Genomic DNA, 72,089 nt, shown 5'->3' with positions numbered 1-72,089 from the left:
ACATGTTTACTAAGGTGGTGACCTTAGAGAAATTGAAGCTATGCATAGCTTCAATTGGTCTTGGAACTTGAAGAGAAGATTCGGCGATGCTGAGCGGATGCAGGGATGAGATCACGAGGATATGGTTGTTTAGGAGTTGTTAGTCTCCAAGTGACAGATTGTTAATTATGGAGCCTAAAATATCTCCTACCATATTTAGGATTTGTTTCCTTGAAGTATATTTCCATGTGATAGATTTATTCCTTAAAAGATATTTCCTTATGGAATATGTTTCCTAGTTTGACTAGAATTAGGGCTCTCTATTGTGCTTATAAATAGAGGTGCTCCCTCATTGTAAAATCATCCTGAAATTATATAGTGAAATCACTGGCTTGGCATCGCCCCCAGGCGTAGATACACATTGTATCGAATTGAGTAAACAATTCCTTGTGTTCATTCTCCTTTATATTCGTGATTGCCTTTGTTTATTTCCCAATACATTTAACGTTGACAGTTTCAATTTATATATTTAGCTTGACTCTAATACATTAATAAATATTATTGCAATTTTTAATCAATATTCACAAAAATCAAAACTTGATTTGCTCGTTTTCTCTATAATTTCAAATAAATGAATAAAATAATAAATCAAGCTTTGATTTTTATTAATTTTGTGAAATTAAAAATTTCAATAATCTTTTTAATGTATTTGAATCAAACTAAATATATAAATTAAAATGAACAACACTAAACATGTGTTAAATGAGAGTAGTGTTCACATAATAAGTCCAAATAAGATACGTAGCATATCATATTAATCCGTAAGTAAATAAGATACACGTAAAATTACCTGAAAACAATGATATACCCACAAATCACTTTGATCATTCGAACAAGCCAATCTATATCATACTAGTTCACAGGACATGATTTTAGTTTTGTCTATATAAATAATGAGACGTTTCATTGCAAAATAATAGTAGTAATCTATATATTGGAAATTATTGACGGCCCAAAGAGAGAATAAAAAAGTTAAATGGCCCGTTTGCAAAATATTTTATTAACGTGTGTATAAAACGAGAAATTTCGGAAAGGGGGATTAAATTAGCAAGCCTTTCGAAATTAGGGATTAAATTCGCTGACCTTTCAGAATATGGATCGAGGCATGCGAATTTTTTAGAACAAGGGATTTTGGCTTTTTTCTATTTTATCTTTTCTTTTTTTTTTCTTTTTTTTTCTTTCCAACTATTACAGATGACCAAATTATCCACCTTCCACCCTCCTCCTTTACCGACTGCCCCACCTTCCTCTCATCACCACTTGCCTCTACCCTCCTCTCTTAACTGCCTCCAACCTCCTCAGTCACTAATTGCCGAGTGGCTTCTGGCCATTTTATTGAGCTCCCAAACTCCAATTGCTATGGTTTCCAAGACTAAAGTAAAATTGTTGTCTTACTTTTATAAAATTAGGGGCTAAATTCGAACTGGCAAATATAAGGAAAATTCATCCATAACAATATTCTACTCATCAATACAGCCTTGCAAAGTAAAGCAGTGAATTTCCACAATTTTTAGTTTATGCTTGTCTTCTTCTTAGCATTGCTTCAATTTAATTATCCATGTTATTATGGGTTTTAGCAAATTAGGTCTTGGATTTTTGTTCTCGTAAAAGGTGTGCAGTAAAAGAGAGGAGGAAGAGGGTGGATAATTTGGTCAATTCACAAATGATATGAAGGAAATAATTTTTAAAAAGAAGAGAAAATTTAGAAAAGAATCAAAATCCCTTATTCTGAAAAGTTCGCATGCCTTGATCCCATTTTCTGAAAGGACAACGAATTTAATCCCTAATTTCGAAAGGCTTGCGAATTTAATCCCTTTTTTCAAAATTTCTCTGTATAAAACACACAATAGAAACACCTTCCTTTTTTACATTGAAAAATAGTGTTAATATAACATTATTGGTTTGAACATAGTAACTTTGGCCTCAAACATTAACCATTTTACTATTGTGACAACTCACACACAAATTATCCATTTGCTCCCACCAAGATCCGTCGCTACGCACTTAAATCTGGTTGATCACTTGCGACACCCGAACTATAATCGGCTTGCTCATGCTTCCAGTAAGTCACATTGTCTCCTCCGTCATCAATTACCGACCCGTATCGTGCTTATAATACATGCATACATGATCTCTGAGATGCAAGATTGATACCACGGACGTGTTAGACCTTTAATTATCATCCAATCTACCTAAAGCACTCCAAAGACAAGTTCTATGTCTTTTCTTGCCAACAACGGTACCCTCTTCGGATTTGTCAGACACGTGATCGTCTTTACAAGCACCAGCTATTGTGGATAGCTCTCATCTGCCAAGTAGTAAGCCATAGTATTATATTGGCGGCCATTGGTGGTGAACTCTATCGTTGGGGCTCTGCTAGCACATGCCTCATCGAAGGCCATTGCATTTAGGACGTTGAAGTTGTTATTTGGTCCAACGACACAAAGTATGCATGTCAGATCCACATCAGTCAGCAACTGCTTCTAGCATTGTTGTCAGATGGGCGCCCTTGTATCCGTTAGTGAAGACACCCCTCCATGCGATGTTCCAATTCTTCCACTCCCAATGCATTGCAATTGATGCTATCATGGATCCTCTCGTTCATATCTAGCAAGATCTTGGTGTCATGTATGGTTGAGTTTTACAAACATTGTCCCAAAAAGCCTTGACGATCCATGCCAAAAAATCCTTCAAGCTTACCTGGCTTGTTGTTTCATCAATATAGAGATATTCGTGAAACATATTAGCATTAGTGTCGTATTTAAGCTACCGAAAGGCCACTGTGTACTTCTGCATCATTGAGAGCCCATCTTATCCAATTATGTCAGAGCACTATTGGAAAAAATCATCACAACTCGCCAATATGTTAGCTATGCGCTCAAACAATGGTCGACGCATGCCAAAAAGACAATGAAACACTTGCTTACCCCATCTGGGTTCTGCAGCAAAACAATCTTCCACTAGTCGTGCAACAATTGCTATCACGTTCCCATTAATATACGACTTCAGTTGTGGAATACGTACAACAACTATCTCCTCTATTTGTCGTCACACTATTAGTTCGCCTACCATTACCTTATGAGTGAAATACATAAATAATCCTAAATATTAAAAATATCATAGATAGTCTTTGAACGACAATCTCATCACTGGTTCTTTTTCACTATTTGACCTATTTTTCCATCGAAAATGCCCCCCAAGACATGCAGGTCGTTATGGACTTTCATAAAATTGGGGTACCTAGTATTCCATCCGTCCTAAGGAAGATGACCCCTTCCTTGAGAACAAATGAGAAACTTTGAATAATAATTCGAACCCTACCAACCCCAACTCCCTAGTCCTCCTATGTCGCCTTCACAACGAGCACCGCTCACCAGGGCCGGGTATGGGTATCCCACCACAAAGAGGTACCCCACCTCACAGGGAACCTTCCCACTTCAACCGTTACCGATGCTCTCTCTAATTGTCCCAGATTATTCGGTTCAATTTAAATATATGATTAGTAAATTAAACTCCAACTAAGTCCGACAACAACAAATAAACTTAAAAATATTGTAATACGTGGTTTGCGTTACACAAAAGCTCACATTATTTCCCCCCAAAACATCAAGATTCCAGTAACAACAAAATTCATCACAGATTATTGATATATTACAATCTGCTAACAGTAGACAGAGAAACAATAAAATGGTGATGCAAATTTACTTGAGATGTTTAATGAACCACGCTAGCATGTCTTTGTGAGCCTCCTCAGCACTCTTCACTGCTCCTTCGTCTTCGCCTTTGTACCTCACGGACCAACCGTGTGAACATCCTGGGAATATCTTCACAAAGCTATCCACCTGCACAATCGAGATCGTCATTAATGTTTGCCAAAACTCTATTTATGTCTTACGGAGTTTGCAAGAAATTGAGCAAGAGTAAAGGAACTGCAAAAAAGACTCCGGCTTTTTACCTCAGGCTTTGAGTTCAAGGCAGCTTCAAATTGTTTGACAACCTCCGGTGGAGATATATGGTCAATCTCAGCTCCAAGTATTGATAATGGGACCTTAACTCCTGAGAATTGAGATAGTGTAGAATTTTTTATCAGGATTACTCGTCTTGTTTCTTCATGCATTCTTATATAAAAACGGAGGAAGGTTAAGAGCCAGCATACACCTCACTCCCATGTTTTATTAAATAGCATATGATACAAATAAGTGATAATACAAAACATACCAATATAGGTGAGTCACTGAAATGTCTACATTTAAAACTAAATAGTTTTACCCTGAATATCTTCTACCGAGACAAGAGAAGGATGGATCAACACCCCGGCTTGGATATAAGGATACTTAGACAGCTCCACAACCACCTTGGCTGAAACAAGATTACAGTCATGGTCATAAATTCATGAAAGTGAATAAAATTTGTGTAACCGAATAAGTAAAACATAACTAACCTCCCCAGCAGAAGCCGACAGCTCCAATCTTGGTTATCCCTTTGCTTTTCAGAGCTTCAATAACTGGCTTTGCATCTTCAAATCCTTGATCCTACAAAAGCAGAAGTAATGTCATTTATATAAACTTCAATTCTACAAAAAGGAGAGCTGATTGATCGATTCAAAAGCGAAAAGGCTTACTCACAGGTCCATGAGTTTTAAGCCATTCAGTAATCGGCTTCTGTTCAGGTACATAGGGATCTCCGTGGAGGAAGTCTGGCACCACGGCATAAAATCCAGTAGCCCCAACTTTGTCCGCAAGCTTCCTATATCATTGAAATGCCATATTAATTAATATCATATGAATTCATATTGTGTATCAACATATCAGGCAAAACAAAATCCTAATTATGAACAGAAGCCCGAGAGAACACTGGTCCTTCCTATTAACACTACCAACTATAAGCCGGTAGCCATGCTATCATATAAAATTCACAAGCGCATTACAAGTTGAAAATTTTTCACAGAGCAAAATCAAGAAAAGTAATTAGTGAGAAGTTCATGGGAAGTACCTTAAATTTGGAGCTTCATATCCTGCACATAACAAACCAAATGAGTAAGTTAGAACACAAAAATATCCATGCTAAATTCCTATACAAAATTATTAGTATGTTAATAGACACAGCAGAAAACATCAATTTCACTACACTAAACAACCTTTTTCAATAGAGAGAGAGGGATGAATAAAAGTTCTCTCTCTCTTTCAGTGGTGTGTTTGTGTTGGAAATTGGAATAACACCTAAGAAATTCCACTCACCAATTGATAAAATACCACCAACTATTCATGAAGCTAATCAATATCTAAATCCAAAGGTAAAACTCTCCATTGAACAAGGACTAGTTATAATACTCACAAATCATCACTAAAACTTCAATAGAATATCGAAAAATGAGCCCTAGAACAAGAAAACATAACAATACACCTCCAATCCTAAATAACAGTAGCAGTAAATCAACACATACCCCAAAAATAATATTGCATAACATCTTGTTTGTTTGCAAGGCAAAATAAAACTGCACAGTGGATTAGCAAAGATCTAAACAAGCATGATTGGAAAAGGAAAAAGATAGAAACTTTACAAATCCCAAATCAAATATTCGAAGAAAGGCAAGGGTATATTACCAAAAACATCAGAAATCAAAATTACAGCAGCGTTGGAATCAGCAGGGCCAGAAACATAGGAGCTAAGGCCTCCAATTTCTTCAACTTTCCCACTTCCACTTCCTGAGCTTGGAGCGGGTGGATTCTCACAACACTGAGCTCCTGACATTTGATTCTTCGAATTTTCTGTTTCAGTCTCAAAATAAAAATTTCTTTGGAGAGTATCAATCAAATACCTAATCAAAGTAAGAATTTTGAGATGAAGATTTATGCAGAATTAATTGATACTTTAATGTCTTTGACCAATAGTGCGAGTAATTAAAAATCAGAGTGATTGAATTAGCAGTATACGTGGCCAATTAATATGTAATCAAATTCCATTGGGAGTAAATATTTGTATAATAACGTAATTCTTGGACCGCAATTTTCTGTGGCCTCATTATTTTAGTTAAAATATATGTAAAAGGAAAGAGGTTTCTAGAGTATAGAGTCGTCATCGATTGTGACTTGTGAATAGACTGATGGATATGTTTTCTAATCAAATACTCTATCCTTGACTTAGAGCATGGAGGCGACATCCCACTATGGCATCCACTAGCACATCCCAAAAACACCTCCTGCCACATCACTAGGACTTCCCATCCCATTGCCACGTCACTAGGACATCCCCTGCACAATCCGCCCTTCCCATCGCCCTTCCCACTAGGACATCCCGCAATTAAAAAAAATCATACATTTACAAATAAAACAATTAACATTTACGGAAATAAAATTTGACCGAGAATACGAACGGGAAAAATTAACAACTTCATCGGAAAAAACATACATGATTCGAAAAAAAAATTACATACTAATAAAAAAAAAACTTCATACATTATCACGTCAACCCCTCCGAGTCCAAACCTCTTCGATGATATCCTGCTGAAGTCGAACATGGGCATCTGTTTGCCGCATGTCGGCAAATGCACGCAGCCGCGAGACCTCTCCATGAGGTACCCCCATATTCACATTCGCGGTGGCCACGCCGTGACTTGGACTTGCACCCGTATCATCTTCGTTGGTCCACTGAGTCAGTTCCGCAGCTTCATTTTCGACAATCATGTTGTGCATTATGATACATGCGTACATGATATCGCCGATGTTGGGAATATACCACTGCCGTGCAGGACCCTTCACAACCGCCCACCGACTCTGGAGCACACCAAATGCCCGCTCCACATCCTTGCGCGCTGCTTCCTGACGGCTCGCAAAGTATGTCTTCTTTTGTCTGAGCGGATGCTTGATTGACTTCACAAAGACGGGCCAGTTTTGGTATATCTCATCCGCCAAATAGTACCCCATATTATGCTGGTTGCCGTTGGCGACGAAACTGATAGCGAGACCAACGCCATTGCACTGAGCGTTGAACAGGGGCAACGACTGGAGAACGTTGATGTCGTTGTTGGACCCGGCGACTCCAAAATAAGCATGCCATATCCACAGCCGGTAGTCAGCTACAGCTTCAAGGATCATCGTGGGATGCTTGGCTTTGAAGCCGGTAGTGTACATCCCCTTCCAGGCGGCGGGGCAGTTCTTCCACTCCCAATGCATACAATCTATGCTGCCCAACATCCCAGGGAACCCGTGCACCGACCCATGCATATCTATCAGCATCTGGCAGTCTTCGGGGCTCGGACTCAGAAGATACCGCTCCCCGAATATCACTCTCACGCCCGCGCAAAAATTCTGCAGACACTCGACGGCTGTCGACTCGCCAATGTGGAGGTACTCGTCAAACATGTCGGCCGCGCCTCCATACGCCAGTTGTCTGATTGCGACAGTGCACTTCTGCAAGGGCGTGAGTCCGGGTTTGCCAGCTGCATCCTCTCTGATCCTAAAATACAGGTATCTTCTCTCTAAAGCACCCACGATGTGCAGAAACAGCGGACTATGCATCCTAAAGCGTCGCCGGAATAAGGCTTCCCCAAAACGCGGTTGCGGAGCGAAGTAGTCCGCATACAACCGAATATGTGCAGCAATGTGGTCACAGGGTACTTGAGTTCGACGATGGATCGGCCGAGGTACCGCCGCCTGCTGCCGCCGCTGCGACCTCTGTTGTAGCAGCCTCTCTATCGCACCTTCAACAGCGACCTCCAACTCATTCTCGCTATCACTTTCACTAGACATTCTAGATATACTTGAAATTAGAGATGTAGAGAGAGAAAATTGTTAACACAAGTGGTGCGAATGAAATAAAATTCAACGAGCCGTATATATAGAGTTTAAAAAAAAAAATTTTAAAAACGGGACGTCCGACTGGACGCCACAATGGCGGACGTCCACCCGCCCGTCGCGCCGATGTCCGAGGACACCCGACGTCCTCACGGGACGTCCGTATCCGACCCTAAACGCCACAATGGCGGACGTCCCGATCGCCCGTCGCGACGTCCGACCGGATGTCCGACCAGACGTCCGCCATTGGAGATGCTATTAGGCATCCACCGCGCTTTTCTCTCACCGTTCCTTAACCGTTCCTTAAACTACTATTTGCAGACTCCACTGTACTTTTTTACTTCATTCCTTAATTAAGAAACGGAATCTGCAACCCTCCGTTTCTTATCCGTTCCTTAACCGTTCCTTAAATTACTATATATTCAATTTCATTTTTTATTTTTATTTCCAACCAAATTCAATTAAAACAAACACACTTCATTACATAAAATAAACTTACAACATAAAATTCTTAAAAAAACATAATTTAATAATTTCGTAAAAAATAAAAGTACACAATTTAATAATTTCATCACCCAAAATTTTCCCAAATGTGCTCAATTAGATCATCTTGGAGTTGGGTATGGGCGCTAGAGTCGTGTGTCCTTGCACGAATAGATAATCGTTCTTGTATAGACGGATGCGCTCCACTTGGAGGCGGACTACTTGCGGTTGAGCTTCCGAGAAATTCGGGGTCGAACCAATTTCCCGCCTCGAGTCCTTCGTCTTGGACAATCATGTTGTGCAAGATTATGCACGTATACATGATGTCGACCATGCTCTCCATGAACCACGTACGAGCCGGGGCTTTGATGATGTTGAAGCGCGCTTGGAGAACCCCGAACTCCCTCTCCACATCTTTGCGAGCAGCCTCCTGCTTCTGCGCAAAAAGAGTCTGCTTTGGGTTCGCAGGCCGGCTGCACGTCTTCACGAAGGTAGGCCACTTCGGGTAGATGCCGTCGGCGAGATAGTACCCCATTTTATAATGCCGGTTGTTAGCGACGAAGTTGATGGCCGACGCTTTACCATCCAAAACTTCGGTTAAGAGGTCGGATTGGTGGAGCACGTTTACGTCGTTGTTCGACTCGGGGACCCCAAAGTACGCGTGCCAGATCCAAAGCCGGTAGTCGGCAACGGCCTCGAGTATAACGGTTGGGTGGGTGCCTTTGTGGCTGCTCGTGTAGGACCCCCTCCACGCCACCGGGCAATTCTTCCATTGCCAGTGCATGCAATCGACACTGCCGAGCATCCCGGGGAATCCGTGCACTGTTTCGTAAAGGTCGAGCAGGAACTGACAATCGGTCGTGCTTGGCCTCCGGAAAAATTCGTCAGTGAAGGCTGCCCGGACGCCTTTGCAGAATTTGAGCAAGCACAGTCGCCGAGTGGTGTCTCCGATGTGGAGGTATTCGTCGAACATGTCGGCCGTTTGTCCAGTCGCAAGCTGGCGGATTGCTGCAGTACATTTCTGCAGCGTCGTGTGGCTGGGACGGCCGACCGCGTCGAACCCTTCCCGGAAGAACTCTTCCCGAGCTGCCAAAGTATTCGCGATGTAGAGAAATAGTGGTTTCCCCATGCGGAAACGGCGACGGAAGTACGTATCTCCCCAAACCGGGTTATCGCAGAAGTAGTCGCGTACAAACCTTGCGGCGGCTTCCTCTCGGTTACGATGGATGTACGTACGGGAGCGTCGTTGGGGCGGCGCGGCTTCTTCCGCCTCCCTTCTTCTTCTTCAAGTGATTGTTCCATTATTTGACGCATTTGTTCAAATGGATCCATTAGTTTGATTGAATTTGGAAGAAGAAAAACAGAGTTGATTTCAGATGAAAATTGGGGTGGAAATAGAGATGGTTTGAGAGGAATAGATGTGTGTTTGTGAGTGAAATGAGTATGAAATGGGAGTATTTATAGAGTAAATAAATTTAAAAAAATTAAAAAAAAATTAAAAAACGGATAAAAAAAACGGTAACATTACCGTTGCAATTTTTTTTTAAATCAAATTCGATTAAAAAAAATGAATTATTGCGTCACCGTGACGAAACCCACTCGCGGGGCAGCTAGTGGGCGTCACGCATGCGCTGGGAGCTCGCCACGTCGCCTCGGCGCGTGGCGAGACGTGTCGTGCCGCGTCTCGCGGCACGCCATGGGGACGACACGGGCATCCACAACGCGTGTCTCCGCGGTTTCGTTCAGCAGACACGGAACGCGGCACCGCGGAGACACGCGTTGTGGATGCCCTTAGGAGTCTGGTTGAGTCGGGGATATATTTCAAGAAAATATCTGAGTACGTAATAAATAAATATTATAGTGGATATTGAGATTCATTTTTGATTAAATATATAATAAATACTTTTAATTAAGTGTATAATAAATAAATAAATAAATATTGTAGTGGATGTTGAAACTCACTTTTAATACTTTTTTACTTACTTTATATGCATTTTTTATTAATTTATTCCAACCGAAACTCCTAAAGTGGGACACCTGAAATTGATTAACCGGAACTCCTAAAGCGAGACATCCGAAATTGATCAACCGGTCCTAAAGCGGGACGGAGGGAGTAGGTGCTTCTAAATTATTCGTATCTATATATATATATATATATATTCATTTCCTTTTCTCATATTTCCTCATTTTTCCTTCGTAATCTCAACCGTTAATTACATCAATCGGATGGTTGAAAATATTCGCTGAGGCCATTAAATTATAATCAATTAAAAATCGATTAAGGGCAGATTTGGTAAATACTTATTTGTTAGTTATGGAAATTCCATGATTCTCTCATTGGAAGATATTGCGGTTTTTTTCCTTCTCTCACGTCGAAGAAGGAAGGATGAGGCGTATATGATTTTGCATCGCCAGTTTTTTGCAAGGTTTCAATTATCACAATTCTCAATTTTCTCGTTAATCAATCCTCGACAGTTCAAGCTTGTCTACTTGGCGTTGTAGCAACCGTTTTTGTTCTTAATCAATGGAAGAAGGTAAATCACGAATTAGCCTGATTTTGTTTATGTTGCGGATGTTTCAGTGCTAGTTGTAGCAGTCTGATTATTTGATATTTAATCAGCAATTAATTCGTGTATTGTGTTGCCGCTGGTATAACATGAGTGCTTGCTGTGAAACCTTCATCCATGGATTCGCTCTCGGCATATCTAGGGTATTAGGTTGAAACGATACATGTAATGCACATATTGACTAAACATAATGAACTTATGTTTCTATATAATGCATAATTCGTGAGCGGCAATGTATAGGGTAAAAAGATTTCGTCTGTTTTTCGATGTTTGGCGCACGTTGCTTGGTTCCCCTTAAGGTTTGATAAGCCTAGGGGCTAGGGTATAGTACGTAAACATTAATAACAACGTTTAAGAAAGCTTTGTGTTTGACCTATAAATAAATTACGTAAGTCTCCAACGTACAGAGTATACTGAACAAAGTTCGTACAAATAATGCATCAAATTAATATGCGTAATGCACTATATTACCTATCTAATGCATAATATCTTATTTGCAATGTGTATGTTGTACGAATTAAGATATGTATGATTTTATGCTTCGTTTCCCTAGGGCTTAAATATCGGTTGTTAGCTTTGATTTTCGGCACACGTTTCTTGTTTTCCCCTAAGGGTTTACTAAGCCTAGGGGGTAGGGTATAGTATGTACAAATTAAAAACGACGTTTTTAATATCGTGTGTTATACGTATGCAAAATTCACGTATTTGTCCAACTTAAATATGTGACAGATTGAATGTATGAAAATCGTGCATTACTTGTCAGCTTATTATATTGCAAAGTTGTTATTTTATGATGACCCCTTTTTTCCAATTCTGTACAGCGGTTGTTGTACCTGAATGTTCTCCCGAGCTTAAGCCTGTTGTAGGTCAGAAATTCCAATCCTTGGATTTCGCTTTCTACGACGTATATGCCCGCGCAGTTGGCTTTGATACGCGCAAACAAGCTATGAGGAAGGTTGATGATGTCACGACTGAGTATCAAGTTGTATGCAATAGAGAAGGAAGGAAGAAGGGCGATGAGGATGACCAGTTGAATGCCCGTTCTGGTTTCACTATCAAGCGTAGGAAGTTATCTAAGCGGTGTGGTTGTACGGCTAGTATATCCTTCAGGTTTTTCTCGGAAGATTGCTCGTCAGGATACATAATTCAGGAGTTCAATGAGATTCATAACCATCACATGGTTGAGACGGAACATCAGCAATTCATGTCAAGTAATCGCAAGTTGGATGATGTACATCATAAATTTATCCTCGACTGTTCCAAGGCGAATATTGGACCCACGCTTACATTTAAGGTCTTGAAGGAGATTCTTGGTGGGTTCGACCTAGTTGGTTGCACTGTTGGGGATATCAGGAATGCGTCACGGGACATCAAAGCATATGCACAAGGATTTGATGTACAAATGGTGTTGGATGACATTGGTAAGAAGAAGGAGATGTCCGAGGCTTTCACCTATCACTACGAAGTTAACGAATCCGACCAGTTGATTGCTCTGTTTTGGTGTGACGGTTTGATGAAGAGGAATTACCACATGTTTGGTGATATTGTGTCCTTCGACTCCACGTACAACACAAACAAGTAGAAACTAACTAATGTGTTCTTTACGTTATAGTGTATTTATCTATTGTATGTTGTATGCATTATTACTGTATGTCACTGCATTACTCTACAGAGTACGTTGCATTACAGTATGTTTACATTTCTGACGCCAGGTTATTGTGATTTATGCAGGTACTGTATGTTTACATTACGGTGTAAGGCGTGCGATGAGTTGGGTCATCACGACTCCAGGAATTGTCCTGTGCTTAAAGAGATGACGATGGAGAAAGATGCGCGGAAGGGGAAAAATCCAGATTGAATCATGTTTTATAAAAAAAACAACATTGTTCGTTATGTGGTCATATTTTTATTCTTAATCGAATGGTTGTAATAGAATTGCAAGTTTACTTGCTTTTTGGGAATAATTTTTGGGTTTATTAGAGGCTTTTTCTCCGGTCGCTAACTCTAAAAATAAGCATTATTTTATCTCTTTATAATACACATACAAAGTTTAATAATGCATAATCTGTTACGAATAATGACATTATATGCGGATATGATGCAAAAAAAATTGAGGCGTACTCTTTATATGGCTTTATATATATGTGGTGTTGGTATTGCATTACGCACAAGCATTTGTGCATTACTTGGGTTATATTAAGCATTATGAGAGGTAATCGGACACCTATACAGACAAATAACATAATACAAGCAAGACAAATAAAAATCAACCACGTATACACTAATTATGTTAAGTCATCTGAATAAACAACATGCACATACTGTTCGGCTGAATGTTCGAATGATCAAATTCACAAAGTTTAATAATGCATAATCTATTACGAATAATGATATTATATGCGGATATGATGCACAGAAAATTGAGTCATACTCTTTATATGGCTCTATATATTTAGTGTACAATATACAAATGCATTCTGTGGTATTGGTATTGCATTACACACAACGATTTGTGCATTATTTGGCTTATATTAAGCATTATGAGAGGTAATCGTACACCTATACAGACAAATAACATAATACAAACAAGACAAATAAAAATACACCAATTATACACTGATTATGTTAAGTCATCTGAATAAACGACATTCACATACTGTTCGGCTGAATGTTCGCATGATCAAATTCACAAAGTTTAATAATGCATAATCCGTTACAGCCCTTTTCTGCCTTGGATTTAACTGCTTCGACCAGTTCAGAAATTCCGACGGTGTTCGTCTGCAGTAAAGACGAGCAGGCTTTCTTCCCTTACTTTGTTTCTGTTCAACATCACCTGTTGACGTAATAGGGGCGGCCGCTGCCAACCTTTCCCTCAACTTCTGTGCCAACGCAACCGGAATTAAATCGTCTACTGCATCGTCGAGTTCAGATCTTACTCGCTTCTCTGAAATTGAACAAATAAAGGAACATATCACAACATTTTCAATAAATTAGACTACGTTACGTTTAAAGATGTGTACATATTAATGTTTACATATTAATGCAAACCACGTAATGTATCATATCACATGAATTAATGCATAACACTTTCGCATAATGCATTAAATATTACTGATAATGCATTGTTACAACATTGCAATGCACATTTTTTACGCACATAATGTATAAACTATATACAGAATACCACTCATATAATGCAGATAATACTACAAAAAATGCACTATGACGGTTTCACAATGGATTGCCCACACAGCATAATAAAAACCAGTCATCCTAACTGACCATATATTATACTTTCAATAACCTGTCTAATGCTTATTTTATTAAACATAATGCATTTTCTCAAAATGTAAATGTACATATGTTACACACAAAATGTATTAAACTATACAAATCACAGAGCACGTATATAATGCAAACAGTACAACAAAAAATGCACAATTACAGTTCCACCATTACTTGCCCACACAACATAATACCAAAAAAAGATCCTGCCAGAGCATATTTAACAACATTCGAAGTAACCTCTGTAATGCAAATTTTGGTAAACATAATGCATTAAATATGTTACATAATGCATAGTGTATATAAATTTTGCTCCATATAAACAAAATATATTACACTTTATAACTAATACAACTCATATAATGCAGACATTACTACAAAAAAATGCATGATTATAGTTCCACAATGCATTGAATACATCTGAACTTATGAAATCTTTCGTGTTTGTAGTCACCACACCACACAACATGGATAATGCGGATTCAACAGGGTTGCTAATACCCTTTCACACAAACCACAAAAAAGATATTGACTTGAATCAGTCAGATGAAAATTTTACCTGTAGCCTCTGATACTTGAGAAAGCGGTCGTCCCCTCTTAGTCATTTTCGATCTGGCTGAAACCACAAAAACATATCATGAAACCGGAATTCATGTCTATTTAACCGAACCCAAAATCACTAAACATTAAGAGAAAACCATAAACAAAGAACAACTTATTTCACTCCTTTCTGCGCCTAGGCATATTTATAGTTTCGATTTTAACAATATGGGTCTGCAAAATCATGAAAAAAAGATGCCTACATCACTGTTGAAACATACCTATGAGAACGGAGTCGGTGTTTATGCGCAGATGTTAACGCTGGTAGCTAATTTTCTCCGAAATTTTGGTCCACTGCTGCTGAATCTTCAGACGCGGCGATGGGGAGGGACAGATCTAGGGTTTTCGGTAGTGGAGAGAGTGGAGGGAATGGTTTGGGTTGTGTGCGTAATGAATGTGGAAAGAAGAAGAGTAGGATTGTTTCAAATCCCGTGAAAGACGCAGATACCAAAATATGGCGGTTCATCTTCGGTCAAATGTCTATATTACCCCTGTAATGCATATAGCCACCTTGTATAATGCAACACGGAATTAGATTTATATAAACAATATGATCCATCGATGCCCTAGATCTAACGGGTAATATTAAGAAGGAAAAAGGATCTAAGAGGTGAAAAGGAGAATAAGACTCCCCTATATATATATATATAGAGAGAGAGAGTCGTGATCATATGATAACCCCTAAATATCGTAATAACCCTATAACCAAATCTGGACCACACATATTTCTAATCATGCGGTTGAGATTCAAACTTAGATTTACTTCATAAAAAAAGCGCGGGGGTAAAACTGTCATTTCTCTCATTTAATTTCTGAATTTTGCCAAATATCACGTAAAATGATACAATGATTTACTTAGATTTACTTCATAAAAAAATGCGGGGGTAAAACTGTCATTTCCCTCATTTAATTTCTGAATTTTGTCAAATATCACGTAAAATGATAAAATGATAGGTTTATTGCATAGAATGATAGTTTTGCCGGATAGAATGATACTCTGAGTTGATAAAATGATACTTTTGACTGACTGATAAAATGATAGGTTTATTGCATAGAATGATAGTTTTGCCAGATAGAATGATATTCTGAGTTGATAAAATGATACTTTTGACTGACTGATAAAATGATAAAATGATAGGTTTATTGCATAGAATGATAGTTTTGCCGGATAGAATGATACTCTGAGTTGAAAAAATGATACTTTTGACTAACTGATAAAATGATAAAATGATAGGTTTATTGCATAGAATGATAGTTTTGACGGATAGAATGATACTCTGAGTTGATAAAATGATACTTTTAGCTTATAAATGTTAGGTTTACTGCATAAAATGATAGTTTTACCGGATAGAATGATACTTTCAGCCGATAGAATGATAGTTTTGCCGGGTAGAATGATACTTTCAGCCGATAGAATGATAGGTATTTTTGGTGTATAAAATGACATTTTTGTTTAATAAAATGATACTTTTACCTGATAAAATGATAATCTAAGCGGATAAAATTACATAAACCTTATAAAAATGATAGTTTTTCTGGATAGAATGATACTCTGAGTTGATAAAATGATACTTTTAGCTTATAAATGTTAGGTTTACTGCATAAAATGATAGTTTTGCCGGATAGAATGATACTTTCAGCCGATAGAATGATAGTTTTGCCGGGTAGAATGATACTTTCAGCCGATAGAATGAATGGTATTTTTGGTGTATAAAATGACATTTTTGTTTAATTAAATTATACTTTTACCTGATAAAATGATAATCTAAGCGGATAAAATGACAGCAACCTTATAAAAATGATACTCTGAGTTGATAAAATGATATGTTTACTGCTTTGTAGGTTTGTATATTATGTATTGTGCCGATTATATTAGGTTTATTGCATAGAATGATAGTTTTGCCGGATAGAATGATACTCTGAGTTGATAAAATGATACTTTTGACTGACTGATAAAATGATAAAATGATATATGTTAGGTTTATTGCATAGAATGATAGTTTTGCCGGATAGAATGATACTCTGAGTTGATAAAATGATACTTTTGACTGACTGATAAAATGATAAAATGATATATGTTAGGTTTATTGCATAGAATGATAGTTTTGCCGGATAGAATGATACTCTGAGTTGATAAAATGATACTTTTGACTGACTGATAAAATGATAGGTTTATTGCTTAGAATGATAGTTTTGCCGGATAGAATGATACTCTGAGTTGATAAAATGATACTTTTGACTGACTGATAAAATGATATATGTTAGGTTTATTGCATAGAATGATAGTTTTGCCGGATAGAATGATACTCTGAGTTGATAAAATGATACTTTTGACTGACTGATAAAATGATAAAATGAGCGAAATTCAAAAATTAAATGAGCGAAATTTGGATACGTAAATTTTATCATGAGCGAAATGACATATTTACCCCCGCACTTTTTTTTATGAAGTAAATCTAAGTTTGAATCTAGACCACGTGATTTTAAAAATGTGTGGTCCAGATTTAGTTATAGGGTTATTACGGAAATTGGGGTTATCATTATAATGCACCCTTATATAGTAGTGATCTATGGCAAACACCTCTTAACCATATAACTAGAGAACAAATAATAGCCACAAGATCGAAAAAATCAAGGGCTAATATTAATTTTCGAATTTAATGAGATATTAGCTCCCTCAATCACAAATTTACTCCATAATAACAAGTCAGGGGTATTATTGTCATTGCACAAAAAAATTAGATTATGTAAATTTTTACTTCATTTGAAGGTTAACTTCACGGACATGAAGCGAGTGGATCTGATCAAGGAGATCGCGGCGGAGTTCGAGCTGATCGCGAACCGGCTGTCGGAGACGGAGGTGGAGACAGTAGCGTCGGTGGTGGAGCTGGAGCCGCAGCATCTGGCAGAGATCGCGAAGCGCGCAGAAGCTGACCGGGCCGAAGAATGTGAAGCTGAAGACGGTGATCGACAAGTCGCTGCTCGCCGGAATCATCATCCGGTATGGGAATTCCGGCTCGAAATTGAGTTTAATTACTCTTAGGTTGCTGAATGATGTATGTGAATTCAAGAATTATTGAAGAATTCGGAGCTCTGTTCATCAAAGCTAGAATTTGCCCGAGCAAAGGCGGCGATCGGTTTCAGCTATAAATACGGCGAATTGAGCTACAGAAATTCTTGTAATAATAGTAATTGAAGTTCATCCTCTTCTAATTCGGCTAAATTTTCATTCTTAATTATTTATTTCATCAGAGAAAAATTTGTAAATGCTGATGCTAGAAGGTGTTTGATCAATTGACTAGCTGGATTTTAAGCAGATGATAAGAGTGAAGTAAAATCAGAATAAGAGTGATGTGTTTTGTGAACAAGAGTGAAGTAAAATCAGAATAAGAGTGATGTGTTTTGTAAACAAGAGTGAAGTAAAATCATGCCTAAGAGTGATGTATTTTGTAAACAAGAGTGAAGTAAAATCATGCCTAAGAGTGAAGTAAAATCATGCCAAAAGTGATGTGTTTTGTAAACAAGAGTGAAGTAAAATCATGCCTAAGAGTGATGTGTTTTGTAAACAAGAGTGAAGTAAAATCATGCCTAAGAGTGATGTATTTTGTAAACAAGAGTGAAGTAAAATCATGCCTAAGAGTGAAGTAAAATCATGCCAAGAGTGATGTGTTTTGTAAACAAGAGTGAAGTAAAATCATGCCTAAGAGTGATGTGTTTTGTAAACAAGAGTGAAGTAAAATCATGCCAAGAGTGATGTGTTTTGTAAACAAGAGTGAAGTAAAATCATGCCTAAGAGTGATGTGTTTTGTAAACGAGAGTGAAGTAAAATAATGCTTTTGTGGGGCAGAAAAATGAATTTAAAAAAAAAATGAGTAAACGACAACAGCATTTCATCAAAACGGCATCTTCGCCAATTCCTCCACATCATTTCCGAGTACACTTCACTCTTGTTCAGAAAACACTTCACTCTTGTTCACAAAACACATCACTCTTATTCTGATTTTACTTCACTCTTGTTCACAAAACACATCACTCTTATTCTGATTTTTACTTCACTCTTGTTTAGAAAACGCTTCACTCTTGTTCACAAAACACATCACTCTTATTCTGATTTTACTTCACTCTTGTTCACAAAACACATCACTCTTATTCTGATTTTACTTCACTCTTGTTCACAAAACACATCACTCTTATTCTGATTTTACTTCACTCTTGTTCACAAAACACTTCACTCTTGTTCAGAAAACACTTCACTCTTGTTCACAAAACACATCACTCTTATTCTGATTTTACTTCACTCTTGTTCACAAAACACATCACTCTTATCCTGATTTTACTTCACTCTTGTTCAGAAAACACTTCACTCTTGTTCACAAAACACATCACTCTTATTCTGATTTTACTTCACTCTTGTTCACAAAACACTTCACTCTTGTTCAGAAAACACTTCACTCTTGTTCACAAAACACATCACTCTTATTCTGATTTTACTTCACTTTTGTTCACAAAACACATCACTCTTATTCTGATTTTACTTCACTCTTGTTCAGAAAACGCTTCACTCTTGTTCACAAAACACATCACACTTATTCTGATTTTACTTCACTCTTGTTCACAAAACACATCACTCTTATTCTGATTTTACTTCACTATTGTTCACAAAACGCTTCACTCTTATTCACAAAACACATCACTCTTATTTTTTGAAAATCTCTTCAAACTAAACAATTTACATTTCATAAAATGAATAATTGATCAAGCTTGGGACCAAGGGCCACCTGCCAATATACATACATGATACATCCCCTTTCATCACCACATTCTCATACCACAAACCTTACTTCCAACAATGCCATCCAAAAAACACAAGCCCAAGAAATCATCCATCACTAACACACCGCAGCCGCTGCCGTATCGCTCTCAACAGCAGTGTCCTTGGATGGAGTTTCTCTCAACTAACATCACCGCCGCACACAATCCGTGGCGCACCAACGCAGCTCCGCTCCCGCTGTCACCAAATCACGGCTACCACCACCAACATCAACACGATGCGACGCCCATCACAACCAACCGCCCCAACTCTGCAACGTCGCCAGTGCCTGCATCAGCGCCGCCCCAAATCGAAGGAGATTTGATCGCAGATTTGGAAGGAGAAAGAAAGGAAATCACGTAAATTTGAATTTGATAATGTAATTTCCAAAAATACCCTTGGCCTATTTTATATTATTAAAATAAATAATATTTGTTCCATTAAGATGTGTGGCTGAGATTTGTTTTCTAGTTATACACTTAAGATTAGTTATATCTTGATCACTCCCCTATATATATATATATATATATATATATATATATATATATATAGGGTAGTGTTATTCTCCTTTTCCCCCCTTGGTGTATATTTCCTTCTTAATATCAGCCATTAGATTAGAGAAATGGACGGTCAAGATCATAATTGGGTAATTAATCCCGTGTTGCATGATTGGTCCTTTTTTGTGCATTATGAGGGTACAATAGTAATCCAATAATGGCTGGAACACGTTTCAAAACGGAAGTTCCGATAATTAAGCGAGAGACATTCCATCTACTCATTCCATCCCATCAACCCACGATCAAACCTTTGTCCCCTAATTCAAAACCCTTGAAACCCTAGCCGCCCCTCAAGACCGACAGAAACCACCCTCACCATCGATTCTCACCATGAAAAGCTCAATCAATCGCCGATACAGACTCAGAAAGTTGTGTTCTATGTTCGCGCGCGCCGTCGGTCGTCGATTCGGTTTCTCTTAACCAAAACGTTATGCCTCTAAAGTCCGGTTTTTTGGTTATAAATACCCATATTCGTCGATTGTCGACTTCTAGGAGGCGTAGTAGACGATTCACACTTTTTAGTGTTTATTTGAAATAATGCTCATGAAATTTGGTTGATGTTTATAAAAAGTTGAATTTTTTGGCGTTTGATTTAGGGTTTTACATTAATGAAGTATTTAGTTGATTTTGGAGTTATATTTGGTTTTCTGTGCGAATATTGTGGTTGAAATCTTACTGATGTCGTTGATGTTCCTGTCAATCATTCGTGCATGCATTATTTGTTTGATGTGGGACATTATTGACCAGATTATTGCAGGACCCTGTTTTGGCATATTTCAAAATTTGCAGTATAATAACTACTGTTTGATGATTGAGGTCTTGTTCTTACACTCCGAGTCCATTATTTCTGTTGTATTGTTGCATTATTTGGTTGGTGAGGTACATTATTGTAGTATGAGTGAAGGCTGATTGTTTATTTTCTAAATGTACATTACTGGGTTAATGTTATGCATTATTAGGTTGATGTTGTGCATTATTTGACTAATTCTATGCATTATATACTTGTTTCATGCATCAAGTGTCTGCTGTTGTACATGGGTTAAAGAGTGAATGGAACATTTTTATGTTCATAACTAGCCTGAATCTGTACATTATGTAGCTATTTCAATGCATTATTTATCCTATTTTATGCATCATTTGACTGTTGCTGTACGTCTAAGAGTGAATGAAATATTTTTATATGTTCATTACTTGAGTGATTCTGTTCATTATTTGGCTATTTGAATGCATTATTTATCATGTTTTATGCATCATGTGACTGCTGTTGTACATGTGTCAAAGAGTGAATGGAATATTTATATGTTCATTACTTGACCGGATCTGTACATTATTTAGTTATTTTAGTGCATTATTTATCATGGTTTATGCTTTATGTGACTGTTGTTGGACATGGGACAAATGGGTGATTGCAATATTCATGGTGCATTTGTTGATTTATTCTGAACATTATTTGATTATTAAAATGCAGTATGTATCAGTTTTTAGGCATTATTTTGATGCTTTTGTACAAGAGTGTATAAGTGAATGCAGTATAACTGTCCACATTATTTTATTCAGTTTGTACATTATGTAACTAATTGTATGTTATTATTCTGTATGTTGTACAACATCAAAACAGCTTAGATTGGACATCGACGAGGAGGTCGATGATATACTGCCAGTAGGAATTGCCCAGAAATTTCGGGAGCGATTATCAGAGGCCGGGACTAGTACAGCTCCTACCGAGTTTTTGAATTGTATTGTCGACGAACCCCTACCGAATTTCTGAATTGTATAAACAGTTTAACTCCACGGCAGAAGGAAGCCGTCACGGAACTTGTACATAAGTCTAAGAGTGAATGCAATATTTGTACATTATTTAGCTATTTCTATGCATTATTTATCATGTTTTATGCATCATTAGATTGTTGTTGTACATAAGTCTAAGAATGAATGCAATATTTGTATGTTCATTACTTGTGTGATTCTGTACATTATTTGGCTATTTGAATGTATTATTTATCTTGTTTTATGCATCACGTGGTTGCTGTTGTACATACTAGACCCTAGCCCCTAGACTTGTTAAACCCTTAGGGAAAACAAGAAACGTGCGTCAAACATCGAAACACGGCACAACTTAAATTAAACGGGTCAGGATAAATATTCATTCCATATTACAAATAATGCATTACCGAAACTAAACTACGCATTATACTATACTAAAATGTACATTATGTATGTCTGTTTTAAAAAATACCTACGCGTTATGCATGTGCAACTCAAGATGAATTACTGCAACTCGTGTATTTTGACAACGTTTTTTAGACTTAAAACATACTACACCGTAGCCCCTGGGCTTGTTAAACCCTTAGGGAAAACAAGAAACGTGCGCCAAACATCGAAACACGGCACAACTTAAATGAAACGGGGCAGGATAAATGTTCATTACATATCATAAATAATGCATTACAGAAACTAAAACTACGCATTACAGTACATAATATGTACATTATGTATATCTGTTTTAAAAAATGCCTACGCGCTATGCATGTGCAACCTCAGACGAATTACTGCAGCTCGTGTATTTGGACAACGTTTTTACGTACTACACTCTAGCCCTAGGCTTGTTAAACCCTTAGGAAAAACAAGAAACGTGCGTAAAATATCGAAACCCGGCACAACCTAAATTAAACGGGTAAGGATAAATGTTCATTACATACCACAAATAATGCAATACAGAAACTAAACTACGCATTATGCATGTGCAACCCCAGACGAATTACTCCAGCTCGTGTATTTGGACAACATTTTTTAGACTTATGACATACTACACCCTAGCCCCTAGGCTTGTCAAACCCTTAGGGGAAAAAAGAAACGTTCGCCAAACAACGACACACGGTACAACTTAAATTAAACGGGTCAGGATAAATGTTCATTACATATCACAAATAATACATTATATAAGCTAAACTACGCATTATACTATACAAAATATACATTATGTGCAACCCCAGACGAATTACTGCAACTCGTGTATTTGGACAACGTTTTTTAGACTTAGAAGATATTACACCCTAGCCCCTAGGCTTGTTAAACCCTTAGGAAAAACAAGAAACATGCGCCAAACATCGAAACACGACACAACTTAAATTAAACGCGTCAGTATAAATATTCATTACATATCACAAATAATGCATTACAGAAACTAAACTACGCATTACACTATACAATATGTACATTATGTGTACATTATGTGGATCGACGACCAAGTTCACGTTCACCAGCACTTAAAAGTCCCCGAGTTGAACCATTCAACTCACCAGCGCAACCTCTTCTACCGCCGCGTTTCGCTCTACCTCACCTCCCTCCCGTCGCTCGAGGACTCCGATTACACCAGCCTTTCCACCGGCAAAATATCAAACGACATCGTTTTATCGCTCGACGTCAATCAGACGATCCACGACGATTTCCTTGGCGCGAGAGTCTCGTGGCTGAATCGCTGCAACCCCAGACGGATTTCCTACTAAACAACGTTTGGGATCGGCGACTGATCTGAAAATAATGATATAATCCATGAAAATATCAGTTTAAACTTGGAGTACTACGACAACCATTCGAATAACAATATCACCAAACATGTGGTAATTCCTCTTCATCAAACCATCGCACCATCAGCTCCGGAGAACATTCAGGTACAACAACAACTGTACATAAAAGAAAAAAAAAAGGGGTCAGCCCAAAATTTACAATGCAACAATGTAATGTTCTGACAATTAATGCACCTAAGAATAAATATATTAGGTATACTATGTACATTACATAATACGTGATTTATGTATAAGTGAAACACACGCTATTTTTAAACGTTGTTATTATTGTGTACGTACTATACCTTAACCCCTAGGCTTATTAAACCCTTAGGGGAAACAAGAAACGAGCGCCAATGTATAAAACACGGAACATCTTAAATTAAACGGATAAGTAACATTATTAATTACATATTACTAATAATGCATTATATAAAATAAACTGCCGTCTCATAAACCCTATACATTGCAGTTTTCATATTAAGCCTTCTGTAGTCAATAAAATCCATTATACATTATAATTTGGTGCATTATTTGTATCGGTTTAAACTACTACCCTAGCCACGCCGATATCTAAACCCTAAAGGCTTGATTCATACTCGCTGGCCTTCATTATTTCCTCCATACTATACATTGTAGTTCACGTATTATGCATTATATGGTCAATAATATTCATTATCTATAATCATTTGGTGCATTATTTGTATCGTTTAAAAATACTGACCTAGCCACTCCGACAGATAAACCCTAAAGGAATGATTCATATTCGCGGTCTTCATTATCTACTCCTACCTATACATTGCAGTTCACATATTATGCATTATATGGTCAATAATATTCATTATCTATAATCATTTGGTGCATTATTTGTATCGGTTTAAAATACTGCCCTAGCCACTCCGAGAGATAATCCCTAAATGAATGATTCGTATTCGACGTCTTCATTATCTACTCCAACCTATACATTGCAGTTCACATATTACGCATTATATAGTCAATAACATTCATTACCCATTATCATTTGGTGCATTATTTGAATCGATTGAAACTACTACACTAGCCACGCCGTTATGTAAACCCGAAAGGAATGATACATAATCGCAGTCCTTCATATAGGTTTTTTCTCTCACCCTATACTACACCACTAGCCCACAGAACCTAGACCATAACATGAACCATAAACGCCAAAGAATCAAAACTGGACAACATGTTTTAACATGACAACACAATACACGAATTACTTGCTCAATAACCAGGTAATACTGGGACTACTCTGAATTGGTATTGCGACCTCCGATACATAAACAAATAAGGGAAAAGTTGAATTACCTTCTTCCATTATTGAGAGAAAAACGATTGCTAGTACGCCGGCAAGACACGATTGTAATACCGATGATGCGGCAATGGAGAGGCGATAATCGAAACGTGTGAAATAGCAAAAGAAAAAATGCAGAGATAGATTACAGGGAGAATCCCGTCTGGAACGTGTGAGAATAAAAAAACGACAAGATCTTCAATGGAGGAAATTTTGGAAGTTTCCATAACCACCATTTTAGTGGTTACCTATTTTAGCCTTTTTCAAATTTTAATGGAATAAAATGTAATGGTTAAAGCCAATATTAGGTCATAGGATGGAGAAAATAAACGGCTGAGATCAAGAAGGAAAAATGGGGAAATATGGAAGAAGGAAATGAATACATCCCTCTATATATATATATATATATATATATATATATATATATATATATATATATATGGAGATGATCAAAATAAGTATGTGTTTAAATCCAGAAATGCAGACCAAATCTTGGCCCTAGGATTAGATGATCCAATGGTCAATAATTAACCAAAAACACAGAAGGTCATAATTAAGCAATTTTAGGTCATATTATAATATTTGGGTTTAATGTCATGCTAAGATCGTTTTGTTAGCATGACCTAAAAATTACCTAATTATGACCTAAAAGTGACCTAATTATGATATTGTTCTGCGTTTCTGTATTTAAATCTAGTTTTGCATAGATCAAAACCCTATATATATATATATATATATATATATATATATATATATATATATATATATATATATATATATACTCTTTCATTTTAGCCCATCCCATGAGAGAATACATATTTTAAAACTCTTTTTTGTTTAATAAGGTGAGATCGATTCTCCACAAAAGATATTTTAATTACTTTTTCTTTTGATATCTCTCTTGTATTACCAATTGAGCATTATAATAGCATCCACAATAAGAATAGCTCAGTCATAGCCTAGCCACAAACTCCTCCTGCCACATCATCAGCACTAAAAATCCTCCGGCCACATCATCAAAACAAACAAATAGCTCAGCAATAGCCTAGCAATAGCCTAGCCACATCACTCAAAATTATATAAAACAAATAATTAACAATCTCACAAAATACGGAATTAAATTTACGACACAGATACGGGAAAATTCAATTATATTATTAAAATTAAAAAGTACATTAATTAAAAAAATTACATTAATTTAAAAAAATTACATTAATTAAAAAAAACCACCTCCGTCTCACTCCTCGTCGCCTCCGTTGCCGTCGCCCCCAACCATGCCGCGACGGCATTCAAATCGGCTCGCATGCTCACGAGCATTGCGTGAAGAAAACTCTTCTCCTCGGGGTCAGTTGCCGTCTTCCAATCGGCTAAGGTCTTGGCCATCTGAGCCCGCGTTTGTTGACGCGCGAAGAAGGCGAGATCGGCTATCGACTGGCCAACAGGGGGGATGCTGACTGAACCTCCTGGGACCCCCCGGCGACCCCCCTCGATTCCTGTTGCGCCCGCCTTTGACCAGCCGGGCGAGTTCGGCGAGCGAACGATGGAGGGGACGGGAGCTCCTGAGCACCCTCGGGGAGGTCGTGGGAACCGCCGCTGCTGCCGCTGTAATCACCGGTATAGTTCAGTCGCTGCTTCTTCGGCCAGCCAGCGTCGACACCTGCCCGGAACTTCTCGGAGTCTATCAGCACCTCATAGCAGTTCCAGTAGGTGAACTCCTTATACAGCCCGGGTACGGGGAAGGCTTTCTCCGCTATCCTCCTGCAGTCCTCGTCAGTTTGGCCACTGCTCTGCATGCGGAGGGCGTTGGCGTATAAGCCCAAAAATCGGGAGACCCCAGCCCTGATTCGGTCCCACGCCTTCCGGCACTCCTCCCCGTTGCGTGGCCTCCTTCCCGGGCAAAATGCCTTGTAGGGTGCTGCTATTTTGACCCACAAGTTGACGATCCTCGGATTGTTCGAAGTGAGGGGATCATCGCAAACACTCACCCACGCCTTGGACAGAGCGACGTTCTCCGCATCCGTCCGCTTCCTCCGTACCTAGCTGTCGTCATCAACCGGCTGCGAAGACTCGCCGACCCTTTTGCCTTCCCTTTGCCCTTCTTCTTTGGGCCGGCCCGACCCCGCCCTACTCCCCCATTTGAACGGGAGTTTTCGGAACCCCGAGAAGATCAAACCCCAACTTCTCTAAGGAGAAAGTCTCAAATTGCGTGAACTGCGTCTTCGATGGGGTCGATGTGTGCGAAGAAGCAGTCGAAAAATCAAAACTGGGGAGATAGACATTGTCCCCCCGCCCCCAGCATCCCCTGCATCGCCGGTACACCACCCCCCCCCCCCCACCCCCCCCAACCCCCCCCCCGGCATCATCTGCATCCCGGGTGCCCACCCCGACATCATCTGCATACCGGGATGCATGCCCGGTACTCCCTGCCATCCCGGCATACTAACCCCGCCTGCCATCCCGGGCATACTACCCCTGCCTGCCATCCCGGGCATCATTTGCTGCCACGGGTACATGTTGTAGTACCCGGGCATCGGACCCCATCCACCTCCCACGGGTACCGAGGGAGTTTGAGACCTGCTCGTCACTAGAGTACCTTCGTAGTTGTTATCCATTTCGCGTTGTTGCTCTTGTACAGAAATTAAGATAGAGAGAATACTCGTTAAAACAAGCGGTGCAAATGAAATGACGTGCAAATCGCGTATATATAGTGTTTCAAAAATTAAATAAATAAAAAAAATCCGCTCGCCGATCCGGAGCCTACAATGGCGGCCAGCGCTCGAAAATCGGCGTGCGCTCGCCGATTTTTTCACCAAAATTCGGCTAGCCGGTTACAATGGTTAGGCGAGCAGACCGGCTAGTACCGAGGATTGGCTAGCCAGTCCGCTCGCCGCCATTGTGGATGCTCTAACATGTGGTCAACCAAAAGTATAAATTCTCGTGAAACGGGGGAGTTTTGATAGTATTATTCTTTATAATTTTTGTAAATTTTAAGTGATGGGCTGGGTTTGGGATCCCTTCCTACTTAGGCGTAGGAGCCTAACGACGGCAATAATGTGGACTGGGTGTTTAAATTAATGTTTGGGCTCTGGACCCACTAATTACTTTTCGATTTATTTTATGCTTTAAGTAGACCGTCATAAAATACTCTCTTACCAATTAATTCATTATGACTTAATTTTCGTATTAATAGTTTTTTTGGAATAATTAATTAAAAGTGATTAGCTTTTCGGTTAGCTACCACAAATAATTAAATACACTGATTTAACTAATACTTCCTCCGTTCCACTCAAGATGTCTCTCACTCAAGATGTCCACATTCTTGAGTGATACGATATTTTGAAAAGAGTTGTTAGTTGAAGTAAATTGAGAGAAAAAATGAATTGAATATTTTAATTAGGAGGGAGGAGAGAGGGATTTATTTTCAAATAAAGAGAGTGAACATCTTAAATGGGACAAATTAAAAAGAAATTGTGGACATCTTGAATGACGAAAGGAGTACAAGAGAATTTCAGAAATTCCTAAGAAGAGGTGAAAGAATAGAATGAATATTCAGTAGGACGCATGCATTCTACTCAAACTAAAAAAATTCTTAGATGTTGATCAGCATGTTATCTTTTTTTTTTTGCTTTCTAAAAGGCTTTACTGCAAGCAAAATAAGATCGGAGCGAAAATTTTAATTGAAGATTTAAGCGTATAAGATGGACTTTCTTTTTAATAAACGAAATACTCCCTATGTCCTATTAAAAATGAAACGTTTTTCTTTTTTGGTTGTCCAATTAAAATTGAAACGTTTCCTAAAATGGAAACAAGTCTATTTCTACTTTTTCATCTCACTTACTTTATTCTCTATTCATTAACTAACAAAACAACACTACATAAAATTCTGTGCCGATTCCCAAATGTTTCATTTTAAGTGGGACGGAGGGAGTATTTTTCAACCATGACTTTAGTCATTTAAATGGCAATTATGTTTTGTCTTGCTTTATTTTATTTTTAAGAAATTATCTACTTTGGGGGTTAGAAATAACCTACTATGCCAGTTTAGATTAATCTAATTCAGATCCTAGGTAGGTGAATGTCCCTACTCAGATTAATGTACACAAATATACTATTGTAAAAGATGGTAGTTTTTAATTCAACTATGGTAGTTTCTAAATAAAGTTAGAATGTGGTTGAACCTTAGCTTACAAAAGAATTTAGTATGCTCGAGCTTTTTTAGTGAAAAAAACTTCATGCTTACTCAAATTGGCAAGATAAAACTTGTTATTTATTTTATGATTATTTCAACATGTGTCTCTTAATACATAAGTAATCAGTCATGCATATTTTTTTAGAATTGTATAAGTTGAATGCAATTGTTGATGAGGTGTTGAAAATTGCTAAATCTAAACTCTCAGCGATGCATGTCTTCACGCATGGTACCGTATATCTGTTTTAATTGCTACTAATGTTAGAACAAATGATAATGTAGTGAATTGCCATCTCTTATAGTATATAGTACCAATGTTCGATACTTATACTCAATCCAAGAGGATTGAAGTTCATTTTATTCATCTATTTTCCGAGCTAAAAATTGAAGTTAGGCTGTTTGATTCATTGTTTTCTTCATTCCCTTTTCTACTATCACCTATTCTTTGATATACCATTAGTCGCGTTTTCCTGATAAACTTTGTTATCCCTAACAAAGTATAATAATAATGACCATATGGAGTTGGTTTGGTTATATGCTACTTTGATTTGTCAATACATGCGAATTTTCGTCATTTAATAATCATGTCATCTTAGGTAGTGACAACTGGTATATAAGAAATATTAGTATTGTTACTCTACGAAATGGAGTCTCGGTGTGCCGGGGATGATATTTTGCAGATGAGATGTTCTGAACAGCGCTTTATATTTATTACACAATTACATTACAACTTAAATAGTTGGAATTTGTCCCATTTAAGTTGTAATTTGTCCCACTATGATAAATAAGGGATTCAGAATTCTCAGTACTATTTTGGATAAGGAAGTTAATTAAGTTAAGCTCGCAGCAAGCTCGATTAACTAATGGGCATAGTATATCTTAAACGCGATAAATGAATAAATATTTGGTAATATGAATTTGAAATGTTATAATTATGTTAGTGGTCGATTTATATTTTTAAAATTGACTTTAGTTGAATTAGGCTAAATCTGATTATGAATAAGTCTCAAGGATAAGACCTATCAAAATCTTATTGGATGCCTAGCAAATATCATGAGTCATTGTAAATAGGTGAAGATTATATCCACCTTAAACAACTATAGACATAGACGTATCACACGATTGGTAGAACATAAAACTTCATCTAGTCAACTTATCAACACCAATGAAGCAAAGATAATTTCTCAAAACTCTTATCTTCATAACTTGCATTTCAACCATGCTATAAGACTACATTCAAAAAATCGATCTCAAATCCCTGCTAAAATGCGCCAATCCTGCAATCAAAATGAACAATGAAAAATGAAAAAAATTTAACTGCACTCACTTCTTGTAGTGTCGGCAGCATTTCGGCCCCCAGCCTTCGGGATTGGCAACGGGGCAGCCACATTTGTCGCCAAAGAGTAGCACGGCATGGCCATTAGGTGGCGCCATCTTCCTTAGCTTCGCCCTTTGGCACTCGTATCGTCGCTGCCCCCATTCCACGGCAGCTCAATCACATCTCTCACCACCTTCTTCAGCCCTCTAGACCCTTTCCCCTCGCACCTTCTCGATCTGTGCCCGCAGCAGATCTCGAAAAGATAACGAAGCCGACGTATCACATGAAGATGATCAGCTGCGACTGCGGATTAGAGGCAAAATAGCGCTAGAAATATGGGGGCAGGGTGAGAGAGAGACTGGAAGAGGTAGGAGAAGCAGGAGACGAGGATGAAGATGAGTGGGTCTTGAGGTGGTGAATGAGGAAGAGCTCGCTCTCGCTCTGCTGGGAGCTGGTGAAGCTGGTGCCATGGGCCTGCAGCTAAACTAGTGGTAGAATTTAAGTTATAACTTTTGTTTTTTTAACTTTGAAAATTTTGTATATCAGCTAAAAGCTTTGTACAGGACGACTATAACCCGGTGATCGTGCAAGGTTTTCTTTTTGCATTGCTCTCCGCACCAGGAAAGCATCATCCCATCTGCCTGCATCTGCATAAAGGTTAGACAGCAGAACTCTACTCGGACCATGTGATGGTTCCACCCTAGCCAGATTTCGAGCAGCTCTTTCTCCAACATCTGTGTTCTCGTACATTTTACATGCTGCTAACAACGTGCCCCAAATGATAGCATCCGCCTCCATAGGCATGGTTTGCACAAGGTCTTCAGCTTCGTTCAGCCTCCCAGCTCGGCCTAACAGATCCACCATACATCCATAATGCTTAATGTTAGGCTCTAAACCATATGTCGCTGTCATGCTCCTAAAATGGCTTTTCCCTGCTTCCACCAAACCAGCATGACGACAAGCGCTCAAGACTCCAATGAATGTGATCAAATTGGGCTTTATCTTTCGACTCTGCAAATCTGCAAAAATCATCAAGGAAGCCTCTGCTTTCCCGTGCATGGCCAAGCCACATATGATTGCATTCCAAGGACAAACGGTTCTGGCCTTGTCTCGGATTTGATCAAATACTTCTAGAGCGGAATCAATGCTCCCACATTTGGCATACATATCAATTATGGCTGTACTCAAATTGTCGTTGATTGGTATTGAGTTACAATGGATGAACTCATGAGCCCATCTCCCCTCCTTCAGTGTGCTCAAGCCAGAGATGGCAGAGAAAACACTCACCATCGTGATTTCGTTTGGCTTAAACCCTTTACCAACCATTTCATGAAAAACTTCAATGGCCAGAGTATGCTTCCCGTTCTGTGCAAAACCAGAAATCATTGAGCTCCAAGAGAAAACATCTCGCTGTGGCATTATACAAAACAAACGTGCAGCTTCATTTACTATGCCGTTCCTCATTAGTCCTGCAATAAGGGCATTCCAGCAAGCTACATGATCCTTAGTTCCTTCCTCAAATTGCAAATAAGCAAGTTCGACCTGCTGACAGGAAACATAGAAATGAATCAATGTTGCCTGCATGAAGTCAAAGCAGGTTATCCCCATCTTAACTGCCAAAGCATGAAACTGTCGACCCTCGAGCAATCTAGTTGCCTGTCCACAAGCAGAGACAATGTCAACAACCATGACTTCATTAGGTCTTGAGCCGGTGTGCCTCATTTCACAATAGAGTGCCAAGGCCTCCCTTAACCTCCCAGTCTGCAGATATACGTCAATCATCGTGCCCCAAGAGACGACGTCCTTCCCAGGAATCTCTTCAAATAGGTCTCTAGCCAAATCAACCAGTCCTCCTTTTACACAACCATTCAACATCACATTCCACGACACCACATTCTTATCCGCCATGTTATCAAATATCTTTCTTGCATCATGAAGAGACGAAGAAACGCTATAAAGAAGAACTAAATTAGTTGAAACAATAACACGCATATCAAGACCGAGCTTCGCCACCAAGCCGTGCAGAAGCATTGCATTGATCCTAGTTCCATCAGCACGCGCATAAGCTGATAGCACACTCGCCATCGTCACTTCTCCAGGCACCACTCCCAACAGTCTCATCTCCCTAAAAAGGGCAATCGCATCCCCATAGCACTCATTCTGAGCAAACCCCATAATCATGGTCGTATAGGAGACGCAATTTCTCAGCGGCATTTTCTCAAACAATTTGTAGGCATCTCCCAAACGGCCATTTTTTACATACCCTGATAGTATTATGTTGAAGGAGACATAGTCCAGCTTAGGGGAGCTTTCGAAAATTGATCTCGCGCACGAAAACATCCCGGTTTTGGAGTACATGCTGATCAAGCTGTTTTGTATGAAGACATTGAAATTGAGGCCTGACTTTAGTACGAGGCAATGCAGTTGCTGGCCGTGGGAGATTAATGAAGGGGAAGACGAGATGGATTTGAGCGCCGAAACTAGCGCAAATTCGAATGAAGTGGCGCTGTTCTTAAGAATGGTTTGGAGGGATTGAAGGGAAACTGTGCCGAGAGCCATTAGAGATGCGAAGGAAATGTGGGATTTTGGGTATAACAGCTAAAAGATCATTGATCGAATTAGCAGCCAGAAATAATTGTGTGAGAAACAGAAATCTTGAGATAGTATTAGAATTACTCCATTACTTATCTAAGATTTTAGTGAATGAAATCAAACCTCGATTCATATTCTTCAATAAGAAAGCATAATTGTGTCATATAATAACAATGAATAAAATTACAGTATAGATAAATTAATTCATTACTACAAAGAACTAGTATCACACTCATACGATACCTAGACTAAAATATTTACAAACATTAATCACAATAAAATTGAAAACAATATCATTATATAAAAAATTATAAACAAAAAATTGTACTCCATCCGTCCCATAAAAATATAGGTGGATGAGATGTCACGTGAATTAAGATAAAATTGGTAAAGTAAGAGAGAGGAAGAGAATGGTAGTTAAAGTAGTGTTAGTTGATAGTGGTGGGACCTACATTATTAAATTGATATAACTTTTCAAAAATAGAATGCATATATTTTTATGAACGGACGAAAATGAAAAGTGCACATATTTTTTTGGGACGAAGGGAGTATGTAATATAAATACCTATGACTATTGAAACATAATAAACATAATAAACATGAAACAAGTAAATTATATTATTGCAACATGAGAGTAAAAATGAAATAAGAGTACATTTTATAGCACTTATTTACATATAATGCCAATCAATAATACTTCCTCCGTCCCACAATAATTGTCACTTTGGTCTGTCCCATAATAATTATCACCCTTCATTTTTATCATAAATGGTAAGTATGTCTCACATTCCACTAACTCACTTCACTCACATTTTATTATAAAACCAATATTAAAAAGTGAATCTCACATTTCACTAACTTTTCCAACCAACTTTTCTTTACCTTTCTTAAAACTCGTGCCCACAATAATAGTGACAATTATTATGAGATGAAGGGGGAGTATCTTCTAAGAGTCCACTTCTTGAGCAATTGATCATACCCCTAATACCATAATAAGCCAACCAATAATATCATTTAAGAGTCCCCTCGTCAAAAATTTAAGGCCAACTAAAATACATTCTCATAAACAAAGATAAAAAAAATAAAAAGGAAAAAACAATAGCACCCACGACTAGAGCAAATGCATGAATGCCGCGTGATTCATCCATCATTCACATTCCTTCCCTTTCCATTGAACATAAAATAGATAAGAGAGATAAACCACCAAACATAGTTTCATTGTGGCCACAATCTTCTCGAATCACGTATCCACTCTCCTCAATCCCAAGCTTTCCGATCACCCCATCTCTTCTGCCAGTGGCGGATCTAGGATCCTTAAACGGAAGGGGCGAAATAAAATTTATCGGAACTAACGAAAGGAAGGGGCGACGTCGGAAAGCATCGGAGGGGATGACAATAGAAAAATCACCGGGTGCGGACAGGCCCGGTCCTGAGTTTTTATTGGCCCGGGGCGGAACTAAAAGAGGGGCCCCATAATAATACTATAAACTAATAGTTTAACAGTGGGCTCTTGTTTCTTGCTTGGACCTGGCCCAGTAGCATGTATATACTCATGTATGTATTTGGATTTTGGAGGCCCCAACGTTTTGGGGGCCCGGGGCGGGGGCACTGCTCGACCCCCCAGGGGCGGATCGCCGGGGAGGGGCGGTCGCCCCCTCCTGTTAAAAAAAAAACTTACAGTTACCGTCATTTAGAAAATTACATTAGACTAAACATTATAAAAATAAATCTCCTATTGAATAAGCTCTTCAATACCCTTCTATTATCTTTTGATTGTTGCTATGCAACTGAAAATAGAGATTTTTAATTTTTAAAAGGGAAAGCTAAAGTAAGTTGAAAATTTGTATCATAACTCAAACTATCAATGGGAATAGATTCTTGATAAAAAAAAAAAAACTCCTATTGGATTTGCAAAATAAAGTATAATGTTGTAGAAACTAGATATCATTATTTTTTCGTCTATATTAATCATTATAGTAACGTTGATTAGATTGACTTTAATTGGATTAAGCAAAATTTGATTAGAAATAAATTTCAATGATAAGATCTAGTAATCTCATTGGTTCCCTAGCTAGCAAAATCCATTAGTACTTTCTTTTTTATTATTGGGAAGAGAAGTTACTATATGATACTACTTACTCCCTACATCCACATCCCTACCTCCACATCAAGAATTTTGATAAAATGTGAACGAAAAAAAAGTTTGAAAATGTCAGTGGAATGTGAAACTCATTTTTATGTACTTACTCCATCTCTAAAGAATTTACACTTTGAGTTTGATACGGATTTTAATGCAATTGATACGGATTTTAATGCAAAATTGAGTATTAATTTTACAATAGAATGTGAGTGTAAGAGTGAGTGGAAATGAAGTCCACTTACCAAAAAACATAAAAATAAAAAAAGTAAAGTGAACAATATTTTATGGACGGACCGACATAACAAATATTGATAATATTTGGTGTATGGAGGGAGTATAATACATGAGAATTTCAAAATTTTCCTCACAACTTATCAAAGGTCAATTTAAAAATATGAAAATTAAAATCCACCATGTCAACGGATTACAAAAATAACGGCAACAAAAAATGTCAACATAGTTTCAACACAACATTAACCGTTGACATTGTTTTGACACATTTTATTGTTATTATATCTGTTAATATTTTCTAACGGTCCAGATTATAATTTTAAGTTTGTACAATATTTAGAGTTTGCATTTGATTACATCCTACTTTACGAGTTCATATCTAAATTGAGAAAAAAGGTTGAGACTGAAATAAGCTTGAACCACCCAACGAGTCTACAGTGTTCGCTGCATAAAATGTGATCCATCCATGTATAAAAAAATCATTGCAGCCGTCGCTCTCCCCAAAACTAGCAGATCAAGCTGCGTTTATACGCTCTCTCATTAATCATTTCAAAAAATAAAGATGCATACACCTTTCAACATCAATTCAAACCATTTAAATCACTTATTTGTCTATTTATTTTCAATTACTTTGGCATAGAGAAACACAAGATACTCTTCCCCAATAATGTAGGTTTTTAAGGTTTAAGTTCCTATGTAAACTGGTAACATTGAAAGGAGATTGTTCTTTCTAATACAGTTCTAGAACATGAAACTGATGCCAAAAACACAAAAAAATGGTCTTTGTATGATCAAGACACTCACCATCACCTTTGTTCTCCTCCAACAGCAAGAGACAGACTCCTATCAGATAAATGCAGAAGAGCGGTGTTAGTTTTAATGATTGAAAGGAAAATGAGATTAAAATCACATATAATATGGCAGATGTTATGAAACATGCAGATTGTCACACACAATGCAAAGGAATACAGTAATATTTAGAAAATTGGGCACGGCTGCACACGTAGAGCACATACTGTCAGTCTGTCATGATACAATTTGCATACCATCGACATCGAGGGCCTTATTTATTCTTGTTTGTTAAAAATAGGAAAAGCGTATTGTTAGCTTCTCGTTGATTAATTCAACTCAGGGTAGGAGGTGCCGATCGAATTAGCAATATTGATAAAAGAACCTCACGTACTAGTGAGATGCTAAATTTTAAATGAGCAAACTTCACCCTATTCCAACTAGTAAATCTTGAGCTACAGACACCTTATTGCATCCTATATACAAAAAAAACTACCTTGCTAAGGCAGCTTCCATGAACGGCTGTTTGCACCAATAAGTAGTCTGGGGAATGCCTAGATGCATATACACGATAGAATCACATGAGATGAGATGTCCAATATGCTAAGACTCATGTTCTGCTATGAGACATTATACAGTCTGGGGTATCATTCACAAATCCTTACTACCCTTATCTATAACCAGTACTAGATTCGGACTACATAAGCCCCACTATCCTTAATAACACAAAAAACACCGTAAACTGACAACAGATCATCACTCCACGCAAAAAGCTCCACAAAAGTTTATCAACCGAAAACAGGATCCAAATCCAGACATTGAGAAGAACAAGGTACCTTTCAGCCAATCAACAATCAAAAACTAAACACCATCCACCTCTCAAACAATTACTGACCACATCATACATAAAATTTTTCAATTGGGGATTTTCACGAATCAACTCCAACAAGATACACATTGTTCTATTATCGAAATTCTAAACCAGAGTACAAGGGCAGAATAGCAAGAAACTGGTCATGGTATCAGAAAAAATAACAATCTTTAAAGCTAATTTATCAACAAAGTGAAGATCATATCCCCGTTAAACAAATACTGACGTATCACACAATTTTTAGAACATAAACTACATCTAATAAACTTATCAACGCCAACGAAGCAAAGATAATTCCTCAAAACTCTATCCACATAACTTGATTTCACACATAGATAACGAGACAACTTCACTGTGTTTTGCATAGTCAGTTAAATGGGACAAACCGATCTATCTTCATTAGTCCACACAACAATGAGATTGGCAAATTAAAAAAAAAGTATAAGATTACATTAACAAAATCGATCGCAAATCCCTAAACCATGCTAAAATGCGCCAATCGTGCAATCAAAATGAAAAATGAAAAATGAAAAATGAAAAAAAAAATCGACTCACTTCTTGTGGCGCCGGCCGCGTTTCGGCCCCCAGCCTTCGAGCTTGGCAACGGGGCAGCCACATTTGTCGCGAAAGAGTAGCACGGCACGGCCGTTAGGTGGCGCCATTTTTCTCAGCTCCGCCCTTAGGCACTCGTAATCAGGGTTATCGTCGCCGCCCCCTTTCCACGGCAGCTCATTCACATCTCTCACCGCCTTATTCCCTTCGCCAGCGCGGAGCAGCTCCTCTCCCTGCAGCTGCAAATCGAACTCCATCGCCTTCTTCTGCCCTCTACACCCTTTCCTCTCGCACCTTCTCGATCTGTGCCCGCAGCAGATCTCGAAGAAGACAACGAAGCCGACGAAGGAGACGACGAATAGCGTGAAGATGATCAGCTGCGACTGCGGATTAGAGGCGAAATGGCGCTGGAAATGCGCGGCCACGGTGGAGAAGGGGGGAAGGATGAGAGAGAGAGACTGGAAGAGGTAGGAGAAGCAGGAGACGATTAAGAAGGCGCCGGAGAAGAGGACGAGGATGAAGATGAGTAGGTCGAGGGTGGCGGAGGGGGAGTGGCGGCAGAGGGAGGGGCAATTTGAGGAATTTAGGGGGTGGGGTGAGGGGGTTTTGGGAATTGGGGTTTTTTTGAGGGAGGAGGAAGGGGCCATGGCGGTGATGAAGTGGTGGAGATGGCGCATGTTAGTGATAAAAGGTGGGCGGTGGAAGGGATTTCAGGTGGAAAAGTTGGGGAGAGTGGAGGTGGTGCGCATGTTAGCCGGGGGAGGCCGCGGAGGGGTAGTGCGTACGTTTTCAAGAACCCTTTGCCTTGCAGAAATTAATATGGCTATTTAATTTTAGTGCGTGAGAGTGAATATTCTTGTAGATTTTAATGCTCTTTGCGTCTTCAAACTTAATTTTCAAATATTGTCTTTGCCTAATTTACATATCTTAAACTTAATTTTGAATTGGTTTTCTGCGTTACAGATTAGTTGGATTTAACCTAACTATACTTAGACTTTGAAATGTACAATAATTTGACGTGCCGAATTGTATTAATATAAAGATGGAGCATCTTTTTAATACTACGTCAACTATCCTAAATAAATTTAGGCCGTAACATTTTATAATATCTTTTGAGGTACATCAACTATAAATTAATATTAATTCAACTATTTTTTAGCTATTTTTAATATTTTTTAGACGAAAATGCCTGAAATTGCAGGTTTTCGTTACGTTGTGTGTGTGCCTAATTCTTAGGTCCAGATGATTCACTAGAGCACATGGTCTAGGAGATCGTGAACCTTCAGAATACAGTCGTTGTTGTAACAACCTTGCCTCAAAACCTCAACCCTCTACACTATTGGTTAGTATAGGGAAGTCGGGATCGAATCCACGAGGACTGAAGGGTTGAAATGCATAGAGAGAACTTTTGGAGGGGTTTGGCTGCTGCCACGCAACATGAGGGTCGAGTTTTAAACTACTAGGCCCGGGAAATAAAATAGAGTCTATGCTAACTACCAGATCTGGAGAATTGAAAGTACGTCAAACGTAAATGCATGCATGATTTGTATCAAACAGTAATTTGAGAGTATTCGCAAAATTCCTGGGTCAAGTAAAAGAGTTTCCTAAATTAACCAAACACAAGGCAAGCAAAAGTAAACAGCAAAACAGATTACTCGAATTATCTACTGACAGAAAGCTGCGATGAACAAACTAAAGCAGTACGATTACAACTACCGATCGACTTCATCTTCTCCAACAAATGAGCACTGAATGAACAGAGCAGACATGAAAAATAGAGCATACTTCAGATCGAGCGTCGAACGCTCAAATTAACCTCGCAGTTATCAGATCTAAACTACTGGACTAAGTAAAAAAACGGTAACAGAGTTTTCCATGCAGATCCGAACATAGTATTCCAGATTCGAACGATTAACAGAAATCTAAGCTAGATCTACCAGAATCAACACCAAACGAATTAGATCCACCATTCTCAACATCATCCCAACTCCGATTCAACCTCAATTCGGAAATCCAACCCCGATCAACACCAATCTCAGCTCCGATCAACAAAACAATTGCGAAAGCACCCAAAGCAGAAATCAGAGCAGTAAACGACAAAATCAAACGAAAACAAAAATTTAAACTAGATTAAACATAAACTGAAATGAATCACAAAGCAATCGCCGAATTTCCGGCAAGGAAATCGGCGAGGAAACTGTACGTGCAGAAAGTGAATTGTTTCTTCACTCCTTCTCGGAGTGGTGTTACACCTTCAGCTGAACAAAAACAAAACCACCACTAACTACCCCAAATCTCCACGGAACCAAGTGCGCGAGTGAGTGTGTGAAGAGTGAGCCCAAAAATACTAAGGAAAATTGTCTAACTTCGTGTCCTCCCCTTTCTTTGTAAGCTTCCTGGTATTTATAGACATGGCTCAAATCCCTAGGGCAACGGTCATCTTGATTTGACGATTGTACCCTCGCGGAATTCGCTCCTTTTCTTCACTTTTCTTCTCTATTCTCTCTGCCCTGGTAATCGTCTTTCATTTCTGGGTTTGGCAGATTTTTCACGCACGTGTTAGCACCTTAGAAATCACAGAATTCATACGTAAAATAGATGCATGAAACGAGCCTTATCAATGCCCTTAAAGCCATGAATGACAATTCAATCTATTTACCCTCTCATTTTCATTAAAGTATGTACTAATTTATTTTTCTTTCTTTATTCATCCACTTCTTTTTTTTTTACCTTTATCCTAAAGACAAATATTAATTTATGCTCCTCCACCACACCACAGTATATTCAACACCCCCTCTCTCTACAAAACATATTTCCCCATGCATGGCCCTTTCACTTCTATTTGGAATTCCTTATGGAAGATTGAATTTTTAAGGAATCTTGGTTCAAGATTTTGGATCGTTGAAATGAGGTTTATGATTTATGAGGTGGCGATTTGTTTGGACTGGGATTTTGAATGGTACAAAATTGCATATTTTAATGAAGAATAGAGAGTAAATTACATATTTTGGGGTCTTTATATTTGAGGTATTAGGGTGTTTTAGGGTAAAGGGAAAGAAAAAATTAGAAAGAAGAAAGGAGATGAAGAAAGAAGGAGAAATAAATTATATTAGTATATTTTAATAAAAAAGAGAGAGTAGATAGATTGAAATGACTTTCATTGCCTTGAGGGTATTTTGGTCATGAAAATATTAAAAATAGTAAAAAAGTAGTTGAATTGATATTGACTAGTTGACGAACCTTAAAAGATATTATGAAATGTTATGGATCAAATTCGCTCATTTAGAATAGTTGATGTACCAAAAAATATGTTCACACTAATATAAAAATACGCAAATGTATTAGTATCAAATAATAATAGTACTATTACTCTTTTAGGCACACATTGTATAGAATGAATATTACTGTGCCGTGAATAAGTTTCATGGCAAAAATAGAGAAAGAGTGGTCTAAACTGTAAAGGTAACTCTTATTACCAAAATTTGATGTGTTTGGTAATTGGTATAATGGTATTAATTGTTCATTCTTGTTCAATTGTTCTTATATGGAATGTGTTTGTTCGGTTGTTCTCTGTAACTCTGTTAATTCTTATAGACTATAGTTATAGTCTTATTTATTGCACTCATCTAAATTTTTTTATTTGTTTTATTGAATAACTGATTCACTAAATAAATCAAATATTTTGAATTGTTAGTAGAAGATGGAGAAATTTCTAAAAAGAAAATTAACGGTAGAATGAACATCTTCAGTCGGAAATAGAGCAAGTGATGATCTTTCAAAAAGACAACATGTGGAAATCAATTTGGATGCTCTACCTTGATCTTGGGCTCGGGGAGAGAATTTTCAGTTATCATCCTAATGATCGTGATAGAATTAGAAGACACTATTTGCAACAAGTTCCATGTCAACCGAAGGGACATGATTTTCCTCAGAAAAAAATTTGCAACATATATCGACGATTTGTTCCAAAATGGTTTGAGGAGCATGGAAATTGGTTGGAGTATAGCATTGAGAATGATGCTGCATTTTGTTTGTGTTGCTATTTTTATAGGCTTGATATTGGAGCACAAGCAGGTGGTGATGTATTTGTATCAAAGGGTTATACTAATTGGAAGGAAAAAGTGAAGTTCAAAGAGCATGTTGGAGGTCCAAATAGTGCACATAACAAAGCATGGAGAAATTGTGAGGATATGATGAATCAACAACAACATATCCGATCTATTTTTATGAAGCAATCAACACAAGCATGAAATGATTATCGCACTCGCTTGACTGCCCCACTTGATTGCATCCAATTTCTTTTATGTCAAGGTCTAGCATTCCATGGTGATGATGAATCTGAAGAGTCTGAAAATCATGGAAACTTTCTTAAGCTTCTATACTTTCTTGGTGATCACAATGAGTATATAAATAAGGTTAGCTTGAGCAATGCACCGGGGAACCATAAAATGATAGCTCCTAATATCCAGAAAGATCATTGTTCGTGCTTGTGCTATGGAGACTACTAATGCTATTCTTCGTGAGATAGGTGATGAATTCTTTGCGATATTGCTTGATGAATCTCGGGATATTTCAGTGAAGGAACAGATGGCAGTTGCTCTTAGATTTGTCAATTCCCAAGGAAGCGTTGTTGAAAGATTTCTTGGTATTGTTCATGTGAGAGACACCACGACTTCCTCATTAAAAGTGGCTTTAGAAGGTTTATTCTTGAAGCATAATTTGAGTTTGTCTAAAGTACGAGGGCAAGGCTATGATGGGGCAAGTAACATGCGAGGTGGGTTTAATGGACTAAAGACACTAATATTGCAAGAGAACTCTTCTTCTTATTATGTTCATTGTTTTGCTCACAAGCTCCAATTAGCTCTCGTTGCCGTGGTTAAGAAAAAACCACAAGTTGCTGCTTTTTTTTAACATAGTGAATAATATTACTACTGTGGTTGGAGCTTCGTGCAAACGCAGAGATCTACTCTAGGAGAAACAACTTAACAAACTTCAAGAAGCACTTGAAAGTGGTGAACTCTTAGTTGGAAAGGGTTTCAATCAAGAGAGAAGTCTTCAAAGAGCAGGTGATACACGATGGGGTTCTCATTATAGGTCATTGACAAATTTGTCGATTATGTTCTCTTTGGTTATTGAGGTTTTCCAAATTATTCGAGAAGATGGTGTTAATCCTAGTCAGAGAGGTGAAGCATTTTCCATATTAAGTGTTATACCTACTTATGAATTTGCATTCATTTTGCACTTGATGATGACTATCTTGGGAATCACTAATCAGTTATCTTTAGCATTGCAAAGGAAAGATCAAGATATTGTGAATGCTATGGATTTAGTTAGGGTGGCAAAACAACATTTACAAGATATGCTGGATGAAGGATGGGAGTCTCTCTTGAGCGAAATATCTGCATTTTCCATGAAAAATGATATTGATTTCATAAATATGGATGACAAATATGTGACTCCGGGACGACCTCAAAGGAAAGGAGAAGTTTTGACAAATTTGAATTACTTCCGGTTTGAGCTTTTCAATAGCATTATCAATTGGCAACTTCAAGAGCTCAACAATCGCTTCAACGAGGTAAATACACATTTGCTTCTATGTGTGGCTTGTTTAAGCCCAAAGGATTCTTTTGCTGCTTTTGACAAGTCCAAATTGATAGAGCTTGCCCGTTGTTATCCATCGGAGTTCACAGAGATTGATCTTCGGTTGCTTGGTAAATAACTTGAGACTTACATTCATGATTTAAGTTCAAATAAAGAGTTCTCAAGTCTCAAAAGTATCGGAGATCTTTCTCAGAAGTTGGTTGCTACAAGAAAACATATTGTATATCCATTTGTTTATTTGCTCGTGAAGTTGGCGTTGGTATTACCGGTCGCAACGGCATCAGTGGAGAGAAAATTTTTAGCTATGAAAATTGTGAAAACTCGCCTTCGCAATAAGATGGGAGACTCTTGGATGAATGATTGTTTGATTACCTACATTGAGAAAGACTTATTTTGTAAGATTGATCATGAAAGAATTTTGAATAGTTTTCAGGTTATGAGACCCCGTTGAGAACAGTGGTAACTGTTAGGTAACCTTAGTTAACGGTCGATAAACTTTTATCCTTGTTATTATAATATATTAGATTTTATTATATTTTTATATTTATTTATTTGTATATTAATATTTTTGCCCCTCCTACTATAATTTCCTGGATCTGTCCCTGCCGCTGAGGGTCAACTATTTACAAAGGGAGAGGCAGGTGTTACAACTATGAACTGAAGTTTGATTTGTGAACACAAGGGTCGGTGATTCAACGAACGGTTTGCACAATGTAAACATAAATGAATAAATGATTTTAATTTTTGAATATCTAATAAAAAAATCGAGTAAGCATTTATGAGGTATATCCGATTCGGTATCAGGTATATCTAATACTCGAATTTCAGCAACTTTCAATACCCGACCCCGATAATAGCGAGTAAGAGGTAATTGATATCCGACGGATATTGAATCGTCTAATAACCTTTACCCGTTGCCCATTCCGATACCGTTCCCATAATATTAATTATACTTCTATAAAGCTTTGAATATCGGGTCATATCGGGTAATACCCATTATCCGTACTATGTTGTTAGCGTGTAACATATACTATACGGGTTCATGAGCTCAGCATCTCTTGTTTCTAGTTTTGGATTTCGGGTTCTTAACGACACTTACATCTAATCATATCGCCTGAATTTAATTATTTAATCAAACTATGGCTTTCAAAGTGGAGTAATAAATAAATTATTTAATGAATTCAGCTCGAACCCAACCATTATAGTCTTCACGAGCCTTCTCTTCAAAAAAAAGAACTTTTGTTTTTGAGCTGTACCAAACTTTACTTAAATATAGCAATTCAATTAGAAATCGAACGAACCAATTCTGTTAAGGGGACAAACAGTTGGCCAAACTTAAAATAATTTTACAGCTGTTCAACAACTAAATTATAAAACTAGCAAGCAAATATGAAAAGATGAGTTTGGGCTGATCACTATGAAGATTTTCTTGAAACAATCGCTAACATGAAGACAACTACAAAAGCCCAAGTCTAAGATAGAAGGACCCTAGATACTAGGAAAATGTTTAATAGTCCATATGCCTTTTTGTCCTTCAATTGCACAACCATTTTAGAAAATAACATTAATATATTATTATGTGAGAAATAAATCATTATAAAAGAGAATAAAATAGGTAAGAAAAAATATGTTAATTTTTTGTCAAAAATAGAAATGACTCTGAGTACAACGTTTTCATGCAACAGATTAATATACATAACAAAAGGCATGAATCAACAACTTCTCTTCTTCCTCCCCAACCATTATTTTTGTAAAACTTCTCCCAAGCTACCATGAAATTATGTGGCAAGTTCCCAGCAATTATCATATGCAACAGCAAGCAATATCTTCAACAGTATGACCCCCCACCACCCACCCCACTTCCCCCAAGTTTTGTGTCTTTTTTTCTACCAATGTGCTACTTGGAGGAAAATAATGTGATGGAGGTATTTTACTTAGTCACATCTTGATTTTTTGCAGATAACATGAACTGCTTTTCTTGAATTATTATTGTTCTATTCTACAGATAATTTAGATAAACAGACCCCTACCCCCAACCACTACTGGATTTTGCCAAATCTTTTTTCTTGAGTTCAAAGAGGTGTTGGCAAAAATGTCCCAATGTTATCAACACAGTGTTGTTGGTGTTGGACTGTAACCACACCCTTTTAGTCTTTGTTTATGTGTCCATAATAAATTTGAAATTTATTTCAACTATGCAATATTCGAGCTTATATTAGCTGGATGTATGTGTTTGATCAGTGTGATGGGAAACTTAATTTGATCATAAGGTCCACCTTGATCATGTCCTATAGTAGTTGAAGATCTTATCTTTGATTCTTTTGCTTTAACTTGAGATAAGGTAATCTTCTTACTGTGTCTCTCTTTTTCCATGGCAAAATGGGACACATTTTTTAGCAAAAAGACACTGAAATTTGATATTGACTAGGAATAGGATGCATCCAAATTCCTCTACAGAATTGAGGATATATTATTAGCTAGTTCATTTAAAGTTTGAACTAATGTTAGATCATGTTACTAGAAATGTAGTATTATATCTAAGACCTTAAGCACTTAAAATCCCTAACAAGCAATAGGCTCACAGCTCGAGCACAAAATCCATCGGGATCCTAAAATTTCGAACACGGTCGTGTTTAGACTCAAGAAATTTGTTAGGTACCTCATAAAATGGTAATGAAGAAGATACAATTAGCCAGTCAAGTAGGGCATGAAGAAAGGTGATGAGGGCCAACACACATCTAATCTTGAAACAACCCAACTGCAAATGACTATGTCCAAGACAAGATAATGAAGTGGGGCTTCAGAACTGAAGGATCACAAATGATTAATATTTAATAATGAAATTTTGATAGAAAAAATTATTACAGGTGAGGAAAAGTTATTGAAAATGTGGATTAAGATAGGGTTAGTGCACGTGATGTTTATGTACTGTGAGGGTACAAACTGTCCCTACAATTTGAACTACATTTGGAAGTCTTAACAGTTGGGAGAAGTTGTGCTTACGAATCAGGAAATGGAAAAGTGGAGAAGAATGGTGAGAGATATGATGAGAGAGAAATTCTATTATCTTCCATAATTAGAGTGTGTTACTATGCTTCTATGTTGGGACAAGAATTTTTCAACGGATACAAGTGTGTGTGTATTTATAGTTTTTCCACACTTTTGCTATTTAATTCAATAAACACGAAACTGAAGATAAAATTGATAGGAGTACTATTTTTTTTATATATGAATATGTGTGCGAGTTCGATCTCTATATATTCTCAATTCTTGTTGAGATGCTTGAATTTAACAATGACACACAGGTTGACTTACGTCTTGTTTCCAGATAAAACATTGGATTCGATTTAATTTGTTGAAGAACATTTTAATCGATGTTCTAATATTTTTTATTTTACAATGTTATGGGAATTTGTCATATTCGGTGAGCGTGTAAATGCTCGCTAAGTCGGTGTACGATTATATTTGGTCAGCATGGATGTACTAGCAAAAATTTTGTGATGTTGACAATGTACTCGTGTTAGCACAGTTGCTTGCTTCGTGCTCTCGTCCTTGTATAGTTTTAATTTGAGATTATAAAAGTTGAATATTATGAATAAATGATTTGTTTTTTTTAATTTTTGAGTTGGAAATAAAAATAAATATAGTGTACTAGCTAGCCTAGTTCAAAATAATCAATGAATTGGAGGGTACAAAAGAGAGAAGGCAGACAAACAAAATGATTGAATTTGAATGCCAAGAGCAGAAAACAACATCTGAATTCTGAAACCTTCCTTGCATCATAAATTTGACTAATCCAAATACAGTTCCAAAATCCCACCCTGAATATCAGGGCTTCTGATACGTCCATTTCTTCACTATGAGAATGAAATTTGATAAGTCCTTTTCAATGCACCAGTTGAGCTGGCATCCCCACCCGTCCAATCTCCCCTTGACACCTGTCAACCACCTTCCTTCCACATTTCTCCACCTCTATATATATCCACCACACCACCTCATAATTTCATTGTATTCATTCATAAACTTGTTGAATTCAAGAGTCATATACGACTACTTTTTGTTCATTTGCCTACGTTGATCTTCATCTTAGTTGTGTGGCAATCAATGGGCTTAGCTCGACAGAAGCTCCGTGTATGGCAGAAGTGTTCGCGCTACTTCCAAGAGCAGAGGACGCGCCTCCACATCATGTGGAGGTGCTCCGTCATTCTCATACGGTTGAAGCTCGAAGCAGTGAGCTTCGAGGACTGACAAAAGGAGATCATCAACATGGAATTGTGTCTGTGCTGAGGATGTGATGCTATAATGTAAAGGTACAATGGGATTATTCTAGCTAATAGGAATTAATATAGCCAAATTTTGTATATTCAATAAGATTGTAATGTTATACTTCTGGGTCTCAAATAGAGTGATTTTAGTTAGTAGAATATAATAATTGAAACATCACCACCAAAAAGAATAACTATGTCAATTATTTGTTGCTGGAATTGGATAAAGTAAACTAGCTGTTTCTCTACTGTAAGGCTGATATATAACCAACAATTCATCCAACTCCATTTGATTCAAATTATGAAGCTGAGTTCAGACTATTCCTATTGATTTGTTATGTACTCCTACCAAACATTAGAATATACACCTACTTTCTCTACCAACAAAATGGACTCAACTCCAGCAGCCCTCTCTCTTCATCGATCATTTGAAGAATGTGCGTCCCCAAAGCTGCTTACAAATGACGATGCAGGGGAGCCGAACTCATTTGATTTTCTGGGATTTAACGCGGTTTATACTGAAGCAACACAGAGACAAAAATAAGCACGGTTTTTCTAAAAAATCAACAAATAATCTTTTTTGGTTCTACTAATGCATCTTGGTTTGAAGACACAATTTTTTTACAGAAAACATAAATTACTTACAACTCCTTTCTGCATAGCTATCCTCCTAAAGGATGGAGATTGCACCAATGAAGCAGCTGCCATCACGCGTATTCTGCACCAAAAAAAAATTTATGTTTTGCAGTTCAAACACACTTCTTAACCAAAGGGAGTTAGTTACCTTTTGTGCACATTAACAAATTCATCAGTCTCATCAACAATTTCCTCCTGCAATAACAATTAACATCACAACTTCCACCAAAAAAAGTGAAATAAAGTAAATAACATGATAAAAGTGATATATACCTGCAGAAGTTCTTCAAATACATCTTCCAAAGTGATGATGCCAACAACTTCACCATCTTCTGATTCACTCGGCGTTGAGTCCGGGTAGATATCAATAGCTACACTATCTGTCTTGTCCACTCTATTTGACAGCAACGGAATGATCAAGCTGGAGTCCATGTTTGAGTTCTCATTCCTAGCTTCAACAAACAAAGGCCTTGTTCTAGTTCCTTTCGACTTTACCACAGCAGCCATGTGACTGCTGCCTTTCTGAAACTCGTTCAGTATGTCATACAGAGGCATATCTGCTGGAACACTGTGAAAATAGTTCAAAACAAAATCCAGTATATCAATCTTTGTATATGAAAATGTTTATATGTATGAAAAAGTTCAAATACCTACCAAGGGATTCTACGAATGGAAACATTGCTTACTGGTGTAGCTGTTTCTGGTCTCACTGTGAGGAGACTCTTTACCTAATAGTGCATATATTTCAAAACTTAGACTTTGTGGTTACAGAAAAACATGTACAATTCCGGAAAACCCTTACCAGTAAAACTCCAATGATGTTCCTTGGGCTCCCATGATAGACAGGAATTCGACTATGGCCACTAGCCATGATCCTACTAATAGCTTCCCTGAAAGAACATCTAGTTATATCTTTGCGACGAATCACAAGATTAAATACTGGATAAAGATAAGAAAAACGCAAGTGATCTTTACCAGTCCAAGTTTGAGTCCAAATTCAAAGAAAATGTAGACTCTATTGGCGTCATGGCCTCCTCAGCGATCTATATGAGTCATAGAAGAGAATCAGAGACAGGAATAAAAAACAGGCATGGTTTCAACAGAAAAAAATTCTGGTAAAGAGAAAATCAAGCTTCCAATCATACCTTCTTGGTTAAATCTAGTGCTCCACTGATAATAGTCGTCTCATCATGTGTGAGTTCGCCACCTTTCCCCGCCTACAGATAAAATGACTGCTTAATGATGTTGAAGCAGAACAATAATCCTACGACTTAATCAGATCAACAACATGTAGTAGTACCTCCTCTCCATGAATAGACACAAAAGCCTTCAACTGATCTCTTCTGAAAAGTGGCTCACTATGTCCAAGCGCCCAATCCAGTAGCTAGAAATACAGAAAAGAGACTAAACATGTAATGCGATACTATTGTACGACTAGAAACAGATTGGACAAATATTCAAGATTCTAAAGTAGGAAAAACTAAATCCTGATTCAAAAGAATGCTACTTTACAAAGATATGAAAGTGAGACGCATCCTGATCTCAATGGACGTAATGTGATGAAAATGTTAAGTGGAATCACATTTTTGTATCAGAGTCGACGCAAATAAGCTGAGTTTCTGAGTTTATTTCAGATCAGCTGAATGGGACTTGGCTAGTCTGAGATACAATAGAAAACAGAAGTGAAATTTCTTCACTTTCTGATGATGACATACCTTTCCAATCGGGTAAGAAATAGGATAGCATATAACCAACATTACTTGCACTAGCCAAATGAAATTTGCACCCACAGCAAGCCCATATCTAGCACATATGGCTTGAGGAATAACCTGACAAGATGAAACCAGGATAGCATTTATTATTAGTATAGTGAAAGCAACTACAAAGATGAAAACATTTAATACTAGGAGACACTATTGAGTAAATACCTCCCCAAAAATTAGAACAAAAGTCACGGACATTATAATGGCAACAAATGGATTGAACATCTTATCCAAGTACAGTGGAAGGGCCTGCAACATAGACGGAACTTGAGCACAGCCATTCAATGAAATACAAAATGAAGAATATTTTGAGGTTTAAACAAATTCGATACTATTTCAATTCCATGTTCTGGTCTTTCATAACTCAAACTGACTTCTCTTCTCACTTTGCCTTATTGTTTATTTCCACAACTACCTACTTCTATCAATATCTAAGGTTATTTGCTTTACTGATCTCAAATGAAAAATTGATATTAGCACAAAAATCGCTACCTCCATTGCAACAGCATTACATAAAAGCAATGTCACAAGAAGCTGGTGCTGCTTCTGAACCACTGGAAGTATTGCAACTGCAACCAATAATACTACCATCAATCCAAAGTGAAACAGAAACGTTTCTCACCAAACAAAACAAAAGGATGTTATATTATTCAGAATTAACAGATAATTATGCAAAGCTCATATTATCCAGATATAATTAACCATTTGCATTGAATATTAACATACGATTAATTACTAAATGCATGTCAGCAAAAATATACTAAATGACGATTATGACAGAAGATTAAATCCCTAATTTCTAACTGCAGCTATAAATCAAAATCTCACCATTCATTCACTGTCATCAATTATCCATTCCTTTTTTCACCAATCTCAGAATCATGACTACATGTTTATTGCATAGACTGAGTGAAGACTATATACTAAATATTTAATCATTATTCACAAAAGCACAACGACAACCATTAATTTTAGAAACCCTCAAATTACTCTCTGTGTGTGTGTGAATTCTAAAGACAAGGGTACTCTGTAGCAAATGTGGCATCGAAAAGAGGGCTGACCAGCCTGTTTCTTCTCGGATGGGGAACCACTGCGGCGGAGGACCTCGAGCTCGACTTGTCCCAAGGGCATGAGGGCCAAGGTGAGGCCCGAACAAATTCCGGCGAAGACTACCAAGAAGCATGATATTCCGGCGTAGCTGTACCAAAGAAACGTGCCGAATTCTATACCTGTCGACGTCGATACGGTGGCCGCCGCGGCTTTCGTATACAATATTCTCAGCAGCGCCACACCATTGATTAATTGCATTCTTCCTCGTTCTCTCTTTCAAAGCCTCTCATTTATTTACTTATATTCTTTATTTTATTCAGTCCGTATAAATCTCCTTCTAATCTGCGTATTTAATGTATTTTTTCTTATTCTATTTATGGTTATAGTCATTATTTATATTCATGTACACATACTAATCTAATTCGAATTGTTTTAATTGATATATTTTCGATTTACTGGTTTTTATTTATTCTATTTCAAAGTATACTCATGATTTTATTTATTCACAATTCGAACAGTTTCGATTGATATTATTTTCTATATTTATTATTTATTGTATTTCATGTTAGATTCAGTATTTTATTAATTCAGATATACTAATTCTACTGATTTCGATTGATATATTTTCTATTTGATCTCTAGTTATTGTTTTTTTACTTATATAGAGGCGAAATCTAGAATAATCTAGTAGGATTGTCAAAATTAATATTCAGCCATCAGTTTTAACAAATATAGCTGAATTTTTATAGCTTTAGGAAAAATGTTTATGATCGTCAATTTCTTTTTGTTGGCTTCCAAATGAACTAGATAGTGCACTACTTCGATGGCAATTTCGCGCCAAAATCCGGACACTGATATTCTTGCGTTAATTTTTTGTATTTTCAAAAAATGGGTACATAAATTTGAATCGATCGAATGTTTTTCAGAGTTTGAATGGTGGAAGATCATTATACTTTTTGTTGCATGTTAAGTTTTAATTTGTTACAGTACTTTTTTTTGTTATTGTTTTTCACTACAAAAAAAAGGCTCATTTTCGAGCACTTATTTGCAAGCACATCGTGTGCTTACAAATTATGACGGTTTTTGCAAGCACAATTGCGAGCAAAATGAAAAATAGCTACCACTTTCTAAATAACCATTGGTTTGCGAGCAAATGGCACTCGCAAAAAGACCATTGTCGCATTGGCTTCCATTTCGAGTACTGATGTGCTCGCAACTTTGGTAGTAGTTCTTTGTAAATAATTTGTTTGGCCGCATTTTATAGCAAATATTGGCGCAAGATAAAACCCAATTTATTTTAAACATTTATCTTCATCTCCCCTGTTTCCGATAGTCACACGCCGCTGCGTTCGTGGCCTTTCGACGAAAAAAAAGTCCACCACCACCGATCTGCGGCCTAAGATGCCGATGACTCTAGAATAACTTTCGGAATTACAGACCTCAACGGAAACCTAGTTTTCAGGATCAGAGGAAAAGTCTTCAGCCTCCACAACCGCCGTCTTGCTCGACGCCGCCGGTAACCCTATCATCACCTTCCAGCAAAAGGTAACTGATTTATCAGATCTAAATCTAAATCAATTGATCAAATCTAAATCTCGATCGTTTGAATCAATTGATCAAATCTAAATCTCGGTCGTCTGAGTCAATTGATCAAATCTATATCTCGATCGTGCAACTTCTGACGGCGCATAGGAGATGGCAGGTTTTCAGAGGAGAGTGGATTCAAAGAATATGCTTTTTTTAGTGTGAGAAAGTCATCGATGATTCAGTTCAAGACGAAGCTGGATATGTCCATGGTTGCTAATTCCAAAGAGGATCGCTGTGATTTTAGGATTGAAGGCAGCTGGTTTGAGCGATCATGAGCCATATACGCCAGAGACACCAATAATGACATTGCTCAAGTAAGATCCAGATTTAAAACCTCTTTTTTCTCTAATTTAAATCTATCCATTAATGATGTAACTATGACGCACTTGGTTTATGGTCTATCTTATTCTTCATCTGCTTTACTCAATGGATTCTACTACTAATTGGCTTCATTCGATCTTTGTTGAGGTAATTCTGTATCTAAGAGTCTTACCACCATTATGTGATTTGCACAACTAACATAACCCCTTGACAAATTGTTTGGGTTTTATATTTGCTTAGTGACAAGTATTTTATATGATGTTGTTGGAAAACTCCATGTTTCTAGACAGAGGCCAAAAATATTGTGAGTGATCAAAGGTCTAAACTATTGACAAGTAGAAGGGCACAGAGGCATAAGTTATGATATACCTTAAGGAGCTCAAACAAGGAATTTGCACCCTTCTTCAATCAGGTTATCCTTGCTCCTAATCTTCTTTAACAATACCACATTATTTACACTTTAGTGATCATAGATTGGATTCAAATTTGAGAATTTTGATCACTTCTGCTTCATACTGCTATCAGTGCAACTTGTATCACTACTCTAAATGGAAATGGAACTATATTCTGTTGTGCAGATTTTACAATTTTGAATGCCAAGAAAGCCGTTGTCTAATTCGGCCTTTTCAAACATGGTAAGTCAATAATCGCCATATTTTATAGCATGATGGAAGAGTTTGCTATAAATTATGCATTATCCCTGCTCTAAATGGAAATGGAATTATATTCTGCTATGCATGCTGCCTTTTATCTTTCTTTCTAATTTGCTTTTCTTGCATATCATGGATAATATATTAATGTGCACCTCGCCCCTTGGTGAATTAGTTGACAAAATAAGAGATCTGTTGACTATCCCGTTTTATTTCTTACGGCAAAACACATTTTATTTGTACAGGCACCAAAACTAAACTGTTGTAGATGTTTACAAAGACAAAGTATGAGGCTTACTCTAATATTAAGTAGTAACTCTCAGGATGTATTCCGGATTACTCCCTGCAGCTATTTCACTTATAGCAAGAAAATGTCGACGGCTCCTCCAATGTTATTGTAAAGTTCCCTCTCTTTCGTTCATTCTCTTCTATATGTGTGTGTGTGTGTGTGTGTGTATGTTTGAATTTATGTATAGAGGAATTAGTATTTATAGGAAATGCAGAAGATCGGTAGATTTATGTGACATGCCTATCAAGGGAACAGAACTGTCTACACTTTTTAAAGTTTTGTGCATATGTAAAATATTTGTTTCTAGTCATTCTGAACTATATCTTACTTTAGGATTTTAGTTGTTTTCCCTATTGTCATGCCAAGCTTGCAAATGATCATTTCCATGTTCTGTTTTGCTTAATTTAGCCTTGAAAATTGTTTACTACTATAACCTTTGGACTTAACATTCTCCAAGTTTTTATAAATTAGTCATTCCTACCATTCTTATCGTACTGATTTGTTGATTTGTTACATGTCAATCAAGCAAACGAACGGATGCTCGAAGACGGTGGTGCTGATAGAGGCGAGCAGGCTCAGAGAAACAAACTGCTGCATTGGTAGAACAAGTGAAAAGCCTTTATTCAACAATTCCTACAAATGAAAGGAAGCTAAGGATAGATTAAGCAATGTAGACTCAATGAAGTGTGTAAAACAATTTTATTTAATTGAATACATTTCTGAATTCCATTTACTCTATTTATTCAATTGATAATAATTAATAAATAAATCTATATAATAATTTGGAAAACAAATAAAAAATAAAAATAACAATATAGCAAACCAGCATATCCGAGCATATTTTATCCAATAAAACAGACATTTTGCAAGCACAATGCGGTGCTTGCAAGTTTCAAGCATTTGGCCAGATTAGTGAGCACATTCAAGGTGCTTGCAAATTTTCAGCTATGTGCTTGCAAAAATGCTTGCAAATTTTGCAACGAAGCAAATGGCTAGCACCTGTGGTGCTTGCATGTTGCTTGCAAATCTCCATTTTTGCAAGCACATGTGCCTATTTGCAACCAAATTGGTGCTTGCAAATGAACATTTATTTTGTAGTGGCACCAACTCATGGGTTACGGGCTACATTGACATCCCTTCGTTGCAAAATTGGATATGAGCGAGTTTGTATTTTTGGTTTTGTGTAGGGATGTCAATGTAGCCCGTAACCCGTGAGTTGGCCCGAATAGCTCGCTAAATTTATAGGGTTGGGGCTGGAAATTTCTAGCCCGATAAAATCAAAATTCGATTAACCCGCAACCCGTTAGGGCCAGACCCGAAAATCAGATGGGCTAGCCCAAAAACCTGATAAAATTTCTATTATTCTATTTTTCTTACTCCTAATTCGACACTTCATTAATTAATTTTAACTAAAAAAATAACTTTCAATTTTATAATTGAATATACAAATTATATATTGAATTTTTATTAATATAATAATTGATAAATAAATTAAAAACTTCAAATTCACTAAAAAAATATTAAAATTTTTAAAATATGCATTAAAATTCCACGAAATATCTCAAGTATTAGTATTTGATCATGTTTATGATTAGGTTTAAGCATATATCTCTAATATATCATATTACATGTTTTACATTGTATGAATATTAGTAATTTTAATAATTATTTATTGGATTGATCGCAGGTTAATATTATCGGCAGCAACCCGAATAATCCGCTGGGCTAGCCCGAAACCCGAGCTTTAGGGTTAGGGTCGAACTTTTATAACCTGAAAGGAATCACAACCCGATTGACCCGAAACCCGACGGGCTGGCCCGATTGATATCCCTAACTTTTGTGGTTATTTTGTTGTGGTATGTGGTATGAATTGACCAAATTTATATCAAGCTTACTAAACCACGCTGCCATAGTTCTATCCTATAAGAAAAAAGAAAAAGAGAGAAAAAAGAGAATGCTACACCACAATCAATCTATAACCAATCCACAGCACCAAAAACGTTTATTTGGTGAATTAGGCCACCTAGAATTTGTAAACGCTGGGCCTCTGAGGAATTTTGCAGGAACCGGGCATTGCGAGGGCAACATGTATAAATCTTCCCTCAAAGAACTGAACAGGCAGATGAATTCAGCCAAGTGAGCAAGAAAGTTTCTGACAAGTGACAATCTTATGAATCAAGGGCAGACGATGTTTACCTGCCCGTTCATGGCTGCTTCTTGTGCATGCTCCTCTCCCACGAACCAGACATAAGCAAATCCATGAGGTTGCTTAGTTTGACTGCATTATACGTGCAATCGACTGTCTGATTAGTTTTCAAGGGTACACCAACCACACTTTGTGTGGTGCAAACAATGCTTGTATCCATACCAAAAATACAGAGCACAAGAGAAGCAAAAGGCCGACTCTTTCTTTAACAGAATCATAAAATAATAAGTAAGACATTATCTCACACATTCACAACACCAATCTAAGCCATAAATTCAACTTTCAGTTACATAAACCATACAAACGACGGATGTATATATGTGAATTAATTATTACTGATTCAAAAATACATCCTAAAATTGAAATCAACGGTCTAATTATTTTAGTTTATATTCACAAATGAGTATAGAAATCATTACAACTATAATTAAGAGACATAAAGCGCACACACACACACACACACATTGTACATACCATTCTCTATCCCAATATAACAGCATTTCACAACAGTTCTCTATAATCAGATGATATACACAAACAAAATGTCAATTGAAAAAAATCGAAGTACTTCAAAATTATGAATTTTAGTACTCTAATTGCAATTTTTTACACAATCATGCAGCTTTATTATACGAAATTAAAACTAAAAAACGTTGGGTTGGAATTTAAATGGGCTTATGTGTCACAATCGATTTTTTTAAACATATGGATCTAAGATCTTAGTTATTTAAAAGATTGTACTAGTATTTGTATTATAGTGGATTTGCTTGTGTTCTTTTAATTTACTAGCAATAATAAGTAGATTAGAGTATAATTTAGTAGAAATAATAAACAAAAATAATTTGCTTAAATCACATTAAAATTGCCAATTTGGTCGTATTTTTATCATAGAGTTCAAAGATATAAACACATGCACATGTATTTAGTGGATCGATCATAGACGATGAATAATACTTGTACACGAGTATATGTGTATCTTTCCTGCATGCCTCTTACTTTTGTCAAAATAATACTAATACTAGTAGTTAGTTGCCTTTCGCTGAATTAACACAACATTTCTAGAATATATGCATCCTAACATTTTTAGAATACTACTACATCCGTCTCAATCTAGATATCCACAATTTTGAGTGACACAGAGTTTTAGAAAAAAATATTAAGTGTAATATAATACAAAGAGGAAATGTAGTAATTGGGTGTTTTAATAATGAAAAAGGAGAGATGAATTTATTTTAAAATATGAAAAGTGGGCATCTTAAGTGAGACAAATTAAAAAGCAAATGTAAACATCTTGAATGAGACGGTGAGACTAGGAGTACTATATAATGAGCAACATTTAGCAGTTTGATGCATATGAACCCTACACATAAATATAAATGATATTTTTAAAGTAACACAATCTCATTCAAATCATATTGGCAATGCCGACTTCATCTCTTTCTCCATTTACAAATCAGTTTGTTTTTTTCGTGGAGATGATAAGGAAAAGAAAATTCATGTACTAGTACATTTCTTTTCATCGTTTCTCGGTCAACTCGAAAAAAAATTGCAATTTAGTGCATGTCAATTATAGTAATTGAATATGACAGCATAATGATGCATATAGAAATTTTATTGTTAAAATGAATGAAATAAACACAAATACAGTAACATTCAACAAGTGTTCCACATTACCCTTAGTCAGTGGATGACAAAAATCTAGTCATAAACTATAATAATTGATCATACTTGAGTGTACTAATTTTGGACTATTTCTATCCATCAATATGGTCATAATTTTGAAACTTTGAAATGCATGAGGGCCGGAACAAAATGCATTTGTGTTACACAAATTTGAAAAAGACAAAAAAAGCTTTATATAAGCTGACAACATATATATCGTTACATCAATTAATAGGGTTCACTTCTACATATACAAACATATTTGACACTATATTTTTGTTCAACTGCCGTCCACAAGCATGCTACGTGGATGAAAATAAGTGGATTTAATGAATTTTCGAAAAAAGAAAAATATATCTTCAGGATATTAAAAAAAAAACTTTCATTTTGTTTGAGTGGAAAATTCTTTAATGATGAGGACTTTGAGTTTTTGCCACACAACAAGTGAAACTAAATTCGATACGTACAATTTTTTTCATGATAAATAACGCTACCACGTACCGCTAATAATTGTAGGATTTTTTTCATCGATTTATGAAACTAATCCTTTTAGTTTTATTCAATTATTTTTCTCACAATTTTGTCAGGTTTAGAGATTTCATAAATATTGGTGAATTTGGAAAGTAAGAATTTAATTATGTAAAAAGACTAATAACAAAAAGACAACCACGTAAATAAAGCATCTCAATAATCTAGTAGAATAGGGGAAGCGCTCAATTTTGTTAGCTATAGAAAAACGAATTTGAACAATCAATGACTCAACTTAAGATTGATTAGTTGATTATACCCAAAAAAAATGTCGTTACCGAGCTCTAAGAGCCATAACAACTATCAACGATGTTACACAAATCTTATAAGAGTAGAAATTTTATTGTACGTAGAAAAGATTGCACCACTAATTAAAAAATGTATATATATACTTATTTAATAAATGATAAAACCTCGACAAGTATTTAAACAGCAGTAAGATTCGATTTCCGCTAGATTCTAATTCCCCTATTTGTCGATCTAAATTGCATGTCTACGTTTGGAAGATAGCAATGGAATTTATAGTAGGTATGATTCTATATAATATTTTGGCATTGTAAATTATCATGATACCATAGTGCATTACGTGTCTAGACCACAATAGGTATTTAGGATGCTAGCTATCAGCATATTGATAAGGCCAATTTCATGCATCAGTTATGAAGTTAAATTCTATGATTTCTGTGAATTAATACACGTTTTAAGTTTAGGTGCGTAGAGAATCTGCCAGGTCAAAGAAACGGAAGGAAAAGTCTACCAAGCAGAGGAAACTGAAGGAAAAGAGGAGTGAAGAAGCCAGTTTGCAACCTGACCCAGGAGATCGAGGAAGCAGCTGTGAGCGGAAAAGTATATTTTTGAAGGACTTTCTAGGAGGGTAAAATCGACAATTCAGCAGAGAAACTACCCTAGAAGTTTGAGCCTCATCTATAAATAGAGACAACATGAAGAGAGAGGAGGACGGATCATCATTTACATTTTCGTTCTTAGCTCATCACTTCACACACATTTCTCTGCGCACTTAAGCATTTATGGGGTAAAATTCTGGGAGTTCGTGGTAGCCTAGTTCAGTTTCAGTGGTGTAACACTGTCCTTGTGAAGGGCGAAGATACAATTTACTGTTTTCTGTTGTTTTTCGTAGTTTTAAGCCGAGACTTCACCGTTTTAGAAGCTCGGTGTTTATTGTTTCAGTGTTGAACCTTAAATATCGTAGTTATGGAAGTTTATGTTCTCTGTTTAGCTGATTCTGATGTTTGATTGTTGGTATTTACTGTTTTGGATGCTTTTCGCAATTGATGTTTGATTTTGAGTGGAAATCGGTTTGATCGAAGTTAATTTGTCGTTGAATCGGTTGAATTGGAGTTGATGAGTGTGGATTTGACGTATTCGAGTTGGTTTTTGGTTGATCTGAGTTGAATTGTTAAACAGAGTTGTGGATCTGAGTCGGGATGTTATGAAGTTTGCATGGTTATGGATGTTTACTGTTTTTTGTTTGTTTGCTCGGCCTAGTAGTTTAGATCTAGTCGTTTTGTGTTTGATCGTAACATTTGAAGTCGATTTTGTTATTGCTCTGTTTTCATATGTTGATGCTCTGTTTTCGTTTCTGTTATCTTGATTGTTGGAGAAGATGAAGGTAGAATTAATTAGAAGTCGTTTCCGTCATCTGTGTTGTTTGCTTTTTGCAGCTTTTCCGTCATACTAGTTAATTCGGAAAAATGGTCCCCACCGCATGTTTATGTTCTGTTTAGCCGTTTTAGGAAACCCGTTTACCTGGTCAAGTAGTTTGGTATTAAATTTCTGTCGTTAAACCTTCATTTATGTTACCCATGCATGCGTACGTTCTCTTTCTGTTCCCTATGCCTAGCAGATTGGATAGTCACCTCTAATTTCTCCCAAGTCTAGTTGTTAGTCAAGTCTTAACCCATGAGTTGCATGGCAGCAGCCGACCCCTTCCAAGTCCTCTGAACACTTGCTTACCCTGTCTGTCTCTATGGGATAGATCCTTACTCCCTATACTAGCCAATTAGTAAATGAGTTAAGGTTTTGATAGCGATTGTGAGTCTCCTAACGACACAATCAGATAGTTTAGAGAGTCCCTAGGCTTAGCGATCAAGTGAATCCTCTAGACCTGTTTGACCTCACATCTCTACCTCTATCAAATGGCGCCGTTGCCGGGGATGGATGACGTATTGTCACGACCGCCCTTACTAAAGATAGTAAAGACGGGGAAATTGTGACTAGGGAAGGGACTAAGAAGCGGGGAAGAAGAAGGGGAAAACAATGAAAGACAACATCTTAAACAAAGCTTCAAAAGAAAAGTTTTAATCGATTAAACAATTAAGCAGCGAGTTAATATATCAAGGTAATTAATGTCATAAAGTAGTGTAGAGCAAAATGAAAGACTTTATCAAGAACGATTCGAAACAAGGCATCAGAATAAAGGTGTCTGGAGAGTCATAGGGAGACGCCTATGTATGAAGACATGCCGCATCCGGAATTTCTTAAGGCTCGACTCAACATCCGCCGCAACATCACTGCTCAACCTGCACATAAAGAAAACATATGCAGGGCTGAGTACTTGACATACTCAGTGGACACACACCAACATATTTGATAAAAGTTATGTCATCCATACCATAGTGAACTCGAGTTTTAACATTTTAGAAAAGAATATCATCAAGTATCACAAAACATTTTCGTAGACTGGCCAGTCAAAACAATCTCCCCACTTTCTCCACAATCAATCAATTACATCCTCTTACCATAGTGCGACGAAAGTGTGGCCACACTATTCGCCCATGAGACCGGCCGACTAGCAAGGACGGCTCCCGATCCCACCTATGTACACAGCCTGATAGGGTTTGCGGCCCTACTCAGACCCGAATTCGTTTCACACATAGCCCTATAGCCTAACGAAGCAAGCTCAAACGAACTAGGCATCAGGAAACAATCTCAACATCAAAACAATCATGGCATGACATAACACTTTAAACCACCCTTATATCTCCAATATCATAATTTTGAAACGTAAAAGAGTTCTAGTAAAGAAAGCCCACCTCGATTGCTTACAAACACGGTTCACAACTTTATTGAAATCCTTGCTCTTCATACCCACGTACGCACAACAACACTTATCAACATTATAACCACATAATACAACACAATCAGTTTTCTATCAACACATTACTCATGCATGCCCTATCGTTCCTTTCATCGTTTTCTCATATTACCCATCCCAACGTTCACCATCATAAACGATACGAACCATTTGGCATACATCAACGTTCAATGCATAATCACATCATAGGATAAGTTCTTACTCACACATGTATCATGTATTTCATTCAAAACTTGCCAACAAGACTATTTCAATCAATATATGAATCTGGCAGAACAGCGCAGTCGTTTTGTAAAAATCATTAAAAATCCATCCGATATCATTTGAAGCTAAAATTTGGTCACCACACAGTAGACACATCAAGGTTCATCCAGCTAAAAATTCACACCAAAATCACATCTTTAGATTGGTCAAAAATAAAAACGAAACTCACTGGACGAGAATATAAATTCTGACAGGACTGCGCAGTTCAATTGAAAAATTTGTTAAAAATTCATCTTTCGTCAAAAGAGGCTGAAATTTTGACACAACACAGAAGACACTTAAAATATCACTCAGTTAAAAATTCGTGCCAAAATAAGATCTTTTGGTTGGCCAAACACTCGTCGGAACCTACTGTCCAAACACCACAGTTTTCATGCTCAACATTTACAAACTAGGGTTTGTCTATCATTCATCCACACATACATATTCATGCTTTCAACACATATTCCCGCTTCAAAAACGACATCAAAACCATGTTCTCCTATTTACACATAGCATTCACCAATGAATCATCCACAAACTCACACACACACATACATACACGCACATACACATACTTTCTCATGCAAACATACTTCCCAACCGATTAATTTTTAGATCTACGATTTCTACACTCACTATATGCATGAGGGGATCAAGAAACATGGATTCAATGGTAAGAAGGAGAAAGATGAATCAAAGTATACCTTTCTCTTGAAAAACAATCGGTAGGAATGACGAATGATGCGATTCTTCGATGAATCTTGAATTTCCAACTCCACAATGATGCAAGAACAAGGAATTGGTGAAGGATTGGTGGAGAAGGAGAGGAAGAGAGAGACGTGTGGAATGGAGAGAAGAGGGAGGTGAAAATATGAGGGCTAGGGAAGAGTTCTTTTAATTTATAGTCTAGGATAAATCCCACAATAAAGCAATTAAAATTGTGGAAGAATAAAATAGAGGTCAATGAATAAATCACACCATTAAAAGGAAAATAGACGTGTAGTATGTGGGGGAGTAATTTTCTAAAACTTCTATTTAATTAGCATAGAAATTTATTTGGTATTTACTTGGAGAGAAAGATACTCACAAAATAGGTAAAAAGATATTGAGTATCTCATAAATAAGGTAACAAAATAATTCAAGCATCTCCAAGTGGGAAATAAAAAGGGGCGTGTATAATGGGAAAAATCAAGGAAAAATACTTAAATCCTCAAATAAAATAGGAATATGATTTAAATTTGGTAATTTCTTGCAGGAAAAGACTCTCACAAAATAGGTAACAAATAAATTAATCTCACAAGTAATTGAAAGGCATATGGGCGAAAATTATGAGGTTTTAGGGAAAAAAAGAATCAAATCCTAATTAAAATAGGATATGGAGAGATTTGGCAAGATATGGTAAGATTTAATTGGACTTTAATTCAAGGAAAGAGATAAACAAGATACCAATTAAATCTACAAAAATAATTCCCTCTCCTAATTAATAGGAGATTTCAAAAATCTCAAGGGATGGCCAAGGGGTCGAAAATCATGTAGAATAGCATATGGATAATTTGGTTTGGATTTAATTTGGATAAATATTCCAAATCAATTAATTAAATCCAAGAAAGAAAGTATTATTTCCAATAAATAGGAGGGCTGAAAATTTCAAATAAAATGGCTAGGATGATTATGCATTATCCCATTTAAGTTAATACACACATTGGAAGCTTAATCACATTAACTCACATAACTCACAACAACTAATTTCACATAATTAACTCAAAAATATAGAGACTCAATTTCCACAAAAGAAATTCTCATTCAACATCCACATTAATTAAAATAAAATAAGCCATCAAATAAAAATAATAAAAAAAGTCACAATTTTTCGGGGTGCTACACGTATTTTGATGTTTGTGTTTAGAGTGATTTGGTGTATATAGTTTTTGATCTGATTTTATTTTTTTTCATCTTCTTTTCCTTTTTCAGTTTATGAGCACAGAGGCTCGAGGTACGGGTACTGGAACAATACATCAAATTGGAGGGATAACCAGACTAGTTGGCGGTCCAAGGAGACGACAGCCCCCTGTTACCACTAGGTCTGGGTTGACCACAGCAAACCCAACACCTTCGAGTTTTGGAAGTGAGACAGACCCAGTCTCACCTGGGAAGCAAGAGCCGGAATTACCTCCGGAGTTTGAAGAAAAGCAGCCAGAAATCATGGCGGTGGCGGAGATAATTGATAATGATCCGGAGATAGTCGTTAGTCGTTACCCCAACCCAGCAGGCGATTGATATCAAAACTAACGTGAGAGCCGTGATGCCACACTTCTACGGGCGAAAGATTGAGTGTCTATATGAATTCCTCCATGAATTCTGCAAATTTTGCAGTATTCAGAAAAAGCCCCCTAATTTGACTGAAGAGGATTACAGATTGCGTGCGCTCCCATTTGCGCTGAAGGGTGAGGCCAACACATGGTTATTAAGGTTACCAGCCAATTCTGTCCGCACGTGGGCAGACTTCAGACTGTTTTTCTTGGACTACTTCTTTCCCGCGAACAAGACGAATGCCATCAAGAAGAAAATTCTAGCATGCAGACATGTTTATGATGAGTCCTTGAGCCAGTATTGGTCGCGCTTCAAAGGATTGCTCGATTCGTGCCCCAACAACCGAATGTGCGAAGCAAAGGTCTACAACATTTTCTACGAAGGGGCGAATCCAGAGTCCAAGGATTTGCTGAACTCCTCTAGCGGGGGGAATTTCACAAAGAAACATGTGAGCGAAACCAGGGAGATTTTTAGAAGATTGATTGATGCAAAGAAGGCGTATAATTCCCCTCGTACTATCCTTAGAAGAGGAACTGTGGATGGAGTGAATGTGAAAAATGAGAATAGGATGGACGTTAGGATGGATAGGCTAGAGAAGACGATTCTGACCGCCTTAGAAAAAAATAACCCGCCGGCCCTAGCAGAAAGGCCAAACAATTGTCAGGCCCAAAGGAAGGATACCATTGCTATGGGACTCAAGGGGAGATGGAATGCCAAGCTCAAGTGAATGCAGCGGGTGTTGGGGTTTGAATCCCCTTGCACAGTGGAAGACTTGTACAAAACAAATAAATCAGATGTAGGATCCATTTGATAGATTATGGGATTAATCAATTCACATGTTAACACAGAATTGCATGCTAGAACGCGGAAATCTTGGAGGTACCGATCACTGAGGGGAGCAGTGACGCGCCGAGATGGTGCCTCTCGCAACACGGGAACTTCACGATTGCATCGGCTTGGGACACCATCCGGGCTCAGGGGCCAATTGTCCCGGCTCTCGGTGATCTTTGGAACAAGAGTCTATTTGCTTCTATTTCAATCTTCATGTGGAGACTCTTGTCAAACCGAATTCCAGTCTACACGAAGCTTCAATGGAGGAAGATCAACCTGGCATCCAAATGTCAATGCTGCCCAACGCGACCCCAGATTGAGTCGCTACAGCACCTTTTTGTTGGAAGCCTAGGAGCTCAGCGTGTGTGGGAATTTTTCGACCCATGGTTCGAAGGCCCAACTGAACCCCTATTACAGGGGGACTCAGTCTCATCTAGAATGTATCGATGGTCCAAAAGAGTGCAGCAAACGTCAAAGTCTCATCTTAGCCGTATAACATCCAGTCTAATTTTCTAGTTCTTGTGGTCGGAACGCAACAATAGTAGCCACAATGGGGATCGGTTCAGAGCATATGGCGTTATTTGGCAAGTACAGACACATATCCAAAGGCTAATGGAGAATGGAAGGATTAGCCCGAAGCACTGGCAAGGATTGGCGCTCAATATCCCAATCCCAGAGCAGCCACGGGTTCGGCCGGTCGGCCAGAGAGTGATCTCTATCAAGTGGCACCCACAGGACAACCCATGGCAGAAAATGAACACCTATGGAATGTTCTCCTCATCCACGGGGCTTGCAAGCGGAGGAGGGATTATGAGAAACCATAACGGATCCCTGGTTTCGGCTTTCATCACTCCGCTCAAGGCTCGCTCCACTCTCGAAGCAGCACTCATGACAATTGAGCAGGGGCTACTCCATGCGAATGAAGCAGGGCAGCCAGTTTGGGTCGAAACAGATGCACACCAGGCAATATCCTTGATCAATGTCGGAACCTTGGGCCCGGCCCAAAGTCGTCACTCTTTATCGAAAATCCGGTTGTTCCAAAAACAGGGTAGATGCAGGTTCTTCTTCATTCATAAAGAAGGCAACAATGCAGCAACTTTTCTGGTAGAAACAGGGACTCGGCCGCTAAGCATGCAAGTCTTGACAGAGCAAACAATGCCGAGACTCCTCCGGGCGACCATCCGACTCGAACAGAAGGGCACCCCATATGTTAGGCTCGAAGAAGAGGAAGATTGACCGAAGTTACTACATGCAAGAATGGCCTCAGTCTAGTCTGTTAATTTTTTCTCTGTATGATTGTAATTTTGTAAGGAATAGGTCGGTGTCCAGCCTAGGATGTGGTCGCGACATCTTTCTACTCCTGACTTCTTTCCCGTGTCACTTTCGGGCATAATGCTTGTAAAAAGCCATTGATGATATGAAGGGAGGAGGGACCCACGAACCCTCCACCATCTTGGTGTTCCAAAAAAATAGAATATAAATCCTAAACATGAATTCTACGGTTTAGAGTTACCAATTTGATTCTCCAAAGAATCGTCGATTGGTCGCGCTTTCTCCACGTGATGATCTTCAATACTAGACCACGGATCTTCTGACTGGTTCCCTAACTGTATCTCGATATCAGGGTGGGCTGATCTTATCAAAATACAAGGACTCGAATAAAGAAGACAGAACTTTCTCACGGAGGAGAGCTGAAAAACTCATGGAAGAGAAAATCATGAAAATTTCGTCTCCTTCTAAAGAGAGGAGAGGGACCAAATTATCAATGAAAATAAGTGTGTTTTCTGTCTCATTTATTCTCCTATTTATATTAAGTTCATATTGGGCCCAGTCAGGGATCTATGGATGGTTTTGGATATGGCCTCACCTAATTAGCTTTTTACTAATTAAATTGAACCCACAATTTAATATAAGCTTATATTGGAATATTACGAGCAACCACTAAAGAAATAATATTGCACTGCCCATCCAAATCCAAAATTACAAGTAATTCGGGTTTCCGTTTTATTTATTGTTTATTTCCCGCGCTTAAGATATAAATATCCATTAATTAATTAATATATGCTATGGACTTAATTAATCAACATCTTATTTATTCCAAGAGTTGACTTAGAAAGAAACGTTTATTTATTATTCATAGAGTAATAAAACTCCAACTGGCCAATTTTCAAATAATAAAACCTTGTTCAAGCTCCTCTTGAGGACATTATCAAACGAGACTCACCTCGCGCACGATTCAACATAATAGCAATCCTAGCACCGCTAGATATTAATCACAACTACCCAATATATCAGGATTATTGGGTAGATTAAGAAAAACCCGCACCATTTGATAAGTCAAAGTAGTGCATAATCAATACCATATGCTCAATGCTAACGTATGTAGATTAAGAAATAGTTATTTATCAAGACCTAGTCTTTCATTAGATAGCATAAAGGCACGTCTTGCTGTTAGATCCATTCAGTGCTATACCACACCAGCGTCATCTTATTTCAGTAAGGCTTAGAAATATGCGGACTCACATTACAACCTTCTACGATAGGTAGTCTAAGCCTATCTGGGTTGTGAAATTCTTCTTTTTCTTTTGCAAAACATTGCATAGAACCAACTGTGTTACCTTAAAGTGGACGACACCCACAACCAGTCTACTAAGCAAAAGACTTAGACTTTGTTTGCCTCTTATACATTTAAATGTTTATAAAACATCTTATAAATGCACAAGCAAACATAATGTAATAATATACTGATTCTATTCGTGCGAAACTGCTCGAATAATACTGAATCGGGTTAAAAGTGGATTGTAGAGTTTTCCGTATACAAGCAAGATTCTATTCGCGCGAACTTGCTCGAAACATGCTTTTCAGTATACCAAACCTAACAGCGGGGAGCTGGAACCCGAATGGAAGTTGGAACCCAGGAAAGCAGAGGGATGCCCCATGGAAGGATCACCCTAATTTCAGATGGTCTGAGAATAACCCGAATCCACCGCCCCAATAACAAAATGCAAATTATTCAAACCCACCGGAAAATCAGTCCAACTGGGCTAGCAGGAATCAGAAGGGGTCGAATTTCCAGCAGAACCGGCCCAACAGAAATCAGGAGGGGCAAAATTTACAGGAGAACTGGAACCACATGAATCAAGAAGGACAAGTCAACTGGGAGAATAGGAATCAAGTGAGCCAACCCAACTGGGTCAAGAGGAATCAGAATCAACCCTCAAGCAACTATGTTCCGCCCCACCAAAGGAACTACCAGGGCAATAACTCAAACTCCACAGCCAACTACCAAGGAAACCAGGGACCGCACACCAATTTCAACCTGAACCAGAGATCAAATTCGAGTCAGCAATACCCCAAACAGCCAAGGAGTGCAAATGATATAATGGGAGACCTACTCAATTCACAACAGCATTTTCAGAGCAACATGCAGGCCAATAACGACTTTGTCCACAAGTTGCAAGATGCTCAACAAGAACAAAAGGCTGCGATGGATATGTTAGCCAAACAGATATCTCAAATTGCCACTTCGTTGAGTGAGATGCGCGGAAACGAAGGAAGAATCCCTGCCTCAGTAAAACCACCAGACAGAGCAAATATTAGTCAAATCACCTTAAAGTCAGGAAGGGAGCGCAAAGGACCAACAATGAAGATTGATGAGCGGGGACCGACTGTGATAAGTAAGGAGCCAGAGGACACGTCCCCACATAAGGGAGACCATGAAACAAGGGAAATCAGAATAGGGGATGATCCGACCTTCTTGAACCCAGGAGCTGAAGTGGAAAATGAAGAAGTGAGGAAAGAAACTGGAGAGTTTTCCAAAGGAGAACCCAGCAGGACAGTTAAACCATTTCCCTACCGTAGGGAGGCCAAAAAATAGAAGGATGATCCAGTCGATTTCATGGAAATTTTTGGTAAGTTGGAAATCAACCTACCATTTCTACAGGCACTGAAATTACCTCTCTTCTGATTAGTTGATACGAAGGTGGTGATCCAATTGGCTGATAGGTCATGCATAAGCCCAGAAGGTGTGTTAGAAAATGTGATAGTTAAGGTGCATGATTTCTTGTATCCTGTTGATTTCCCTGTGATTAAGATGAGTGAACATGAGTCTGCTGAGTCTAGCGGAGTGCTTTTAGGAAGACCATTCCTACGCACAGCTAAGACTATAATTGATTTCTTCGATGGAACAATTTGTTTGGACTATCATGGGGAGAAATTCACGTTCAACATTGATGAGGCATGAAAAAACCTTTAGATGTGAAAAATCTTCAAGTCGTGGATATTATTAACCCATTGGTCTAGGAATATCTTGAGACTGAACTCATGCAGGAACAGCTTGATAATTCGGAGTTAAGTCACTCAATTGATAGAGAAGTAGCAGGATGGTGTGAAGCAATGAACACTCAAGAGCTGACGGATGAGGAGTTAGCAGAGGCGATCATAGAGTTTTGTAAGGATCCGAAGTCTGCCAGGTCGAAGGGGTCTGCCCATCTAGCCAGTGTGGAAAAACTGCCAGACCGAGAGGATTCAGCTACCAAGGAGATGGAGGAGAATCCACTACCCCAGGAAGATGTTCCACCGAAAAAAGAGTTGAAGACACTTCCGCCAGGCCTGAAGTATGCTTACTTGGAGCAACATGAAACATTCCCTGTTATCATCAACAACAGCTTGACCTGGGAGCATGAAGGTGAATTATTGGAAGTGCTCAAAAGGAATCATATCCGCTTGGAAGAAGGTGCAATGGCCCATAGGGATTTGTTTTTTTTCTTTAAGTCAGTTAAATAATAACCATGCACGAAATTTGCCTTATTCCTTTATTTTGTCTTTCATACTTGAGGGCAAGTATGGTTTAAGTGTGAGCAGTTTTGATAAGGCCAATTTCATGCATCGGTTTTTTTTTTTTAAATAAAATTAACTTCATATATTTATATCATATATATGAAGGAGGAAATTACAAATCAACTCCTATAACAAGGAGGAAAGACAAATTACGCCATCCAGGGTTCGAACTCGAGACCTCCAGGATGGACGCGGTATCCAGCACCCTTTACCGCTAGGCGTGTAGAGAATCTGCCAGGTTAAGGAAACAGAAGGAAAAATCTACCAGGCAGAGGAAATTGAAGGAAAAGAGGAGTGAAGAAGCCAATTTGCAACCTAACCTAGGAGATCGAGGAAGCAGCTGTGAGCGGAAAAGTATCTTTTTGAAGGACTTTCTAGGAGGGAAAAATCGACAATTCAGCAGAGAAACTACCCTAGAAGTTTGAGCCTCAACTATAAATAGAGACAACATGAAGAGAGGGGAAGACGGATCATCATTTACATTTTTGTTCTTAGCTCAACACTTCACACACATTTCTCTGCGCACTTAAGCACTTATCTGTCGTTTTAAGCTGAGACTTCACCGTTTTAGAAGCTCGGCGTTTATTGTTTCTGTGTTGAACCTGAAATATCGTAGTTATGGAAGTTTATATTATCTGTTTAGCTGATTCTGATGTTTGATTGTTGGTCTTTACTATTTTGGATGCTTTTCGCAATTGATGTTTGATTTTGAGTGGAAATCGGTTTGATCAAAGTTAATTTTTCGTTGAATCGGAGTTGAGTTGTATGGATTTGACGTATTGGAGTTGGTTTTTGGTTGATCTGGGTTGAATTGTTAAACGGAGTTGTGGATCTGAGTCGGGATGTTCTGAATATTGCATGGTTATGGATGTTTACTGTTTTCTGTTTGTTTGCTCGGCCTAGTAGTTTAGTTCTAGTCGTTTCGTATTTGATCGTAACGTTTGAAGTCGAATTTGTTATTGCTCTGTTTTCATATGTTGATGCTTTGTTTTCGTTTCTGTTATCTTGACTATTGGAGAAGATAAAGGTAGAAGTTAATTAGAAGTCGTATCCGTCATCTGTGTTATTTGCTTTTTGCAGCTTTTCCACTGTACTAGTTCATTTGAGAAAATGGTCCCCATCGCATGTTTATGCAGTCAGATAGTTTAGAGAGTCCCTAGGCTTAGCGGTCAAGTGAATCCTCTAGGCCTGTTTGACCTCACGTCTCATTTCTCTACCTCTCTCACCTATCACTATTATTTGTTCAATACTATATGATCTATAATCTATATCGACCTATTATTAATGTGAACCTCTATCACCTATCACTAATATTTGTTCAATACTATATGATCTATAATCTATATCGACCTATTATTAATGTGAGAGTCGTTGGACATACATAATTATCAAAGTGCAAGATGGGGATATAATCCATAAATTAACTCAATTTATAATTAATGTGAGTTGTAATTTGTGATAGTGTAAATTATTTAAATGATTAAAAGAGAATTTCAGAAAAATATACTCCGTATTCATTTGTATCATGTGTGTCATATTAAATGGTACAATTGACGGCTTATGTAAACTGACAATATGTACTAATTAATTATGAGATCAATCACATTCACAATCACACACATCATATACGACACAGCAACGTGCACATCGCTAGCATACAATCGACTGTCTCAATCCAATTGAAGAAATATGTACTCCTATATCTCATTTCACTCAAATTATATTTTCAATTGCTCGAGTTATAATAGAATAATTAAGAATATATCTCATTTCCACGTTTCCTCAAATTATAGTTATAATAGAATAATTAAGAATATATCTCATTTCCACGTTTCCTCAAATTATATTTTCAATTGCTCGAGTTATAAGAGCATCCACCATAGTTATAGCCCAGTCATAGCACAGCCACAAACTCTTCCTGCCACATCATCAATACTAAAAATCCTCCTGCCACATCAGAAATAGCTCATCCATAGCCTAGCCATATCATAAATAGCCCAGCCACATCAATAGCATATCACTAATAACACAATATACGGAATTTAATTTACGAGACATATACGAGAAACATTAATAATACTATTTTAATTTTTTTAAAAAAAGTACAATAAATTAAAAAAGTACAAAATTTTTTAAAAAGTACATTAATAAAAAAAATTACATTCATAATCGAAAAAGTACATTGCTTAAAAAAAATCACACGTCGGCTCCCTCGCCTCCGTCTCCGTCGTCGCCGTCGCCACCGCCGCCTCCGTCGCCACTGTCACCGCCGCCTCTGCTGCCACCGCCGCCTCCGCTGCCACCGCCGCTGCCGCCTCCACGCAGATCGTCATTCATGCTCTCGAGCAATGTGAAGAGAAATCTCTTCTCCTGGGGGTCCGTTGCCGCTCGCCATTCGGCTAACGTCTTCACCATCATCTGGCGCGTTTGTTGACGCGCGAAGTACTTGAGATCCTCTGTAGACTGGCGGTCAAAGGGGGATGCCGACTGGAC

General features: G+C 37.6%; 6 protein-coding genes, 1 long non-coding RNA gene and 1 pseudogene across 8 annotated transcripts; 4 read left to right on the top strand and 4 right to left on the bottom strand.

Moving 5' to 3' along the window:
- Positions 1-3,562: 3,562 nt before the first annotated feature.
- Positions 3,563-6,010, bottom strand: LOC121797427 (endo-1,3;1,4-beta-D-glucanase-like). The gene is made up of 7 exons (XM_042196183.1): positions 5,643-6,010; positions 5,032-5,053; positions 4,665-4,785; positions 4,481-4,571; positions 4,309-4,398; positions 3,995-4,095; positions 3,563-3,881 (listed from the first exon to the last, which is right to left on the bottom strand). The coding sequence occupies exons 1-7, from the start codon at positions 5,788-5,790 to the stop codon at positions 3,741-3,743; spliced, it is 714 nt and encodes a 237-aa protein (XP_042052117.1). The 5' UTR covers positions 5,791-6,010; the 3' UTR covers positions 3,563-3,740.
- Positions 6,011-10,839: 4,829 nt separating this feature from the next.
- Positions 10,840-12,740, top strand: LOC121796967 (protein FAR1-RELATED SEQUENCE 5-like). Its single transcript, XM_042195719.1, has 3 exons — positions 10,840-10,849; positions 11,704-12,460; positions 12,614-12,740. The coding sequence occupies exons 1-3, from the start codon at positions 10,840-10,842 to the stop codon at positions 12,738-12,740; spliced, it is 894 nt and encodes a 297-aa protein (XP_042051653.1).
- A 17,790-nt stretch (positions 12,741-30,530) lies between these two features.
- On the bottom strand, positions 30,531-33,244 carry LOC121795890 (pentatricopeptide repeat-containing protein At5g19020, mitochondrial-like). The gene has a single exon (XM_042194545.1). It carries the CDS (start codon positions 33,079-33,081, stop codon positions 31,069-31,071), a length of 2,013 nt encoding a protein of 670 aa, XP_042050479.1. The 5' UTR covers positions 33,082-33,244; the 3' UTR covers positions 30,531-31,068.
- A 2,826-nt stretch (positions 33,245-36,070) lies between these two features.
- Positions 36,071-38,515, bottom strand: LOC121793613 (uncharacterized protein At5g19025-like). Its single transcript, XM_042191644.1, has 2 exons — positions 37,701-38,515; positions 36,071-36,328 (listed from the first exon to the last, which is right to left on the bottom strand). The coding sequence occupies exons 1-2, from the start codon at positions 38,372-38,374 to the stop codon at positions 36,292-36,294; spliced, it is 711 nt and encodes a 236-aa protein (XP_042047578.1). The 5' UTR covers positions 38,375-38,515; the 3' UTR covers positions 36,071-36,291.
- Positions 38,516-41,485: 2,970 nt separating this feature from the next.
- Positions 41,486-42,608, top strand: LOC121796966 (annotated as a pseudogene).
- A 205-nt stretch (positions 42,609-42,813) lies between these two features.
- LOC121796965 lies at positions 42,814-43,416 on the top strand. The gene has a single exon (XM_042195717.1). The coding sequence runs from the start codon at positions 42,814-42,816 to the stop codon at positions 43,414-43,416; it is 603 nt and encodes a 200-aa protein (XP_042051651.1).
- A 4,306-nt stretch (positions 43,417-47,722) lies between these two features.
- Positions 47,723-51,315, bottom strand: LOC121797425 (DUF21 domain-containing protein At4g14240-like). Its single transcript, XM_042196181.1, has 13 exons — positions 51,024-51,315; positions 50,455-50,531; positions 50,128-50,211; positions 49,915-50,028; positions 49,500-49,583; positions 49,345-49,416; positions 49,175-49,242; positions 49,002-49,089; positions 48,854-48,927; positions 48,473-48,767; positions 48,348-48,394; positions 48,209-48,281; positions 47,723-48,081 (listed from the first exon to the last, which is right to left on the bottom strand). Exons 1-13 carry the CDS (start codon positions 51,268-51,270, stop codon positions 48,067-48,069), a joined length of 1,338 nt encoding a protein of 445 aa, XP_042052115.1. The 5' UTR covers positions 51,271-51,315; the 3' UTR covers positions 47,723-48,066.
- Positions 51,316-52,130: 815 nt separating this feature from the next.
- LOC121797424 lies at positions 52,131-54,592 on the top strand. Of its 2 annotated transcripts, none has more exons than XR_006049844.1 (5): positions 52,131-52,557; positions 52,705-53,332; positions 53,499-53,555; positions 53,816-53,967; positions 54,386-54,592. It is a non-coding gene; the product is annotated as an uncharacterized LOC121797424 (long non-coding RNA). The 2 variants fall into 2 exon arrangements; XR_006049843.1 differs by having other exon boundaries at positions 52,134-52,557; positions 52,715-53,332.
- Positions 54,593-72,089: the final 17,497 nt, after the last annotated feature.

This window comes from Salvia splendens, chromosome 3 (genome assembly GCF_004379255.2).
Source record: "Salvia splendens isolate huo1 chromosome 3, SspV2, whole genome shotgun sequence".
Taxonomy (NCBI): Eukaryota; Viridiplantae; Streptophyta; class Magnoliopsida; order Lamiales; family Lamiaceae; genus Salvia; species Salvia splendens.
Note: the sequence above shows the minus strand (reverse complement) of the source record. Positions and strands in the feature narration are given on the sequence as shown.

What these genes read in the sequence shown, in the direction of transcription:
- LOC121797427 (XM_042196183.1), bottom strand. Translation starts at nt 5,790, where the DNA reads ATGTCAGGAGCTCAGTGTTGTGAGAATCCACCCGCTCCAAGCTCAGGA. An exon ending in TTTGATTTCTGATGTTTTTG is followed by an intron (nt 5,054 to 5,642) that starts GTAATATACCCT and finishes TGTTATGTGCAG; the next exon opens with GATATGAAGCTCCAAATTTA. An exon ending in CCTTGAACTCAAAGCCTGAG is followed by an intron (nt 3,882 to 3,994) that starts GTAAAAAGCCGG and finishes TCGATTGTGCAG; the next exon opens with GTGGATAGCTTTGTGAAGAT.
- LOC121796967 (XM_042195719.1), top strand. An exon ending in TCCACGTACAACACAAACAA is followed by an intron (nt 12,461 to 12,613) that starts GTAGAAACTAAC and finishes TGATTTATGCAG; the next exon opens with GTACTGTATGTTTACATTAC.
- LOC121795890 (XM_042194545.1), bottom strand. Translation starts at nt 33,081, where the DNA reads ATGGCTCTCGGCACAGTTTCCCTTCAATCCCTCCAAACCATTCTTAAG.
- LOC121793613 (XM_042191644.1), bottom strand. Translation starts at nt 38,374, where the DNA reads ATGCGCCATCTCCACCACTTCATCACCGCCATGGCCCCTTCCTCCTCC. An exon ending in CGCGGCCGGCGCCACAAGAA is followed by an intron (nt 36,329 to 37,700) that starts GTGAGTCGATTT and finishes TTTATCTGATAG; the next exon opens with GAGTCTGTCTCTTGCTGTTG.
- LOC121796965 (XM_042195717.1), top strand. Translation starts at nt 42,814, where the DNA reads ATGTTCTCTTTGGTTATTGAGGTTTTCCAAATTATTCGAGAAGATGGT.
- LOC121797425 (XM_042196181.1), bottom strand. Translation starts at nt 51,270, where the DNA reads ATGCAATTAATCAATGGTGTGGCGCTGCTGAGAATATTGTATACGAAA. An exon ending in GTAATGCTGTTGCAATGGAG is followed by an intron (nt 50,212 to 50,454) that starts GTAGCGATTTTT and finishes TCTATGTTGCAG; the next exon opens with GCCCTTCCACTGTACTTGGA. An exon ending in TATTTGAAGAACTTCTGCAG is followed by an intron (nt 48,395 to 48,472) that starts GTATATATCACT and finishes TTGTTATTGCAG; the next exon opens with GAGGAAATTGTTGATGAGAC.